The sequence below is a fragment of the Coregonus lavaretus genome (assembly GCF_964263955.1).
Source record: "Coregonus lavaretus genome assembly, contig: HAP1_SCAFFOLD_231, whole genome shotgun sequence".
Lineage (NCBI taxonomy): Eukaryota > Metazoa > Chordata > Actinopteri > Salmoniformes > Salmonidae > Coregonus > Coregonus lavaretus.
Window position 1 is genome coordinate 151,330 of NW_028163077.1, and position 70,311 is coordinate 221,640.

The 70,311-nt window shown below is 42.9% G+C and overlaps 1 protein-coding gene across 1 annotated transcript; it reads left to right on the plus strand.

The window, feature by feature from the left end:
* The first annotated feature begins 18,888 nt into the window (after positions 1 to 18,888).
* Positions 18,889 to 60,360, plus strand: LOC311118512 (butyrophilin subfamily 3 member A2-like). The gene is made up of 17 exons (XM_084193303.1): positions 18,889 to 18,977; positions 28,893 to 28,967; positions 29,795 to 30,145; positions 30,290 to 30,571; positions 34,016 to 34,132; positions 34,298 to 34,330; positions 37,299 to 37,319; positions 38,090 to 38,119; positions 45,969 to 45,989; positions 46,848 to 46,880; positions 48,067 to 48,087; positions 48,229 to 48,261; positions 49,380 to 49,400; positions 49,550 to 49,582; positions 50,803 to 50,823; positions 51,613 to 51,633; positions 60,119 to 60,360. Exons 2-17 carry the CDS (start codon positions 28,898 to 28,900, stop codon positions 60,154 to 60,156), a joined length of 1,146 nt encoding a protein of 381 aa, XP_084049429.1. The 5' UTR covers positions 18,889 to 18,977; positions 28,893 to 28,897; the 3' UTR covers positions 60,157 to 60,360.
* Positions 60,361 to 70,311: the final 9,951 nt, after the last annotated feature.

Genomic DNA, 70,311 nt, shown 5'->3' on the forward strand with positions numbered 1-70,311 from the left:
CATCATGCTGGAAAAGGCATTGTTCGTCACCAAACTGTTCTTGGATGGTTGGGAGAAGTTGCTCTCGGAGGATGTGTTGGTACCATTCTTTATTCATGGCTGTGTGTTCTTAGGCAAAATTGTGAGTGAGCCCACTCCCTTGGCTGAGAAGCAACCCCACACATGAATGGTCTCAGGATGCTTTACTGTTGGCTTGACATAGGACTGATGGTAGTGCTCACCTTGTCTTCTCCGGACAAACTTTTTTCCGGATGCCCCAAACAATCGGAAAGGGGATTCATCAGAGAAAATGACTTTACCCCAGTCCTCAGCAGTCCAATCCCTGTACCTTTTGCAGAATATCAGTCTGTCCCTGATGTTTTTTCTGGAGAGAAGTGGCTTCCTCACTGCCCTTCTTGACACCAGGCCATCCTCCAAAAGTCTTCGCCTCACTGTGCGTGCAGATGCACTCACACCTGCCTGCTGCCATTCCTGAGTAAGCTCTGCACTGGTGGTGCCCCAATTCCGCAGCTGAATCAACTTTAGGAGACGGTCCTGGCGCTTGCTGGACTTTCTTGGGCGCCCTGAAGCCTTCTTCACAACAATTGAACCTCTCTCCTTGAAGTTCTTGATGATCCGATAAATGGTTGATTTAGGTGCAATCTTACTTGCAGCAATATCCTTGCCTGTGAAGCCCTTTTTGTGCAAAGCAATGATGACGGCACGTGTTTCCTTGCAGGTAACCATGGTTAACAGAGGAAGAACAATGATTTCAAGCACCACCCTCCTTTTAAAGCTTCCAGTCTGTTATTCTAACTCATAGACAGAATGATTTCCAGCCTTGTCCTCGTCAACACTTTCACCTGTGTTAATGAGAGAATCACTGGCATGATGTCAGCTGGTCCCTTTGTGGCAGGGCTGAAATGCAGTGGAAATGTTTTTGGGGAATTAAGTTCATTTTCATGGCAAAGAGGGACTCTGCAATTAATTGCAATTCATCTGATCACTCTTCATAACATTCTGGAGTATATGCAAATTACCATCATAAAAACTGAGGCAGCAGACTTTGTGAAAATTAATATTTGTGTCATTCTCAAAACTTTTGACCACGACTGTATGCGAGCGGACAGGCCTTTTAAAGGCAGAGTAGTCTGCGTAGATCACAGTAGTTTACATCTTCAGATATTATGTAATGTCAATTATCCTATAAAATTGAAAATTGCAGCAATGTTATCTTATAGGCCAAACATGAATAAAGTGTAGGCTACAAATCGATCTCTGGTGATCTTGTGTTGTGTCGTGTATATTATGTTGTAACCCATAGGCTATCATAACTTGCTACATTTGCACACACTGTATATATATTTTCTGTTGTATTTTTTGACTTCATGTTTTGTTACCCCATATGTAACTCTGTGTTGTTGTTTTTATCGCACTGCTTTGCTTTATCTTGGCCAGGTCGCAGTTGTAAATGAGAACTTGTTCTCAACTGGCTTACCTGGTTAAATAAAGGTAAAATAAAAATAAATAAAAATAATGAAATGTGAATATGGCACACAGTGCCATGACAGACGTAATGCATGATAACAGATATAGGCTGGGCCAAATAGCCTGCAGTACCTTCAGTGTATTGCCTATAGGCTTTTTGTGAATTATTGATTATTCAGAGGTTTTTTATGTGGACTTCTGCCTACTTTGAGTGACACAGGGGCAGACTGTCATCACTCCTAGAACCCCACTAGATGGCGCCATAATAAGGGTTATTATTGGGAAACGTGTGCCTTTTTTCTCAGAGTCAGTGAGATTCCTGTTCTCCTCCCAATATTCCTACTGCCAGTTTGAAAAGTTTTAAAAACATGCTGCAGCTCTCTAATAAGAAGAACTAGGCCTAAATAACAGTCACTTATATAACAGAAAGTCATTTTGTTACCAAATCTGTCAGTTAGCTAAATGGCTAGTGTGGTAGGCCTACATTACTTAAATGAATGAACAAACTGAATAGGTCATTTTGATCTGCATGTTATATATTTTATATGAGACGGTCATGTTGCCTATAAATCACCTTCCAGATTTACACATAGATCATCTTGATCAGGTTGGCTGATTTATCTCCCTGTCTGATGATCATTTTTTATGTAACAGTGATTTTGTTATTTCCATATCCACTTTATATTGAATATTCATAAAAATGTAAACGCTTTATATTCCATTGTGAAATCCCCGCTCACACCCAGGCCTCCGGCGAGCTGAAACTAATACACCCTTATAGACTAGTAGGGATGGATGTTGGAATCTACAGTTTGAACTTGTGCCCTAAAGCAAGTCTACAGGCTACCATACTGCACTGTCTTTGAGGCTACATTACGTCTAGCCCTGGATCATGACTCTCAGTTCCATTACATTACACATAAGAGTCATTGGAGGAAGGTGTCTTCTGTAGGGGAGAGTTTTGTTAAGATCTCTGACACTCGGTCTGAACATTAACATGCATCACTTGTGGTACGGTTTTGAAAGCATGAGGACCTTATCTTTCATATCAGCAATACATTATTTTCAAATAACAAAGGGTTAAATTGATACACACGTTTTATAGGGTTAGGGTGAGTGTTCCCACTCTTCTATATCTCCATGTTACAGTACGTTTATGGATGACAGATGGAAGACAGAGGGACCACCTGTGCTAATTATCTATCTAGCATGCTTTGAACATCTGTGTGTAATGGAAGAAGGTCAGCAGAAACATGTTGTCACTGAAAAATACTGTTGGCTGCAACTGTGATAAAGCCGGTTAAAACAGTGTACTGTACGTGTATATTTAGCATTTGTGAAATTATTTTATGTGACATGACAGTAAAGGGCTTTATGTTTCTAGAACCGTATCGCAATTCAGAATCGATTCATGTTTAGATGGAGTATTTGGCCGTTTTGGCTGCCAGAGCCAGTCTGCCTCTGAAAATAACATATACTGAACAAAAATATAAATGCAACATATAAAGTGTTGGTCCCATGTTTCATGAACTGAAAATAAAAGATCCCAGAAATGTTCCATAACGCACAAAAAGCTGATTTCTCTAAAATGTTGTGCACTATTTTCTTTACATCCCTGTTAGTGAGCATTTATCCTGTGCCAAGATAATCCATCCACCTGACAGGTGTGGCATATCAAGAAGCTGATTAAACAGCACGATCATTACACAGGTGCACCTTGTGCTGGGGACAATAAAAGGTGACTCTAAAATGGGCAGTTTTGTCACACAACACAATGCCACAGATGTCTCAAGTTTTGAGGGAGTGTGCAATTGGCATGCTGACTGCAGGAATGTCCACCACAGCTGTTGCAAGATAATTGAATGTTCATTTCTCTACCATAAGCCGCGTCCAAAGTCGTTTTAGAGAATATGGCAGTATGTCCAACCGGCCTCACAACCGCAGACCACGTGTAACCATGCCAGCACAGGACCTCCACATCTGGCTTCTTCACCTGCGGAATCATCTGAGACCAGCCACCCGGACAGCTGATGAAACTGAGGAGTATATCTGTCTTTAATAAAGCCCTTTTGTGTGGAAAAACGAATTCAGATTGGCTGGGCCTGGCTCCCCAGTGGCTGGGCCTGGCTCCCCAGTGGCTGGGCCTGGCTCCCCAGTGGGTGGGCCTATGTACTGGTCACGGGTTGTGGGTTGTGATCATGGTCACAGCTCTATCGCAATTGCCAGCTGTTGTTAGAATGCATTAGATTGACGGTAACAGTCAGTCAGATTAGGATACAGGTTTAAAAAAACTTACACTGGCTGATGTTGTCAAGCATATTCAGTTCATATTATTAATATTTGCACAGTGATTGCAATTACGACCCCATCCTCAGTAGCCTATTCCAGCAGGCTATTGGACAACACAAATAATGTGTACCTCTAAATTGCCTTGCTATCCATGTTGAATAAAAGAGTCTGTCAATTTTAACTAAGCAAGTTGCTAAATCGTTCAGTTTACATCTTGCCTAGGCTACTGTAGGCTATCTTAAATGATATGCAGGCCTATCAGGGGCTATTGGCTACCTGCATCTAGCTAAGCAAACCATGGCAACGTTTAATTACAATCATAAACCCAGATTTGAGTCAGTAGCCTATGTCTATTGAAATTACAAATCAGTCTTGCAAATAGACTTAACATCTGGCAAATAATAAGTCACAATTGCCAGAATAACAGCCTAACATTCGTTAGGCTAAGTGTTTCTTGCGCAGAGATTTCGAGATCCTGTCCAACTTTAATCACTCAAACTCTCCTGTCGGATTTAGTTATGTACATGCCAAAAGGGATGTATTTACAATCATAGCAGTCAAACAAATTGCTGTGTAGTAATAGGTAATTATCACTATTTACTTCATGTTACTTAGAGAAGTTTCAGCCATATGTTCTACTGCACGGTTGTTAGCAGAGGCGCAACTTTCACTCGGGACAGGGGGACATGTCCCACCCACATTCTGAAATTGCATTCTTGTCCCCCCCCCAGGTTTATAATTGGAATGTGATAAAAAACGAGGCAACGGTGTGCTTTAGGCTCATGCGGACGCCTCCGAGCGGTCGGGAAGGCTGTTTGGAGTGTTTATCCGACTGAATAAAAAAATGTATGCCCCCCCCACTTCTAAAACCAAAGTTGCACCCCTGGATGTTAGTATTCTTTAATGTTAGAGTTGCCAATGCTGCTTTGCCTATTGTTTATCATATGTAGTAGTATTCCATACTGCCATAAGTGTTATTATTGCATTGGTTGCACAAGTACTTTTTCAGAAGTGGTTTTAATTGTTGAATTGATAAACGTAGACTTTTGCATGCACACGCTGCCACAGCATTTTCCATTGTGGCCTATATTAAGGTGTTTTATTGCTCTGCCGTGGGCGAGCTTCTAGAGTCATCCCAGACAGTTCTTGGACCTTGGTCATGCACAGGGTAATTTACGACCCTGGGTGCCAGGGCAGATCTGATAAGATCTCAGCCTGGCAAATTCTCACACAAGGCTGGAGAGAGAGGGTGCCATAGATCTTGACACTTTGTCAATCCAAGTAATTTGTTTCTCTCTCTCTCCAAGAGGTGAATGTTTGAGTTAATGTTTATATTGATGCTGTGTTTATAACCCTGTTATAAGTGTAATGCCATTTGCCATTTATTCATGTACATACATGTTTATACAATGGGTGGGTCTAATCCTGAATGCTGATTGGTTAAAACTGCATTCCAACTGGTCTAATCCTGAATGCTGATTGATTAAAACTGCATTCCAGCCGGTGTCTATTCCACAAGTTGCCACAGGCTAAATCTATGATGTTAAAATGCCTATTTACTCTGTTCCATCTGACTGCTCAATCCACTGTCTCATCAGCCCAGCCTGGCAACTTATAAACTTGATCTCCACTATAAAAAGCATCTAGACATTATCTCACATTTCTTTTAGACTAACATGTTGTTTTCAACAGCAGAGATTTGTATAAACCTTGCTGTCTGTCATTTGCAACATTGTTCCAATAATGACATTCGATCTCCTGCTGTCCCATACTATTGAACGTGTCGGGAGTCGGGACGAGACAGACAGGCAGGCAGCGTTTCTCAGCCAGTCTAAATAATACATCAGCTGGCATCATTTTTATGGATATATACAACAACAAATCTTTTTTGAAAAAGGTACAACGAAGCACAGCTAATTAGCAGTCTTTCCAGCTTCAGTTTGAAGTGATTGTGTTACTGTAGCTGTGTTCTTGGCTAGCCGCTCTGAACAACAGTGTCCTGACGAGAGAGCACATTTTCTATGCCAGGCGAGATCGCGCCTCATTAGCTCCTTGTTATGGATGCATCCAAATAAATGTCACTAGAAAACAGCTTAAACAAATGCAAATGAATTTTCCTTTGCTGTTATTCTGGCTGCACTTTTTGACGTGACTTTAAGTTAGCCATAGTTGGCTAGCTAGCAAGCAAGGGATAATAACGTTGCCAGCCAGTATGGCAATGGAACATTTAGAACGAACGACTGGGTCGCGTCCATAGATACAGAACAAAAAGACTGAATGACTGGGTCGCGTCCAAAGATACAGAACAAAAAGACTGAATGACTGGGTCACGTCCATAGATACAGAACAAAAAGACTGAATGACTGGGTCGCGTCCATAGATACAGAACAAAAAGACTGAATGACTGGGTCGCGTCCATAGATACAGAACAAAAAGACTGAACGACTGGGTCGCGTCCATAGATACAGAACAAAAAGACTGAATGACTGGGTCGCGTCCATAGATACAGAACAAAAAGACTGAATGACTGGGTCGCGTCCATAGATACAGAACAAAAAGACTGAACGACTGGGTCGCGTCCATAGATACAGAACAAAAAGACTGAATGACTGGGTCGCGTCCATAGATACAGAACAAAAAGACTGAATGACTGGGTCGCGTCCATAGATACAGAACAAAAAGACTGAATGACTGGGTCGCGTCCATAGATACAGAACAAAAAGACTGAATGACTGGGTCGCGTCCATAGATACAGAACAAAAAGACTGAACGACTGGGTCGCGTCCAAAGATACAGAACAAAAAGACTGAACGACTGGGTCGCGTCCATAGATACAGAACAAAAAGACTGAATGACTGGGTCGCGTCCATAGATACAGAACAAAAAGACTGAACGACTGGGTCGCGTCCATAGATACAGAACAAAAAGACTGAACGACTGGGTCGCGTCCATAGATACAGAACAAAAAGACTGAATGACTGGGTCGCGTCCATAGATACAGAACAAAAAGACTGAACGACTGGGTCGCGTCTCTAGCAACCCTAGATTTGTGTCGGGACTATATCTTGTGGGAGGATGAAATAGTATGAATAAATTAATAAGAATAACGTTTTTAATGAAAACATGTCAATCATAATTTGAATATGTTGGTAACCAGTTGTATAAAAGTGATAATTCCCTCGAAGCCAGTGTTTGGAGGATATATTGGCACGGTTTTGCTCCAGATTTAGCCACCAATAGATTTTACAGGTATCTCTGAAGAACCGCTTTATATACAAAAAGCAGCCAATGCTGAGACTCCCAGCCAACAGAACTATACAAAATGCAGTGTACGAAAATTGTCCCCAGTGATAAAACACAGTGTTGAGTGATAGACTGTCTGAATCTAAAGGGTTTAAAGCAGAAGCTGCTGCATGCATGTACAGTTGAAGTGGGAAGTTTACATACACTTAGGTTGGAGTCATTAAAACTCGTTTTTTAACCACTCCACAAATTTCTTGTTAACAAACTATAGTTTGGGCAAGTCGGGTAGGACATCTACTTTGTGCATGACACAAGTAATCTTTCCAACAATTGTTTACAGACAGATTATTTCACTTATAATTCACTGTATCACAATTCCAGTTTACATACACTAAGTTGACTGTGCCTTTAAACAGCTTGGAAAATTCCAGAAAATGATGTCATGGCATTAGAAGCTTCTGATAGGCTAATTGACATCATTTGAATCAATTGGAGGTGTACCTGTGGATGTATTTCAAGGCCTACCTTCAAACTCAGTTCCTCTTTGATTGATATCATGGAAAAATCAAAAGAAATCAACCAAGACCTCAGAAAAAAATGTGTAGACCTCCACAAGTCTGGTTCATCCTTGGGAGCAATTTCCAAACGCCTGAAGTTACCACGTTCATCTGTACAAACAATAGTACGCAAGTATAAACACCATGGGACCATGCAGCCGTCATACCGCTCAGGAAGGAGACGCGTTCTGTCTCCTAGAGATTAACGTACTTTGGTGCGAAAAGTGCAAATCAATCCCAGAACAACAGCAAAGGACCTAGTGAAGATGCTGGAGGAAACAGGTACAAAAGTATCTATATCCACAGTAAAACGAGTCCTATATCGACATAACCTGAAAGGCCGTTCAGCAAGGAAGAAGCCACTGCTCCAAAACCGCCTTAAAAAAGCCCAACTACAGTTTGCAACTGCACATGGGGAGAAAGATCGTACTTTTTTGAGAAATGTCCCCTGGTCTGATGAAACAGAAATAGAACTGTTTGGCCATAATGACCATTGTTATGTTTGGAGGAAAAAGGGGGTAGCTTGCAAGCCGAAGAACACCATCCCAACCGTGAAGCACGGGGGTGGCAGCATCATGCTGTGGGGGTGCTTTGCTGCAGGAGGGACTGGTGCACTTCACAAAATAGATGGCATCATGAGAAAGCAAAATTATGTGGATATATTGAAGCAACATCTCAAGACATCAGTCAGGAAGTTAAAGCCTTGGTCGCAAATGGGTCTTCCAAATGGACAATGACCCCAAGCATACTTCCAAAGTTGTGGCAAAATGGCTTAAGGATAACAAAGTCAAGGTATTGGAGTGGCCATAACAAAGCCCTGACCTCAATCCTATAGAACATTTGTGGGCAGAACTGAAAAAGCGTGTGCGCGCAAGGAGGCCTACAAACCTGACTCAGTTACACCAGCTCTGTCAGGAGGAATGGGCCAAAATTCACCCAATTTATTGTGGGAAGCTTGTGGAAGGCTACCCGAAACGTTTGACCCAAATTAAACAATTTAAAGGCAATGGTACCAGATACTAATTGAGTGTATGTAAACTTCTGACCCACTGGGAATGTGATGAATGAAATAAAAGCTGAAATATATAATTCTCTCCACTATTATTCTGACATTTCACATTCTTAAAATAAAGTGGTGATCCTAATTGATCTAAGACAGGGAATTTTTACTAGGATTAAATGTCAGGAATTGTGAAAAACTGAGTTTAAATGTATTTGGCTAAGGTATATGTAAACTTCCGACTTCAACTGTAGATTATGTCGCCATAATCAACTACTGGGAGAAGCATTGAACAATCTTCCTTCTACAAAGTGAGTCTGATTTTTATTTTATTTTGCTTTTTCTCCCCAATTGGTAGTTACGATGTTGTCCCATCGCTGCATCTCCCCAACGGGCTCAGGAGAGGCAATCATGTGTCCTCCGAAACATGATCCGCCAAGCTGCACTGCTTCTTAACACACTGCTTGCTTAACCCGGAAGCCAGGCGGAGGAAACCCTGTTCAACTGTCGACCGAAGTCAGCTTGCAGGCATCCGGCCCGCCACAAGGAGACAGAAATCACCCCGGCCAAACCCTCCCCTAACCCGGATGATGCTGGGCAAATTGTGCACCGCCCTGTGGAGTTCCTGTCTACAGCCAGCTGTGACACAGCCTGGGATCGAACCCGAGGCTGTAGTGGCGCCTCATCACTGAAATGCAGTGCCTTAGAATGCTGCGCCACTCAGGAGGCCAGCAGGATTGTTTCTATAAAAGAAACCAATCCTAATTCTCATCTTTTTTGTCCGTTTTTCAATATGTGTTTTAAAAGAGAGCTGATCATCAATCCAAATACTTATAATGGAGAATTTGATAAATTTTGCCTCCCTTCAATGTGCAAATACGCAGGTCCTCAGTGTCAATATGAGACATAGAGAACAACATAAACTGGTTTTTAATAGCATTTAGCACTAGTTTAAGATCAGTAAGCAATTTTTAAATTGAGTCAAAACCAGGTTGAAGGTCATGAATGGCCTGCTGTACTGAGGAGACACAGGAGTAAATAACTGTTTGATCCGCGTAGAGATGAATGTTACAGGTTTTAACAGATAGACCAATATTATTTATATAAATAGTGAAGAGAACAGGGCCCAAAATTGACCCCTGCGGCACACCTTTCGTAATATTGAGGAAACTACATTTGATACCATCAGTAAGCACACATTGTGTCCTGTCTGTTAGATAGTTCTTGATTCCTGATCTAGGCCTATTTCAGACAACCTTTGAACAAGTAAGAAATTGTCAACTGTATATATACTGTTACAGTAGGTAGCCTACCTACACAATGGCCAGTTTATTAGGTACACCCATCTAGTACCGGGTCGGACCCCTCTTTGCCTCCTAAACAGCCTGAATTCTGGTGTCGGAAACATTCCACAAGGATGTTGGTACATGCTGACATGATGGCATCACGCAGTTTCTGCAGATTGAACAGCCCGTTCCCTCTCATCCCAAAGATGCTCTATTGGGTTGAGGTCTGGGGACTGTGCTGGCCACTCAAGAAAACTGAACTCGCTGTCATGTTCCAGGCAATGGAGATCAGTGTTGGTGATCGCATGCCCACTGGACCCGCTTCTTCTTGTTTTTAGCTGATAGGAGTGGAACCCGGTGTGGTCGTCTGCTGCAATAGCCCATCCGTGACAAGGATCAATGAGTTGGACGTTCCGAGATGCCGTTCTGCACACCATTGTTGTACTACACTGTTATTTGTCTGTTTGTGGCCAGCCTGTTAGCTTGCATGATTCTTGCCATTCTGCTTCGACCTCTCTCATCAACAAGCTGTTTCCGCCCACAGGACTGCCACTGACTGGATGTTTTTTACTTGTCTTACCATTCTTGGTAAACCCTAGACACTGTCGTGCGTGAAAAGCCTAGGAGGGCAGACATTTCTGACATGGTGGATATGGTGCGCCTGGCACCGACGATCATACCACGCTCAAAGTAGCTTAGGTCACTAATTTGGCCCAATCTAACGTTCAATCGAACAGTGACTGAATGCCTCGATGCCTGTCTGCCTGCTTTATATAGCAAGCCACATCCACGTGACTCACTGTCTGTAGGAGTGATCAATTTTGGTGTACCTAATAAACTGTCCGGTGAGTGTATATTCGGGTATATAGCAGGGATCCTATTGTTCTTTGAGGGATGGTCGGGTGGTCTGGACCTAGTTATAGATAATTTGTCCTCATGTTCAAGAGGCTGTGAAATATTTGTAGTTAATCATACAGCATCAGTAATGTTAGTTCATCATATCAAAGCTGTAGCTCCACCCACCATACTCCCGAGTGGCGCAGTGGTCTAAGGCACTGCATCGCAGTGCTAGCTGTGCCACTAGAGATCCTGGTTCGATTCTAGGCTCTGTCGTAGCCGGCCGTGACCGGGAGACCCATGGGGCGGCGCACAATTGGCCCAGCGTCGTCTAGGGTAGGGGAGGTAATGGCCGGCAGGGGATGTAGCTCAGTTCGTAGAGCATGGCGTTTGCAATGCCAGGGTTGTGGGTTCGTTTCCCACGGGGGGTATGAAAAAAAAAGAAAAAAAAAAGTAATGTATGCACTAACTGTAAGTCGCTCTGGATAAGAGCGTCTGCTAAATGACTAAAATGTAAATGTAAGTGGAGCAGTGCATGCTGGGCTATCTCCAGCTCAGAAAAGAAGATCAGCTCCAAGTGAAGTGAGAGAAAGTTCCAGCCATCCTTGCTTTCCCACCAGTTAGCTTTCAGTGTGTTAGCCAAGGCCAGTGTGTGTCCTTGTTGATAACACACACAAACACTTTGGTTGAAGCAAGCTGCCATACCACCGAGCAGAAGGGATCCAAGATGGCGTAGCAGTGCGGTCGTGTACTCTGTTGTGTGTCCGTGTAAATAGCCTGTTTTTTGTATTTTTTTTGTATTTTTCGTACATATTTCCCTATCACACTTTTCATCCTTCTACTAAATATACTTTCCTGCAACCCACCTCACTCAATGTAGAACGGATTCTATTACTGACTTACCTTTTATCTAGAATCTCCAGTTGAAACTAGCTAGCCAGCTAACTAGCTACTTGATATTAGCCACCGTTAGCGGTTTTCACCCAGAACATCGGATTTTCTGCCGGAATAACTGAATCACTGGACATTAACACCGGATCGCAACTAGCTAGCCGCAACCGAATGGATGTTGCTGTTGGCTAATCACCACTGCCCCCGAAGCAAGCACCAGTTAGCCTTGAGCTAGCCTCGAGCCAGGCCCATATCCCGGCTATCTACCTCTCTGTCTACCGGACGGGAGTAGCCAGCTAACTAGCTACTTGCTATTAGCCACCGTTAGTGGTTTTTCACCATTGTCCGTGGCCTGCACTACCTACCAGCCAGCTCTAGCCTGGACTATTATCGGCCAGTCTGCACTGTCTGCACAGCGCGTTATCGACCCAGAACATATCGTTTTTTTTCTGCCGGAATCACTGAATCACTGGACCTTTAACACCGGATCATCGCAACTAGCTAGCTGCAACCAAATGGATGTTGTTGTTGGCTCATCAGCCTTGAGCTAGCCTCGAGCCAGGCCCATCTCCCAGCTATCTACCTCTCTGTCAACCGGACGGGACCTCCTAGTGTTGACACGGAGCCCCGCCGATCCAACACAACTAGTCTGCCGACGAAATCGTCAGATGTAGTTTCAACAGGCTTCCCGTTACGACGTCGACCACAAAGATCCATCTGCTAGCCCCGGCCCGCTAGCATACGCAAGCCGTGGCTTCTTGCTCGCCAGTGCTGTAGCAGCCCCCGAACTACCTCCCAACTCTCCTATTGCTGTTCACCGGACCTTATGATAACTCAGCTATACAGCTGATGCCTGCTGGACTGTTCCTTTATACGGTACCGCATCCTGTTTATGTTTAGCCTCAGCCCAAACTTTCATCGCCATTACCAGCTGTTGTCTTAGCTCTCTCGAATAACACCTGTGATTGCTTTATGCCTCTCTCCCATGTCAATATGCCTTGCTTATTGCTGTTTCGGTTATTTCTCATTGTACTATTTCACTGTAGATCCCCCAGCCCAGCTCAACCTGCCTTAGATAGCTCCTTTGTCCCACCCCCCATACACGCGGAGACCGACTCAATCGGTGCCTCCAGTGATGCTATCTCTTTCATCGTTTCCCAACGCTTAGGTTTACCTCCACTGTACTCATATCCTTCCATATCCTTTTCTGTACATAATGCCCTGAATCTATTCTACAACGCCCGGAAATCTGCCCCTTTTTTTCTCTGTACCCAACGCACTAGAAGACCAGTACTTAAAGCCTTTAGCCGTATCCTTATTCTACTCCTCCTCTGTTCCTCTGGTGATGTAGAGGTTAACCCAGGCCCTGTAGCCCCCAGTATCACTCCTACTCCCCAGGCGTTATAATTTGTTGACTTCTGTAACCGTAAAAGCCTTGGTTTCTTGCACGTTAACATCCGAAGCCTCCTCCCTAAGTTTGAGTTATTCACTGCGTTAGCACACTCCGCCAAACCTGATGTTCTAGCAGTGTCTGAATCCTGGCTTAGGAAGGCCACCAAAAATTCTGAAATTTCCATCCCCAACTACAACATTTTTCCGTCTCGATAGAACTGCCAAAGGGAGTGGGGTTGCAATCTACTGTAGAGATAGCCTGCAGAGCTCTATCGTACTATCCAGGTCTGTGCCCAAACAGTTTGAGCTTCTACTTCTAAAAATCCACCTTTCCAGAAATAAGTCTCTCACTGTTGCCGCTTGCTACAGACCCCCTTCAGTCCTGGACACCATATGTGAACTAATTGCCCCCATCTATCCTCAGAGTTTGTACTGCTTGGTGACCTAAACTGGGATATGCTTAACATCCCGGCCAACCTACAATCTAAACTAGATGCCCTCAATCTCACACAAATTATCAACGAACCTACCAGGTACAACCCTAAATCTGTAAACATGGGCACCCTCATAGATATCATCCTGACAAATGTACCCTCTAAATACACCTCCGCTGTCTTCAACCAGGATCTCAGCGATCACTGCCTTATTGCCTGCGTCCGTAATGGGCCCGTGGTCAAACGACCACCCCTCATCACTGTCAAACGCTCCCTAAAACACTTTAGCGAGCAGGCCTTTCTAATTGACCTGGCCCGGGTATCCTGGATGGATATTGACCTCATACCGTCAGTAGAGGATGCCTGGTTGTTTTTTAAAAGCGCTTTCCTCTCAATCTTAAATAAGCATGCCCCATTCAAAAAATGCAGAACTAAGAACAGATATAGCCCCTGGTTCTCCTCAGACTTGACTGCCCTTGACCAGCACAAAAACATCCTGTGGCGTACTGCATTAGCATCGAACAGCCCCCGCGATATGCAACTTTTCAGGGAAGTCAGGAACCAATATACACAATCAGTTAGGAAAGCAAAGGCTAGCTTTTTCAAACAGAAATGTGCATCCTGTAGCACTAACTCCAAAAAGATTTGGGACACTGTAAAGTCCATGGAAAATAAGAGCACCTCCTCCCCACTGCCCACTGCACTGAAGCTAGGAAACACTGTCACCACCGATAAATCTACAATCATTTCAATAAGCATTTTGCTACGGCTGGCCATGCTTTCCACCTGGCTACCACTACCCCGGCCACCAGCTCTGCACCCTCCGCTGCAACTTGCACATGCTCGGATCCACCTCTATGCGGACGACACCATTTTGTATACATCTGGCCCTTTATTGGACACTGTGTTAACAAACCTCCAAACGAGTTTCAATGCCATACAACACTCATTCCGTAGCCTCCAACTGCTCTTAAACACTAGTAAAACTAAATGCATGCTCTTCAACCCAACGCTGCTTGCACCCGCCCACACGACTAGAATCACTACTCTCGGCGGGTTTGACCTAGAGTATGTGGACAACTACAAATACCTAGGTGTCTGGTTAGACTGTAAACTCTCCTTCCAGACTCACATTAAGCATCTCCAATCAAAAGTTAGATCTAGAATCGGCTTCCTATTTTGCAACAAAGCCTCCTTCACTCATGCTGCCAAACATGCCCTCATAAAACGGACTATCCTACCGATCCTTGACTTCGGCGATGCCATTTACAAAATTGCCTCCAACACTCTACTCAGCAAATTGGATGTAGTGCCATCCGTTTTGTCACCAAAGCCCCATACACTACCCACCATTGTGACCTGTACGCTCTTGTTGGCTGGCCCTCACTACATATTCGTCGCCCAACCCACTGGCTCCAGGTCATCTATAAATCACTGCTAGGCAAATCCCTGTCTTATCTTAGCTCACTGGTCACCATAGCAACACCCACCCGTAGTCTGCGCTCCAGCAGGTATATCTCACTGGTCTTCCCCAAAGCCAACACCTCCTTTGGCTGCCATTCTTTCCAGTTCTCTGCTGCCAATGACTGGAACGAACTGCAAAAATCTCTGAAGCTGGAAACTCTTATCTCCCTCACTAACTTTAAGCGTCAGTTGTCAGAGCAGCTTACCGATCACTGCACCTGTACACAGCCATTCTGAAATTAGCCCAACCAACTACCTCATCCTCATATTATTATTTATTTTGCTAATTTGCACCCCAGTATCTCTATTTGCACATCATCTTTTGCACATCTATCATTCCAGTGTTAATACGAAATTGTAGCTATTTTGCACTATGGCCTATTTATTGCCTTACCTCCATAACTTACTACATTCGCACACACTGTATATATATTTTCTGTTGTATTTTTGACTTTATGTTTTGTTTACCCCATATGTAACTGTGTTGTTGTTTTTATCGCACTGCTTTGCTTTATCTTGGCCAGGTCGCAGTTGTAAATGAGAACTTGTTCTCAACTGGCTTACCTGGTTAAATAAAGGTGAAAAAAATAAATAAAATAAAAGAGTATGTGAGAAGAGTTGAGCAGTTCGAAATTCCGCTCATGGAGCGATGCTTGCGCACTCTCCATTTCCTTTCCTACCACTCTGCTAAAAACCGCTCCATGCTCACAGGAAAAGAAACTGCTGCTCCAAATTCGCTCCATTCATTATAATCACAATTTAACCAATGTTGTGGAAAATAACCACCATACTTTATTACAAATAAGGTCTTACAGAGTTTTTGACTTTATTAAAGTTTTCAACAAAGCCGATACCCATCTGCAGAGGGGAACACATTCTTAAGGTCTTCCTCCAATCTTTTATAGTCCTCTTCAGTTTTCCGCTCTTTTATTACTCCGCCCACTTCCTTTGTCCCTGAGGACGGCTGAACTATTACTCCAACCAATCACCCGCTCCCCTGTACCTCACCCCTCAAGCTGTAATCAATCAAGAAGATACCAAGGAGACAAAGGTCTAGCCCAAACTCTATTCAACCCTGGTGCCGCTCCTCTTCACTGTGTTTGAAGAGAGAGACAAAAACAAACGGCCCAATTCAGTTAGCCACAAAGAATTTGAACTATATGTTCATGATTAACTCAATTTAATCTGATAATCCATTCAAACTACACATCACCAACACCCATCTATTTTTGTGACTACATGTACCTACCAATTGGTTTTTAAGTATTGAAACAAACCATATGGATTTCAATTAAAAGTATTTGAATTAACATGAAAAGGTGAAGGTAAGAAGCGAACATCATTTCAAATAGGCTACAAATCATATTAAACAACATATAAACACTCTAAATAGGTCAGGAGCCAGACAGGGAGCCTAAGAAGGAACGAAAACGAATTATTTAGGCTATAATATTTCAATTATTTCAACACTATAATCTACAAAGAAATAAATTGTGAAGCATTAGTGACAAAATGGGCTGGCAGGGACATAAAGGGCTCAGCATTTAAACAACATTTCGTTGTTTTAAATCATTATAGTCTATAAATTGTGCATAAAGTCTATGACTTACTGAGAATTAAATACACATTAAAACAATAAATGACTTATTAGTGCCTTTGAATTATTTTTTAGAATTCATTTTTAGAAACACCATTTCGGCCCGTCTGTGGCTTCAGGCTCGTGCGATGGTGCCTGGAGAGCCGGCCAGCAGTGGATAATATCCTCTCCAGCCCTGCAGAGCCACTGGGGAGAATATCCTCTCCACCCCTGCAGAGCCACTGGGGATGCTATACACCCCTTTTGGCCTCTCTCGCCAGGCTGGGAAGAGATGCAGAGTTGTTTATAAATTGTTCTATAGGTAGGCCTAAAGGTTTTTAGGAAAAATAACCCAATCAAAACGGAAAGCTCCTTGAATGTGGGAATATGCCAGGCCTATTGGGACAAAATCAATTATGGCCTATTATATTGATAATAGAACAAAAATGAACGAAACATTTAAGAGATCTGATTTTTAGTTTATAAATACTTTGCTACAATGACAAACTTAGTTATCTACCTACCTCGTTCCTTTCTTTTAGCAGTTGCACGTAGTAAGTACACCATCATGCTTTCGGGATAAGTGTCTTCAGATTCCATCATGATTATTTAGTTGTGGACACTACATCACCACACTTCCTCTCTTGCTCTTGGTTCTCATCTTTGTCAGTCACCTTGATTTAGCACCTGTGTGTTTTATTAGTTTCTTTATGAAAACATTTAGCGAATTCTGTAACGGTAGCTAAAGCAAGAGGCTATAGATAGCGGCACATAAGTAGACTACAAATGCATGTTGGGCCGGGTATGCCCTGAGCTAATGAAGTGAGTGCTACTGGCATGAGCTCATGAAGTGAGTGCTACTGGCATGAGCTCATGAAGTGTGCTACTGCCCTGAGCTCATGAAGTGAGTGCTACTGGCCTGAGCTCATGAAGTGAGTGCTACTGGCATGAGCTCATGAAGTGTGCTACTGCCCTGAGCTCATGAAGTGAGTGCTACTGGCCTGAGCTCATGAAGTGAGTGCTACTGGAACGCTACTGGAGCGGGCTAAAACTCGCCCCACGCTCCAGTCAAATTGCTCCACTCACATACTCTGCCACTAAGTGCCTTAGCCCATCCATACTACATACACTGTGCGGTGCGATGCTGTTCCGTGCCTGTCCATCTTCAGCGTCATTAAACCACCTCAACTGGAATCCTACCTGTCTGTCATCTGTTCTCTTACCAGCACACGGGAGAGAACACATGAAGTAAAACCGAAAGAACATACAGTCCACCAAGTCCTCATTTACAGTACAACTCATAATAACCTAAGCATTACGAAACTTCTATTAGAGCAAATAAGCCTCATATGTACCAAAATAGCAACTTATGTTTATCTAGACTAGCTTATATTCAACACACTCTCATCGCCCCCATACAAAACTCGTCACCTCCTTAATAATGAAGGATCTGCTTAACGTGGACAGATTTTGGGACAGGTCTCTCGCTTCGCCTCCAGCTCTCTGCCATATCCGCTGAAAGAGCGACGCCGCACATCGGAGCGGTCGTTCCTAGATACCACAGCCACGAAGTCATAAACCCCGCATATTTCTACAATTGATCTTCTTTAAATGTGATTTTAAACCTAACCTTAACAACACTGCTAACCTTATGCCTAACACTAACCTTAAATTAAGACCAAAAAGCAAATCTTCGTTTTTTAAAACATTTTTACGATAGGCCTATAGCCAATTTGGACTTTGTGGCTGTGCTATCTAGTGGAAACCCATTGCAGCGTATAGGCAACGTTAGACGGTGCTATAGCTTACTTTCGGTTTCGAGGCCTAAAAGGCTCCATTCATTTTCACGCTCCACACCCTTTTCTTTTCTGACGTGCTGTAAAGACAGTAAGATTATTTGTAAATACAGTTTAAAGTGGGTTATATTAAGGCTTTCCTTGTCAGCTATGCTTAAAAAACTACAACCTAAAGCAGAGCTTATAGCACAGTTAGGCCAATCATAGTTGATCATGCAAAGTTAAACATCCTGTGAAATGGCGAACTGTAAATTGCCATGTTATGTAATTTTCCAAGGTATTAATTTGATTATTTAAAAAAAGTACTACCAAACCACAAATAATTAGAATTGGATTTAGGCTACTGTATAATCACTCTACTCTAATCTGTTGATTTGAGCTGAAATGGGCTAATGTAATGTAATCAGGTCTACTGGTTAATGTCTGTTTTTGAACCATCAACCTTACCAAAGAACCTTTGAAAAAACACTATTTTCTAACTGTATACTGTTACAGTTGGTAGCCTACCTGTAAAAAAGGCCGTCCTTCTCCTCTCTACCTAAATTCCCCTCACAGTCTTACCTAAGTTATCCCTCACTCATCAGAGACCTGCCATTCCCAACCAATCAGAGCGCTTGGAAATGCTCATCTGAACACTGCACCCGCCCACTCAGGTCAGAGTGGTATCATCGTCTGAAGGGAGAGGACGCATGTTTCTGAGGACTTTTTACTGTCACATGTCTGAATGTTGTGCGTGCATCGAAATGTAAGTTGGGGGGTTATTGTTTTTTTTACATGCTGTGTAATAATAGGTAATTACCTCTAATTACTTCACGTTACTTTGATAAGTTTCAGTCAAATCAAATTTTATTGGTCACATACACATATTTAGCAGATGTTATTGCGGGTGTAGCGAAGTGCTTGTGTTCCTAGCTCCAACAGTGCAGTAGTATCTAACAATTCACAACATTACACACAAATCTAAAAGGCTCTGATCAGTCCCTACACCCAAACGAGGGCATTGCGTTCATCCACCTCTGGCCTGCTGGCCCCCCTACCTCTGCGGAAGCACAGTTCCCGCTCAGCCCAGTCAAAACTGTTCGCTGCTCTGGCACCCCAATGGTGGAACAAGCTCCCTCACGACGCCAGGACAGCGGAGTCACTCACCACCTTCCGGAGACACTTGAAACCCCACCTCTTTAAGGAATACCTGGGATAGGATAAAGTAATCCTTCTACCCCCCCTTACCCCACCCCAAAGAAAAAATAAAATAAATAAAAAATAAATAAAACATATTGTAAAGTGGTTATCCCACTGGCTATAAGGTGAATGCACCAATTTGTAAGTCGCTCTGGATAAGAGCGTCTGCTAAATGACCTACATGTAAATGTAATGGAATTAAGAAATATATAAATATTAGGACGAGCAATGTCGGAGTGGAATTGACTAAAATACAGTGGAATAAAATTAAGCAATAAGGCCAGAGGAGGTGTGATATATGGCCGATATACCAAGGCTAAGGGCTGTTCTGACGCATGAAGCAACTGAGGTGCCTTATTGCTATTATAAACTGATTTACAACGTAATTAGAACAGTAAAAATAAATGTTTTGTCATACCTGTGGTATAGGGTCTTATATACCACAGTGTCAGCCAATCAGCATTCAGGGCTCAAACCACCCAGTTTATAATACAGTATATACATATGAAATGAGTAAAGCAGTATGTAAACATTATTAAAGTGACCAGTGATTCCATATCTATGTATATGGGGCAGCAGCCTCTAAGGTGCAGGGTTGAGTAACCGGTTTGAAACTGGAACTTGAAGCTCTCAACCTGCTCCACTAGAGCCCCGTCGATGAGAATGGGGGCGTGCTCGGTCCTCTTCTTTTTCCTGTAGTTCACAATCATCTCCTTTGTCTTGATCACGTTGAGAGAGAGGTTCGTTTACTTCCCTGTGGCGACAGGGTAGATCTGATCAGATCTCAGCCTGGCAGATTTTCACACAAGGCTGGAGAGAGAGGGTGCCATACATCTTGACACTGTCAATCCAAGTCATTTGTCTCTCTCTCTCTCCAAGAGGTGAATGTTTAAGTTAATGTTTATATTGATGCTGTGTTTAAACCCTGTTATAAGTAGTGTAATGCCATTTGCCATTTATTCATGTACATACATGTTTATACAATGGGTGGGTCTAATCCTGAATGCTGATTGGTTAAAACTGCATTCCAACCGGTCTAATCCTGAATGCTGATTGGTCAAAACCACATTCCAGCCGGTGTCTATTACACAAATTGCCACAGGCTAAATTTATGATGTTAAAATGTCTATTTACTCTGTTCTATCTTACTGTGCAATCCACTGTCTCATCAGCCCAGCCTGGCAACTTATAAACTTGATCTCCACTATAAAAAGCGTCTAGACATTATCTCACATTTCTTGTAGACTAACATGTTGTTTTCAACAGCGGAGATTTGTATAAACCTTGCTGTCTGTCATTTGCAACATTGTTCCAATAATGACATTCGATCTCCTGCTGTCCTATAGTATTGAACATGTCGGGAGTCAGGACGAGACAGACAGGCAGGCAGCGTTTCTCAGCCAGTCGAAATCATAAATCAGCTGGCATCATTTTTATGGATATATACAACAACAAATCTTTTTTGAAAAAAGGTACAACGAAGCACAGCTAATTACCAGTCTTTCCAGCTTCAGTTTGAAGTGATTGTGTTACTGTAGCTGTGTTCTTGGCTAGCCGCTCTGAACAACAGTGTCTTGACGAGAGAGCACATTTTCTATGCCAGGCAAGATCGCGCCTCATTAGCTCATTGTTATGGATGTATCCAAATAAATGTCACTAGAAAACAACTTAAACAAATGCAAATGCATCTCCTTTGCTGTTATTCTGGCTGCACTTTTTGACGTGACTGTAAATTAGCCGTAGTTGGCTAGCTAGCAAGCAAGGGATAAGAACGTTGCCAGCCAGTATGGCAATGGAACATTTAGAACGAACGACTGGGTCGCGTCCATAGATACAGAACAAAAATACTGAATGACTGGGTCGCGTCCATAGATACAGAACAAAAAGACTGAACGACTGGGTCGCGTCCATAGATACAGAACAAAAATACTGAATGACTGGGTCGCGTCCATAGATACAGAACAAAAAGACTGAACGACTGGGTCGCGTCCATAGATACAGAACAAAAAGACTGAACGACTGGGTCGCGTCCATAGATACAGAACAAAAAGACTGAACAACTGGGTCACGTCCATAGATACAGAACAAAAAGACTGAACGACTGGGTCGCGTCCATAGATACTGAACAAAAAGACTGAACGACTGGGTCGCGTCCATAGATACAGAACAAAAAGACTGAACGACTGGGTCACGTTCATAGATACAGAACAAAAAGTCTGAACGACTGGGTCGCGTCCATAGATACTGAACAAAAAGACTGAACAACTGGGTCGCGTCCATAGATACTGAACAAAAAGACTGAACGACTGGGTCGCATCCATAGATACAGAACAAAAAGACTGAACGACTGGGTCGCGTCCATAGATACAGAACAAAAAGACTGAACGACTGGGTCGCGTCCATAGATACTGTCACGGGGTGCTGAAGGTGGGTGTGGTGCATGAATCAAGCGCAGGACGCAGAAGCTCAGTCCAAAAGACTTTAGTGCAATAATCACGTAGAAAATAAGCACAATAAGCCCGAAGGCGAAATCACGGCGCACACAGGCGTCAAACAAACGGCGCACTAACATGTGCGAAAACCCTCTCCAAAACACTGGAGGGAAGTACGTAGCTCCAACACGAAAACAGAAGAGCAATCACACACAAAGACAAACACAACCAACGAGAACTAAATAGGACACTAACGAGGACTAACAAGACACAGGTGTACAACATAAAGACAAAACTAAACGAACATGAAACATAGATCGGTGGCAGCTAGTACTCCGGGGACGACGACCGCCGAAGCCTGCCCGAACCAGGAGGAGGAGCAGCTTCGGCCGAAACCGTGACAGTACCCCCCCCTGACGCGCGGCTCCAGCCGTGCGCCGACCCCGGCCTCGGGGACGACCAGGAGGATGCGGAGCAGGGCGCGCGGGATGGTCCCGGTGGAACTCCGACAGGAGAGATGGGTCTAGGATGTCCCTCCGCGGCACCCAGCACCGCTCCTCCGGGCCGTACCCCTCCCACTCCACGAGATACTGGAGACCCCCCATCCGGCGTCTGGAGTCCAAGATGGACCGAACGGTGTACGCCGGAGCCCCCTCGATGTCCAGTGGGGGCGGAGGAGTCTCTCCTATCTCATTGTCCTGGAGTGGACCAGCTATCACCGGCCTGAGAAGAGACACATGGAACGAGGGGTTAATATTCTTATACTCAACAGGTAGATGTAACCTATAACACACCTTGTTCAATCTTCTCAGGACTTTAAAGGGCCCCACAAACCGCCGACCCAGCTTCCGGCAGGGCAGGCGGAGGGGTAGGTTTCTGGTAGAGAGCCAGACTCGATCTCCGGGTGCGTACACCGGCCCCTCACTGCGGTGGAGATCGGCGCTCGCCTTGTGACGAAGGACGGCCCGCTGCAGGTGGACGTGGGCAGTGTTCCACGTCTCTTCCGAGCGCCTCATCCAATCATCCACCGCAGGGGCCTCGATCTGGCTCTGCTGCCACGGTGCCAGAACCGGCTGGTAACCTAACACACATTGGAAGGGGGTTAGGTTGGTAGAGGAGTGGCGGAGAGAGTTCTGGGCCATCTCGGCCCAGGGAATGTAACGTGCCCACTCCTCAGGCCGGTCCTGGCAATACGACCTCAGAAACCTACCCACATCCTGGTTGACACGTTCTACCTGCCCGTTACTCTCCGGGTGGTACCCTGAGGTAAGGCTAACCGAGACCCCCAAACGCTCCATGAACGCTCTCCAAACACGGGAGGTAAACTGGGGGCCTCGATCAGACACTATATCCTCGGGTACCCCGTAATGCCGGAAGACGTGGGTAAATAGGGCCTCAGCGGTCTGTAGGGCAGTAGGAAGACCCGACATAGGGAGAAGACGACAGGCTTTTGAGATCCGGTCCACAACGACCAGGATGGTGGTATTCCCCTGAGAGAGGGGAAGGTCTGTCACAAAATCCACCGAGAGGTGGGACCATGGTCGTTGTGGAACGGGCAGGGGTTGTAACTTACCCCTGGGCAGATGTCGGGGCGCCTTACACTGGGCGCACACCGAGCAGGAGGAGACATAAACCCTCACATCCCTAGCCAAAGTAGGCCACCAGTATTTAGTGCTAAGGCAATGCACTGTCCGGCCAATACCCGGATGTCCAGAGGAGGGTGACGTGTGAGCCCAGTAAATGAGTCGATCCCGAATCTCGAGCGGAACGTACTTCCGACCCTCAGGACACTGTGGAGGGCTGGGGTCGGTACGCAACGCTCGCTCGATTTCGGCATCGACCTCCCACACCACCGGTGCCACAAGGCAAGACTCCGGTAGTATGGGAGTAGGCTCAACGGACCTCTCCTCCGTGTCATACCGCCGGGACAGTGCATCTGCCTTACCATTCTGGGACCCAGGGATGTACGTGATTTTAAATACGAACCTGGTGAGAAACATACTCCATCGAGCCTGGCGAGGGTTCAGTCTCCTCGCTGCCCGGATGTACTCCAGGTTCCGATGGTCAGTCAAAATGAGGAAAGGGTGTTGAGCCCCCTCAAGCCAATGCCTCCACACCTTAAGGGCTTGAACTACAGCTAACAGCTCCCTGTCCCCAACGTCATAGTTACGCTCCGCCGGGCTGAGCTTTTTTGAGTAAAAGGCACAGGGGCGGAGTTTAGGTGGCGAGCCGGACCGTTGAGAGAGAACGGCCCCTATACCTGCCTCAGACGCGTCCACCTCAACCTGAAAGGGTAATGCGGGATCCGGATGCGCCAGCACTGGAGCCGACGTAAACAGGTCCTTCAGTCTCCCAAAGGCCCTGTCCGCATCAGCTGACCACTGCAGGCGCACCGGACCCCCTTTCAGAAGGGACGTGATGGGAGCTGCCACCTGTCCAAAACCCCGGATAAACCTCCGGTAGTAATTCGCAAAGCCCAAGAACTGCTGCACCTCTTTTACAGTGGTTGGGGTTTGCCAATTACGCACAGCGGACACACGATCCACCTCCATTCTCACCCCTGACGCGGACAACCGATAACCCAAAAAGGAGACCGACTCCTGGCAAAACAGACATTTCTCTGCCTTGACATATAGGTCGTGCTCCAACAGCCTCCTCAATACACGACGCACCAGGGTTACATGCTCGGCTCGGGTAGACGAGTACACCAGAATATCATCAATGTACACGACCACCCCTTGTCCCTGCATATCCCGGAAAATGTCATCTACGAAGGATTGGAAGACTGATGGAGCATTCATCAACCCATATGGCATGACAAGATACTCGAAATGACCTGACGTGGTACTAAACGCTGTCTTCCATTCGTCGCCCTCCCTAATGCGCACCAAGTTATACGCGCTCCTGAGATCCAGTTTTGTGAAAAACCGCGCTCCATGCAATGACTCCGTCATGGTCGCAATCAGAGGGAGTGGATAACTGTATTTCACAGTAATCTGATTGAGACCACGGTAATCAATGCACGGGCGCAACCCTCCATCTTTCTTTTTCACAAAAAAGAAGCTCGAGGAGGCGGGAGAAGTGGAGGGCCGAATGTATCCCTGTCTCAAAGATTCGGCTATGTAAGTCTCCATAGCTTTTCTCTCCTCTTGAGACAAAGGATACACATGGCTCCGTGGGAGCGCTGCTCCTGCCTGGAGATCAATCGCACAATCCCCCTGTCTATGAGGAGGCAACTGCGTCGCCCTAGTCTTGCTAAACACGAGAGCTAAATCCCCATATTCAGGCGGAATGTGCAGTGCGGGCACTTGGTTTGGACTTTCCACCGAAGTCGCCCCCACGGAAACACCCAGACATCGCCCCTCGCACTGATCAGACCACCCATCGAGAGCCCTCTGTTGCCACGAAATAGCAGGGTTATGGGTGCTTAACCAGGGAATTCCCAGCACCACTGGGTACGCAGGAGAGTCGATCAGATACAGCTGTATAGTCTCTTCATGACCCCCCTGCGCACACATCCTAAGTGGCGCTGTGATCTCCCTAATCAACCCCGACCCCAACGGGCGGCTATCTAAGGCATGAACGGGAAAAGGTTTGTCAACAGGTAGGAGAGGGATCCCTAAATCTACACAAAACTTCCGATCAACAAAATTCCCAGCTGCGCCTGAATCTACTAGCGCCTTATGCTGGGAATGAGGTGCAACCTGTGGAAAACAAACAGGTATACAAAAGTGCGCAACAGAAAGCTCTGGGTAAGTGGGACGTCTACTCACCTGGGAGGCCCCCCCAGTGCGTGGCCTGTTGTCTTCTCCCCCGGAGAACCCTCCCCAGCACCTGGCCACAGTGTGCCCTCCACGACCGCACTTGGTGCAGGAGACAGGCCCCCTCGGGCTCCTCCTCCTCCTTTCTCTAGCGCCGGCACCCCCGAGCTCCATAGGGCTCGGCTCGGAGGTGCCGGAGGGCGGAATGGACGGACCCCCCTCGGGACGTCCACGGGTGGCCAGCAGGGTGTCCAGACGGATGGACATATCGACCAACTGGTCGAAGGTAAGATGGGTATCCCTGCAGGCCAACTCACGTTGAACGTCCTCCTGTAGGCTACATCGAAAATGGTCGATGAGGGCCCGTTCATTCCACCCTGCGTCCGCCGCTAGAGTCCGGAACTCTAGAGTAAACGCCTGTGCGCTCCTCCTCCCCTGTCTCAAGTGGACTAGACGCTCCCCCGCCGCTTTGCCCTCAGGTGGATGGTCGAACACGGCCTTGAAGCGACGGGAGAACTCGGCGTAGGAGATGGTGTTGGCGTCCATCTTCCTCCACTCGGCGTTAGCCCACTCCAACGCCTTGCCCGTGAGACAGGAGATGAGGGCGGAAACGCTCTCGTGTCCCGAGGGCACCGGGTGTACAGTGGCCAGGTAGAGCTCCACCTGCAGGAGGAACCCCTGACACCCGGCAGCTGTTCCGTCATACGCCCTCGGGAGCGAGAGCCGAATCCCCCTCGGTTCCGGACCTGGGACTGGTGGACCGGCCGATGGGGTTGGCAGGGTAGGTGGAGGCGTGGGTACCCCGCTGGCCTCCCATCGGTGCAAGGTGTTGATGACGTCCTGTAGAGCGGTCCCCAGTTGTCGTATCTGGTCATCTTGGCCGCGGACATGCTCCTCGAGCGACTCAGGCGTAACTGCAGATCCTGCTGATTCCATTCTGGTGTGTGATTCTGTCACGGGGTGCTGAAGGTGGGTGTGGTGCATGAATCAAGCGCAGGACGCAGAAGCTCAGTCCAAAAGACTTTAGTGCAATAATCACGTAGAAAATAAGCACAATAAGCCCGAAGGCGAAATCACGGCGCACACAGGCGTCAAACAAACGGTGCACTAACATGTGCAAAAACCCTCTCCAAAACACTGGAGGGAAGTACGTAGCTCCAACACGAAAACAGAAGAGCAATCACACACAAAGACAAACACAACCAACGAGAACTAAATAGGACACTAACGAGGACTAACAAGACACAGGTGTACAACATAAAGACAAAACCAAACGAACATGAAACATCGATCGGTGGCAGCTAGTACTCCGGGGACGACGACCGCCGAAGCCTGCCCGAACCAGGAGGAGGAGCAGCCTCGGCCGAAACCGTGACAGATACTGAACAAAAAGACTGAACAACTGGACTATATCTTGTGGGAGGATGAAATAGTATGAATAAATTAATTTAAAAAACGTTTTTAATGAAAATATGTAAATCATTATTTGAATATGTTGGTAACCCGTTGTATAAAAGTGATAACACCGCTTCTCAGGCATTATCACCTAAATATTGTATAGTTATAACCCTTAACTAATACTGTTTACATGTGTGCATATCTTTGTCTTATAGAACCACAACAATAAGATTCCAAGTCATTCAGATTACCAAAATCATTTAAACATCCTCAAATGGAAACAGCTGTGTCTGTGAGGTGGTGACTATCAAGAGTACAGGGATGGACCTCAACATCATGTTCTAACCGGACAGCACTATAGAGGACAGAACCAAACCAATCAGTTATAAGTACAGTGAGGGAAAAAAGTATTTGATCCCCTGCTGATTTTGTACGTTTGCCCACTGACAAAGAAATTATCAGTCTATAATTTTAATGGTAGGTTTATTTGAACAGTGAGAGACAGAATAACAACACAAAAATCCAGAAAAACGCATGTCAAAAATGTTATAAATTGATTTGCATTTTAATGAGGGAAATAAGTATTTGACCCCCTCTCAATCAGAAAGATTTCTGGCTCCCAGGTGGGAGTGCTCCTAATCTCAGTTTGTTACCGGTATAAAAGACACCTGTCCACAGAAGCAATCAATCAATCAGATTCCAAACTCTCCACCATGGCCAAGACCAAAGAGCTCTCCAAGGATGTCAGGGACAAGATTGTAGACCTACACAAGGCTGGAATGGGCTACAAGACCATCGCCAAGCAGCTTGGTGAGAAGGTGACAACAGTTGGTGCGATTATTTGCAAATGGAAGAAACACAAAATAACTGTCAATCTCACTCGGCCTGGGGCTCCATGCAAGATCTCACCTCGTGGAGTTGCAATGAACATTAGAACGGTGAGGAATCAGCCCAGAACTACACGGGAGGATCTTGTCAATGATCTCAAGGCAGCTGGGACCATAGTCACCAAGAAAACAATTGGTAACACACTACGCCGTGAAGGACTGAAATCCTGCAGCGCCCACAAGGTCCCCCTGCTCAAGAAAGCACATATACAGGGCCGTCTGAAGTTTGCCAATGAACATCTGAATGATTCAGAGGAGAACTGGGTGAAAGTGTTGTGGTCAGATGAGACCAAAATCGAGTTCTTTGGCATCAACTCAACTCGCCGTGTTTAGAGGAGGAGGAATGCTGCCTATGACCCCAAGAACACCATCCCCACCGTCAAACATGGAGGTGGAAACATTATGCTTTGGGGGTGTTTTTCTGCTAAGGGGACAGGACAACTTCACCACATCAAAGGGACGATGGACGGGGCCATGTACTGCACTGAAATGCAATGCCTAAGAACGCTGCACCACTCAGGATGCCAGCAGGATTTATTTCTATAAAAGAAATCCTAATTCTCAGCTTTTTTGGCAGTTTTTCAATGTGTGTTTTAAAAGAGAGCTCATACGGGTGAGGGCATACCAGCCAACTGTTTTTACATGGTCCTTCTAGACGGATTTAGTGACCAACAGTTTTTTACATGGTCCGTCATTTCTCCAGATTTAGCGACCAATAGTTTTTACACTACCAATATTCAGTCAGACTATAGTCTAATCTATTGGTTTTAACTGAAAGGAGCCATAGTAAGCTACTGAAGGTCTATTGGTTTTAACTGAAAGGAGCCATAGTAAGCTACTGAAGGTCTATTGGTTTTAACTGAAAGGAGCCATAGTAAGCTACTGAAGGTCTATTGGTTTTAACTGAAAGGAGCCATAGTAAGCTACTGAAGGTCTATTGGTTGATATCTGGTTCTGATCTTTATAATTTATATTTATTTGTTAGACCAATTGTCTCTTTCAGGAATAATGGAGACTGGACCAGACAGTCTGTTTGTGACCCTCCTGCTTCTCCTCCACAGTTCACACTCTGAGTCTGGTAACTACAGTGCTAATTCCCTCTGAGTCTGGTAACTACAGTGCTAATTCCTTCTGAGTCTGGTAACTACAGTGCTAATTCCCTCTGTGTCTGGTAACTACAGTGCTAATTCCCTCTGAGTCTGGTAACTACAGTGCTAATTCCCTCTGTGTCTGGTAACTACAGTGCTAATTCCTTCTGAGTCTGGTAACTACAGTGCTAATTCCCTCTGAGTCTGGTAACTACAGTGCTAATTCCCTCTGTGTCTGGTAACTACAGTGCTAATTCCTTCTGAGTCTGGTAACTACAGTGCTAATTCCCTCTGAGTCTGGTAACTACAGTGCTAATTCCCTCTGTGTCTGGTAACTACAGTGCTAATTCCTTCTGAGTCTGGTAACTACAGTGCTAATTCCCTCTGAGTCTGGTAACTACAGTGCTAATTCCCTCTGTGTCTGGTAACTACAGTGCTAATTCCTTCTGAGTCTGGTAACTACAGTGCTAATTCCCTCTGAGTCTGGTAACTACAGTGCTAATTCCCTCTGAGTCTGGTAACTACAGGGCTAATTCCCTCTGTGTGTGTGACTCATGCAGCAACTAGTGCTTCCTTTTTCTGTGTGTGTGTGTGTGTGTGTGTGTTTGTGTGTGTTTGTGTGTTTGTGTGTGTGTGTGTGTGTGTGTGTGTGTGTTTGTGTGTGTGTGTGTGTGTGTGTGTGTTCGTGTGTGTGCATTATTACTTAGATCTTTGGATGTTTTGAATGGCACATTTCTATGAATTCCATTTGACTGTCTGTGTCTCTTTAGTAATGGGTAATGTCCTAAATGCTCCTTAATGTCTGTCTTCTCTTCAGAGAGGTTTAAGGTTCTTGGTCCAACTGATCCCATTTTGGCTGTGGCTGGTGATGACATCATTCTGCCCTGTTACATCAAACCCAACATCAGTGCTGAGGAGATGACAGTGGACTGGCTGAACCTCGACTTCAAAGACGAGCGTGTCTATCGTTACCAAAACCACAGAATCATACAAGAGGATCAGATTCCCTCCTATAGAGAAAGAACTTCACTGTTTAAAGAGGATCTGTGGAGGGGCAACGCCTCTTTGAAACTGACCAGGGTACAAGGCACTGATGAGGGAACTTACAAATGCTTTATTAAGGCACTGAGCTGGTATGATGATTTCACTATTCAAGTCCGCGTTAAAGGTGAGGTTGATTTGCATGTTAATGTAATAATCTATCTACAGTACAATGACATCACCTCTTTCCTTCATATTACTGGATACAGTATGGGTCTATTTGTTCACAGCCTGTCACCAGTTAACATCCAGTCTATCTGTGTGTCTGTAGCTATAGGATCCAAGCCAGTGGTGTCCATTGAGGGACACAGAGAGGGAGGGATGGGTTTGCTGTGTGAATCTGAAGGCTGGCACCCTGAGCCTGAGCTGGTGTGGCTGGACAGTAAAGGAGTCCATCTCTCTGCTGGACCTCCTGAGACACACAGAGACTTCAAGGGATTCTACACAGTCAAACAACATGTCATTGTCCAGGAGACTGACGCCAACCACTTTACCTGCAGAGTCCAACAGAGGCGGATCAATGAGAAGAAGGAGACAATGGTTCACGTCCCTAGTGAGTAGAAACACAACATAATATTATTTAGACATGAAACACTGGAATCATTCATGTTTTAACGTATAGTATATGTTTTAACCAAAGGCTTTGAGACAACAATACAAAAGGATAGTGTTTATTATGATACACTCCACTGATGTGTGGTAGTATTAGTACCAAACCCTGTTGTTGATGTGTAATGATGTGTGGTAGTATTAGTACCAAACCCTGTTGTTGATGTGTAATGATGTGTGTGGCAGCATTAGTACCACACCCTGTTGTTGATGTGTAATGATGTGTGGTAGTATTAGTACAAAACCCTGTTGTTGATGTCTAATGATGTGTGTGGTAGCATTAGTACCACACCCTGATGTTGATGTGTAATGATGTGTGGTAGTATTAGTACCAAACCCTGTTGTTGATGTGTAATGATGTGTGGTAGTATTAGTACCAAACCCTGTTGTTGATGTGTAATGATGTGTGTGGTAGTATTAGTACCAAACCCTGTTGTTGATGTGTAATGATGTGTGTGGTAGTATTAGTACCAAACCCTGTTGTTGATGTGTAATGATGTGTGGTAGTATTAGTACCAAACCCTGATGTTGATGTGTAATGATGTGTGTGGTAGTATTAGTACCAAACCCTGTTGTTGATGTGTAATGATGTGTGGTAGTATTAGTACCAAACCCTGTTGTTGATGTGTAATGATGTGTGGTAGTATTAGTACCAAACCCTGTTGTTGATGTGTAATGATGTGTGGTAGCATTAGTACCAAACCCTGTTGTTGATGTGTAATGATGTGTGGTAGTATTAGTACCAAACCCTGTTGTTGATGTGTAATGATGTGTGGTAGTATTAGTACCAAACCCTGTTGTTGATGTATAATGATGTGTGGTAGTATTAGTACCAAACCCTGTTGTTGATGTGTAATGATGTGTGTGGTAGTATTAGTACCAAACCCTGTTGTTGATGTGTAATGATGTGTGGTAGTATTAGTACCAAACCCTGTTGTTGATGTGTAATGATGTGTGTGGTAGCATTAGTACCAAACCCTGTTGTTGATGTGTAATGATGTGTGGTAGTATTAGTACCAAACCCTGTTGTTTATGTGTGGTAGTATTAGTACCAAACCCTGTTGTTTATGTGTAATGATGTGTGGTAGTATTAGTACCAAACCCTGTTGTTGATGTGTAATGATGTGTGGTAGTATTAGTACCAAACCCTGTTGTTGATGTGTAATGATGCGTGGTAGTATTAGTACCAAACCCTGTTGTTGATGTGTAATGATGTGTGGTAGTATTAGTACCAAACCCTGTTGTTGATGTGTAATGATGTGTGGTAGTATTAGTACCAAACCCTGTTGTTGATGTATAATGATGTGTGGTAGTATTAGTACCAAACCCTGTTGTTGATGTGTAATGATGTGTGTGGTAGTATTAGTACCAAACCCTGTTGTTTATGTGTAATGATGTGTGGTAGTATTAGTACCAAACCCTGTTGTTGATGTGTAATGATGTGTGTGGTAGCATTAGTACCAAACCCTGTTGTTGATGTGTAATGATGTGTGGTAGTATTAGTACCAAACCCTGTTGTTTATGTGTGGTAGTATTAGTACCAAACCCTGTTGTTGATGTGTAATGATGTGTGTGGTAGTATTAGTACCAAACCCTGTTGTTGATGTGTAATGATGTGTGTGGTAGTATTAGTACCAAACCCTGTTGTTGATGTGTAATGATGTGTGTGGTAGTATTAGTACCAAACCCTGTTGTTGATGTGTAATGATGTGTGGTAGTATTAGTACCAAACCCTGATGTTGATGTGTAATGATGTGTGTGGTAGTATTAGTACCAAACCCTGTTGTTGATGTGTAATGATGTGTGGTAGTATTAGTACCAAACCCTGTTGTTGATGTGTAATGATGTGTGGTAGTATTAGTACCAAACCCTGTTGTTGATGTGTAATGATGTGTGGTAGCATTAGTACCAAACCCTGTTGTTGATGTGTAATGATGTGTGGTAGTATTAGTACCAAACCCTGTTGTTGATGTGTAATGATGTGTGGTAGTATTAGTACCAAACCCTGTTGTTGATGTCTAATGATGTGTGGTAGTATTAGTACCAAACCCTGATGTTGATGTGTAATGATGTGTGTGGTAGTATTAGTACCAAACCCTGTTGTTTATGTGTAATGATGTGTGGTAGTATTAGTACCAAACCCTGTTGTTGATGTGTAATGATGTGTGTGTTAGCATTAGTACCAAACCCTGTTGTTGATGTGTAATGATGTGTGGTAGTATTAGTACCAAACCCTCTTGTTTATGTGTGGTAGTATTAGTACCAAACCCTGTTGTTGATGTGTAATGATGTGTGGTAGTGTTATTACCAAACCCTGTTGTTGATGTGTAATGATGTGTGGTAGTATTAGTACCAAACCCTGTTGTTGATGTGTAATGATGTATGTGGTAGTATTAGTACCAAACCCTGATGTTGATGTGTAATGATGTCTGTGGTAGTATTAGTACCAAACCCTGTTGTTGATGTGTAATGATGTGTGTGGTAGTATTAGTACCAAACGCTGTTGTTGATGTGTAATAATGTGTGTGGTAGTATTAGTACCAAACCCTGATGTTGATGTCTAATGATTTGTAGTAGTATTAGTAACAAACCCTGTTGTTGATGTCTAATGATGTGTGGTAGTATTAGTACCAAACCCTGTTGTTGATGTGTAATGATGTGTGGTAGTATTAGTACCAAACCCTGTTGTTGATGTGTAATGATGTGTGGTAGTATTAGTACCAAACCCTGTTGTTTATGTGTAATGATGTGTGTGGTAGTATTAGTACCAAACCCTGTTGTTTATGTGTAATGATGTGTGTGGTAGTATTAGTACCAAACCCTGTTGTTGATGTGTAATGATGTGTGTGGTAGTATTAGTACCACACCCTGTTGTTGATGTGTAATGATGTGTGGTAGTATTAGTACCAAACCCTGTTGTTGATGTGTAATGATGTGTGGTAGTATTAGTACCAAACCCTGTTGTTGATTTATAATGATGTGTGGTAGTATTAGTACCAAACCCTGTTGTTTATGTGTAATGATGTGTGTGGTAGTATTAGTACCAAACCCTGTTGTTGATGTGTAATGATGTGTGTGGTAGTATTAGTACCACACCCTGTTGTTGATGTCTAATGATGCGTGGTAGTATTAGTACCAAACCCTGTTGTTTATGTGTAATGATGTGTGGTAGTATTAGTACCAAACCCTGTTGTTGATTTATAATGATGTGTGGTAGTATTAGTACCAAACCCTGTTGTTGATGTCTAATGATGTGTGTGGTAGCATTAGTACCAAACCCTGTTGTTGATGTGTAATGATGTGTGTGGTGGTATTAGTACCAAACCCTGTTGTTGATGTGTAATGATGTGTGGTAGTATTAGTACCAAACCCTGTTGTTGTGTTTCAGATGAGCTGTTTCATCACACTAGTCCATGGATAATGTCCTTCATTGTGTTATGCTGTCTGGGAGCCATCACTGTGATTGGGTTAGCTCTGGCTATCTACTGGATATACAAGAAAAAAGGTAATGGAGAGATTATATGAATGTTTCATTGTTAGAAATAAATGTTTCCAATGTTTTTTTCAACCTCAACACATTCACAGTGGTTCTATTCTATGGACACAGGATAATGTACTAAACCTGCAGGTGATTAACATGTTGACACTGATGACTGACTTTAATCTGCAGGTGTGATTATAGATCAACTCAAACTGCAGCGGGGTAAGTAGTGGTTTTAGTGTCCCAGTCCTTAACCCAGATTACACACACGAACGTAAAGATTCACCTTATAATTGCCATGTATATTGAATGAAATTAAGAGGTGGTGGTGATAGGGTAGGAGATCTTTATTGGAGAAATTGTCTCACAGAGGTACGCTGGACTCATTTATACGCGTGGAACTCAATTAGGATTTGTGACATTAGAGAAGTGATATGAGACAAGGAGTCCCAGAGAGAGACTACATCTTCTAGTGTTCATGTTTATGATGTTCTCACTGTCTTCCATGTGGTGTCCATACAAACTTGACTCATGAAGTGGTGTCCATACAAACTTGAAGTGTCCATATGCCTTATTAGTGCTAGTGTCTTGAGACCATAGGTGACTCGTTTCAGGAAACTAGCCGTATGTCGCGGGTCTTTACTTCACAGGAGAGCCATTTGAACATAAACTTTTATTTTGTATCAAAATGCGTTTTTTGGCAGAAATGCCTTCTCGAACATGTGAACTTTCATGTGCCTTAATAACAAACTTGTATGCCATCTGTAAATACGAATACAACATTTAAATTACGAGCCTAGTTGGTTAAGCCACAGATAATGAGTGGGCTGGACATGCCGAGAGAGGAGTTCGGATTGGTCTGCCATATAGAAGGTTTCTGTCTATTTGAGCTGGTCAGTATGTGTAGGTATTCCTGTCTAACGCGACTTTAAAAACATTTTATTGTGTAGTGGAGCTGCATAAGTGTTGCTCTCCACTTTCTGGAGGATCGAGTTTTAAAATCAGTCGAATTAGAGTATGATAACTAAAGAGATGGAGAAAACCCCTGTCTCCGGATTACATCTTCAAACTAAGGGTAACCATGGCATCCGTAACAGGGAGACACGTCCATCATGCATGATGATGTATACGGGTAAGATAGTCTAGCTAGCTACAGTTTCTAATTTTGACAGAACGTGGTTTCAAGTTAATGTGTACTGTTAGCTAGCTAGCTAATGTTAGCTGGCTGGCTCGCTAGCTAACATTACGTGTATGATGTTATTATTCGTATCTCAGAGCCGTTTGCTTGGCTAGTTAGAGCCTAATGTTAGCTAGCTAACATTGAACCTGGTTGGTTAGCTACCAGCAGATTCATGCAGGTTAGTAACAACATGAGTTGGCACTATGGTTCATTGTTTAAATAGCTAACGTTAGCTGGCTGGCTCGCTAGGTAACGTTACATGACGTGGATGATCTTACACGTTGTTTACCTAGCTATGTTCATTCTTTACCTAGCTAGCTAGCTACATGTCTTAACAAAAGACTCCACTATGCAAGTAACCATTTCGGGTGCGTTCGTAAATTCAGTCTGAGTATGCCAGAGCGCAGAATAACTGATTAATTTACGAATGCACAACACCCGTTGTGTTTGGTTGTCAACTGAACCAAATATCAACATTTGAAGGAGCTGTATCTTCTGCTTGGATAGTTCCATCTGTACCACTGACTTATTCTGGCTTTAATTCCAGTTTGTTGTTGGATTCACGTCTCCATCTCAACCAAAAATCTAAGTTAAAGTGTATTTAATGTTTGATTTGATTTAATCCTATTCTATACCTTAGATTTCTGGTTGAGATGGAGACGTGAATCCAACATATTATTAATTTGTATACAAACTGGAATTACGGCCAGACTAAATCAGTGGCACAGATGGAACTATCCAAGCAGGAGATAATTCTCCTTCAAATGTTGATTTCTGGTTGCGTTGCCAACCAAACACAATTCAATATCACTTTTGAAATACAATAAATAGCCTATTAACTTGTTAACAAATTAGATGTTGGATTCATGTCTCCAACTCGCCCAAAAATAAAAGTTAAATAATGGGATTAAGCCAGTTGCTCAAATGGAACTATCCAAGCAGTAGATACATCTCCTCTAAATGTTGATATATTTCTTCTTATGTAATCATATAAAGCGTGCATGTTGAAGATAACATGTATAGGTCATTGCAGGTCTTTGGAGATCTTCACAATAGCTGTTATAATCTGTCAGAACCTCGAACGGCATTGATCACTTGCACCATGTAGTTTTAATGTAATCTCAACTGCAATCCAGGTCATTTGGTTCTGCTATTAGATGAAGCACAGGGATATTCACATTAATCTGTTGTATAAAATAAACAACATATCTGACATTGTATTCCCATTTTAACTTTGCTGTGCTTTAAATTTGTTGAAACCGCAGTGATAGACATTTGGGTGACAACAAAACCAAAGATCCAACATTGTTTTTCCACTGGAATTTGGTTGTGCTTTTAGATGGTTGAAACACATTGGAAATTCAACTAACTTTTGGCTGTCTTTTTGAGTGGGTGAATATAGGTTGTAAACGCATTGATTAACGTCTCAACAAAATATTACCCAATGATCTACGCTGAAATGATGTAGTGTGCCCAGTAGGTAGTTTCTGGATCACTGATGTACCAGTCACATTTATTTAATTAACTTAAGAAGTGGTGGTATGGTGGAATATCTTCATTGGTGAAGTTGTCTCACAGAGGTATGCTGGATATTATCTTCTATATATGTAACTTCTAGTGAACACACATTAATATTGATGTTCTAGAACAGGATGTGTTGAGGCTGTAGAGGCCCACTAGACTAGAGAGAGATAGTCTCTGATACACCTGGATCACTGATGAACCAGTCACATTAATGTTGATGTTCTAGGTAGTCTCTGATACCAGTCACATTTATTGAATGAAATTAAGAGGTGGTGATAGTGTGGGAGATCTTTATTGGAGTAGGGATGTCTCACCTACAGAGGTACCCAAGACTCAATTAGGTGTGTGGAACTCAATTTAGATTTGTCCCATAGTGTGACATTAGAGAAGTGATATGAGACAAGGAGTCCCAGAGAGAGACTACATCTTCTAGTGTTCATGTTAATGATGTTCTCACTGTCTTCCATCTACTCTACATGTTTACAGTTGACCTCAGGAAGGAGAATGGTAAGTAGTGTCTTCAGATCATCACTTTGCTAGATTTACGTAAATCATTTCATGTTTATTTTTTGTTGTTGAGCACAAAAGGGCAATCGGTAGTTGCTACATTCATTTTTTGACTTATAAAGGAATAAATGTACCCATTGATTCTTGAAGAATATAACTTATAAATGATTAAAGAGCTTAGTTTAACTGTTGTACCCCATCAGAACCCAACATATAACCTTGTTTTATCTCAATGTTTGTAAACAAAGTAAATGTAAGCAAACACCATATAGCCTCAACACATATTTAAAACTATAATTCTGATACAGTATCATGGATGATCATCCATAGCTCTGTCTACGAATTTGAGAGTGATATTATTTCTCCAGCCCCTCCCTCAACTTTTTACCAAAACAACAGTGGCGGGAGTCACGCTTTGTCAATGTTTCAACTTCTGATTGGTGCTAGGTGCTCCTTCTGATGTTAGAACTGTGGTATGAGACAAGGGCCGGGATTCAATTCAAGGCACATTTGTAACGCAGCATACTATAACATACTTTTAAAGGTATTTTACGCTTGGGTCGACATGTGCAGTGTTTACCATGAATGCGATCTCCCTGAATGCCAGTGGAAAATGTATTTAAAACATGCATTGTCAGTTGTGAAATGCCCTGCGGTATAGCGCACATTGGATTGAATCCCGACCAAGGAGTCCCAGAGAGAGACTACATCTTCTAGTGTTCATGTTAATGATGTTCTCACTGTCTTCCATCTAATCTACATATTTACAGAGACAGTCAAGAACCACTTGGACCAGAAAAGTAAGTAGTGTCTTCAGATCATCACTTTGGTAACATTATTAGAAACACAAAAGTTAAAATTTGTCTGATTTCAAATCAAATCAAATTATATTTGTGACATACATGTGTTTAGCAGATGTTATTGTGGGTGTAGCGAAATGCTTGTGCTTCTAGCTCTGACAGTGCAGTAATATCTAACAAGTAATATCTAACAATTTCCAATACACACAAATCTAAGTAATCTTAATTTAAGAATATATATATATATATATATATATATATATATATATATATATATATGGACAAGCAATGACAGAGCGGCATGGACTAAGATACAGTAGAATATTATAGAATATAGTATATACATATGAGATGAGTAATGCAAGATATGTAAACATTATTAAAGTGACTAGTGTTCCATTTCTTTAAGTGGCCAGGGATTTCAATAGGCAGCAGCAGCCTCTAATGTGCTAGTGATGGCTATTTAACAGTCTGATGGCCTTGAGATATAAGCAGTTTTTCATTCTCTCGGTCCCAGCTTTGATGCACCTGTACTGACCTCGCCTTCTGGCGGATAGCGGGGTGAATAGGCAGTGGCTCGGGTGATTGATGTCCTTGATGGTCTTTTTGGCCTTCCTGTGACATCGGGTGCTGTAGGTGTCCTGGAGGGCGGGTAGTTTGCCCCCGGTAATGCGTTCGGCAGACCGCACCACCCTCTAGAGAGCCCTGCGGTTGCGGGCGGTGCAGTTGCCGTACCAGGCGGTGATACAGCCCGACAGGATGCTCTCAATTGTGCATCTGGAAAAGTTTGTGAGGGTTTTAGGTGCCAAGCCAAATTTCTTCAGCCTCCTGAGGTTGAAGAGGCTCTGTTGCGCCTTCTTTACCACACTGTCTGCGTGGGTGGACCATTTCAGTTTGTCAGTGATGTGTACGCCAAGGAACTTGAAGCTTTCCACCTTCTCCACTGCGGTCCCGTCGGTGTGGATAGGGGGGTGCACCCTCTGCTGTTTCCTGAAGTCCACAATCATCTCCTTTGTTTTGTTGACGTTGAGTGAGAGTTTTTTTTCCTGGCACCACACTCCCAGAGCCCTCACCACCTCCCTGTAGGCTGTCTCGTCATTGTTGGTAATCAAGCCTACTACTGTTGTGTGGTCTACAAACTTGATGATTGAGTTGGAGGTGTGCTTGGCCACGCAGTCATGGATGAACAGGGAGTACAGGAGGGGGCTGAGCACGCACCCTTGTGGGGCCCCAGTGTTGAGGATCAGCGAAGTGGAGATGTTGTTTCCTACCTTCACCACCTGGGGGCGGCCCGTCAGGAAGTCCAGGACCCAGTTGCATAGGGCAGGGTACAGACCCAGGGCCTCAAGCTTAATGATGAGCTTGGAGGGTACTATGGTGTTGAATGCTGAGCTATAGTCAATGAATAGCATTCTTAAATAGGTATTCCTCTTGTCCAGATGGGATAGGGCAGTGTGCAATGTGATGGCGATTGCATCGTCTGTGGAGCTATTGGGGCGGTAAGCAAATTTAAGTGGGTCTAGGGTGACATGCTGCGCATGCTCTGAGGATGCGGCTAGGAATGCCGTCTGGGCCGGCAGCCTTGCGGGGGTTAACATGCTTAAATGTCTTAATCACGTCGGCCATGGAGAAGGAGAGGCCACAGTCCTTGGTAGTGGGCCTCGTCAGTGGCACTGTGTTATCCTCAAAGCGGGCGAAGAAGGTGTTTAGCTTGTCTGGAAGCGAGACGTCGGTGTCGGCGACGTGGCTGGTTTTCCTTTTGTAGTCCGTGATTGTCTGTAGACCCTGCCACATACGTCTCGTGTCTGAGCCGTTGAATTGCGACTCCACTTTGTCTCTATACTGATGTTTTGCCAGTTGAATTGCCTTGTGGAGTGAGTAGCTACACTGTTTGTATTCTGCCATATTCCCAGTCACCTTGCCATGGTTGAATGCGGTGGTTCGCGCTTTCAGATTTGCGCGAATGCTGCCATCTATCCACGGTTTCTGGTTAGGGTAGGTTTTAATAGTCACAGTGGGCACAACATCACCTATACACTTCCTGATAAACTCAGTCACCGTTTCAGTGTATTCGTCTAAATTATTTTAGGAAGCTACCCGGAATATATCCCAGTCCGCGTGATCAAAACAATCTTGAAGTGTTGATTCCGATTGGTCAGATGTTAGATTAATTTGGATTTTAAGAATAATGACTAAAGGATTTCACCCCAAACACAGTATAAATGTTAGAATTATCATGTAGTGTCAACCCACTAACAGAGGGGGCGGTACTAACCATTCAAGGGGGAAGGCGGAAACTGTTTAGAAAAGTCACCTAAAGGTGGGAGGAGTCAAGTCCAGGAGGTATAAAATCGTCTGTTTGTGTCATTGGCAGGAGAGCTCTCTCCATGAATAAAAATACAGATAAGACTTGTGAGTTGTGGACCTTGAATCATTGATGATTAAAACCAGAGCCTTACAACCTCTGGTAATGATTCAAGCTTAGGTTGAATTAGAGATAGAAATTCACATGACAGATTGGTCCTTCTGAGCGGAGCTTAAATACATCTTTATCGTTCTGAAGACACCGAAACCCGTGCACGGGCGGGTGATAGCATCCGTGAATGAGTCCTGGCCTTCGACGTTAAGGTTATAAACAGGCCGGTGATTACTCTTTATGAACGATAAAGACGTTAACGAGTTTGAAAAATGATTTGAATCCAAACTACAAGGAAAAGGTCAGTAATTTTATTCATGGATTTTGGTGAAATGATTTGAACTTGTATAAGAATAGGAATTCTTGTAGAGGGCAGACAGGTTACCAAAGTAAAAGGAAGTAATAATTATTACGAAACAGGGAGGGTCCGCAATTGACCCTAGGTAAATAGCTATTACCAGAATAATCTAGTCCGAAATGACAAGGGGTGAAGGCCATCACCAATGTAAACTAGTTTTTTATTGAGACTGTATTGGGTACAGTACTACGATAAACAGGGAAAGGGATGATTTTCGTCGTGTGCTATGGATAAACGGGTCAAAAGTCGCGTATACGACTGGGGATTTGCTAGAAAACTGTGTGTTTCATGAAACTAGAGCAGTTACGACCTCTAGGTTACAAATAGGTTTAGCAAATGATTGTATAATGTTGTGTACGTGTGAGACTTAAGAATCCATCAGTATACCTGATAATTATTTCTAGGAAGGAGCTAAAAAAATAGGTCGCGTGAGAAAAAGTTTTAAATAAAAGCTCTGGGTTAGGGGTTAAATAATTTTAAATGGTTAATTACAAAAGCAAATCATACGTTGGCTCAAAAGACGCACTAAAATAATAGCTCCTAGAACAATAATTCTGGGAATTATTACTAGAGGGGGGATTTTTGTTTTTCCGCCATGGGAAATAAAACTTCTAAAGAGATCGAAGAAATATGGTTTATGGATCCATTTGTGAGAAGAGGTATGAATTTATTGGGCATCTCGGAAAAAAGTTAGTAGGCAGATGCATATCAAATGAATTTGAAAAAAAACAGCGAAAGGAGGGGCTAGGGACAGGGAGTGTTTTTTTAAGCGCGAAAGTGCTTCAACGGTAACAAAGGAAAATATTTGGAAAAATGATTAGTGTCAATTAAGAATTGACTAAAAACACCACAAAGCGATTATTTGAGAGGTACCAACGATGCATATGTATGAACTTTCGCACTCAAACGTAGACGTACGTAATGAGTGAGAAAGTAGAGAATAATTACATTTGCATTTTTGGTCATTTGGCAGACGCTCTGGTCCGGAGCGACTTGAAGAGCCAATAGAGGTTTGCATGGAACTATTCTGTTGTGTTGGGCATTTGAATGGCATAAGGTGAAATATGTGTGTATGAGGGAATTCAACGGCGGGTATAAATGATAACCGGATACTACTTAGTATTTGGTTGGTTAAATGCTGAATAAAAGATTTGAGGCGTAGTTATGGGGTAACTAGGAAGACGCACTTATTCAATAAGGAATGGGTGGAGAGGGAGAGAGTTTTTTTACGTGTATTAAAAGTTGCATTAGATAGCTTTAGTAATATTCTAGATATGTCTATGAAAATATGTTATAAGTACGAATGACATTATTTCCTAAGAAGGAAGATTGTAGGGAAGTTTCACGCCTCCCCCATAATGTAGGAAGGAGCAGGAGAGGGGGGGGGGGAGTGAGAGACAGTGAATAAGTTCAGATGGTAGGAATGTCATGTATGCTGATCAACGATATCAAGCATTTGTTTTATTGATTGGGGCCGAATCAGAGAGAACTGTTAAAGATATTGAATAGCGAACTGAAATGGGTTAGCGGGAAAATACAAATAGTTGGAACATTTTAAAACGATAATTTTATTTTCGTTACAGGGAAGCAAGTGGCATTGGCTGTTGTGCTGGGGAAATAGCGCCAGCCTGTGGTGGGTTCTGGATTTGTTATAAATAACTTTATATTTTAAACTAAAGTGATGGAATAGACTACAATTATAACATCAGAAAAAGGACAATATAATTCGTAATAGTTATTATAATTATTATTGATAGTTATTGCAGTTATTATTATCCTGAGTGTCGCAGTGGTCTAAGGCACTGCATCGCAGGGCTAACTGTGCCACTAGAGATCCTGGTTCGGATCCAGGCTCTGTCGCAGCCGGCAGTGACCGGGAGACTCATGGGCGGCGCACAATTGGCCTAGCGTCGTCCAGGGGAGGGGGGTATGGCCGGCAGGGATGTAGCTCAGTTGAGCATGGTGTTTGCAACGCCAGGGTTGTGGGTTCGATTCCCACGGGGGGGGGGCAGATAAAATAAAAAATAAAAAAAATAATGTATTCACTAACTGTAGGTCGCTCTGGATAGGAGCGTCTGCTGGGTGACTAGAATGTAAATGTATTATCATTTATTCAGTAATGATAGGAGGGAAGAAACAGGAAAAGCTAGAGAGAGTAAACACAGAGAGTTTAAAAACAGGGAGTTAAAAATATTAGAAAACTACAATAAGCCAGGGAGGCAGGTTAAGGGTAGAGTTAGATAGAGAGAAAGAGGTAGTAAGAGCTATAGAGGGTGTAGTGCACCCTAAGACAGGAACAGAGGGGTTCAGGAGGAATTTGGAGAGTTTAGCAGCAAGCTTTAAGCTAAACACAGGGGAAATTGAGAGGACAGTCAGAACCCTAGTTGGGAAAGATTGGGCAGCTGTTCGGGGGCAGTGGGTTTCAGGGGATGCCAATGGAGCAGTCCTACCATGGGCAGATGATGGGCAATATATTGGGAAAATAACTGAATTGTGTAATAATTTAAGGGAACATTACCATCGACATGCTGACTTCTCCAAAGTACATGAATGTAAACAGGAAGACAGTGAGACCATCAGCCAATACTTAGAGAGACTGAGAAATGTATTTAATGCAAATAGTGGGATACCTGAGCCTCCCCAAGGGCAGGGTAATGATACTCCGTACCATCAGCAGTTAAAAATAGCATTCCTTAGTGGAATGAGACCAGAAATAAGCAGGAATATTAAGAGAACTTTAGTGGGATGGGGAACTACATCGTTAGCCAAGGTCAGGAGATATGCAATCCATCATGAGCAGAATAGTAGACAGGATAGAGTAAGAAAGGAACAAAAGGGAGCAGAGTATTTAATGGCTACTCTAGGGGAGATAGCTGGTAGAGGTAGAACTCCAGAAGAGGGGGGAGCGAGGCTTCGCTCTTTCCTGCCCTATGGGAAAGGAAGTAGGTGTTTTAACTGTGACAAAGAAGGACACTTTGCAAGAGAATGTTGTGCCCCGTGTAAATACTGTAACGAGACAGGTCATAACCATCGCGACTGCGGCAATAAAAGAAGAGGCAAGCAAAATAATCGGGGGGGGGAAAGAGAAATGGCCTACAAACACCCACCACCCAGTTCCGGTAGGGAGGAAGAGGAAGATGAGGCATGACTAGAGCAAGGGGAAGATAGTAAGACAGATAGTGAAGGAGAGGGGTCAGAGGATACCATTGATACGGGGTGTGAAGTGTTTGAATTGGAAACGATTGAATTGGCTCTGCAGCAAGAACAGAAACCATACCTCACCTTAACAATATTGGGGAAAAATATTAAATTCTTGTGTGACACAGGGGCATGTCGCACAGCGATCTGTGTAGCCGACATACCCAAAGGAATTAGAATTAATGGGGAAAAAATCATGGTACGCTCGGCCTCGGGCCATCAATTTATAGAGCGATTATCGGCCCCAGTGACTTTAAAACATGAAGATTCAGGGGGAGAGGTATGCATACCTGTACTTGTATCAAGCCTGTGTCCAGTCAATTTGCTAGGAAGGGATGCCATGACTCAGTTGAACGTAGCTGTAAAGCCAACGCTGAGGGGTATGAAGGCATATGTCGTAAGGGATAATATGGTATTGAGCGGGGAGGGAAAACCATGCTATTGGTATAGCCAGGATCTGCTAAGAGGGGGACTCACAGACATACCGAAATCACTAATGGACCTAAGTAATGAGTTAGTGATTGGATCAACCAAGATGACGATAGATGACTTACACTGTACATTATGGTGTAATGAGCACCCAGGTCCTAACCCAGATTATGAGGAAGAATTGTTAAAAACCACAGAAAAAACAATTGGGTTAAAATGGGTTCACTATGATAAAAAACGGGCAGCTGTAGAGGTGGAGTTAGGACCACAAAGCCAGAGACTGTACAGAGAAAGGTGGAGCCCCCATGTTTCCCTAGTGAAAGAACCTTCAGAGGAATGGTTATCACTAGGTAAATGGATAAAACAGGGGAAAAACATCACTGACTGGCAAAATACACCAAATGGGGATCAGTATAGCCACTCCACGGGGAGATATAGAAGAAAATTGAATTGGAGAGCAAAAACCCAGCCCGGGGTCCACCTGGAGACAAATTTTAACAGATGACAGGAAGAGATTTTCTTAACTCAGGAACAGGAGGATGAGTTGGCAGCAATTCCGTTCAAATTATGGTCACAAGGACCAGCCGATGTGGGACTAATTAAGGGGGTAGCTCCAGTACAAGTGATTCCTCGATCCGATCATAGACCATACCAAAAGCAATACCCTATGAAACCAGAAGCAATAAAAGGGATAACACCTACATTTGCGCATTTACTTAAGGGAGGGGTGATAATTCCTGGAGATGAGGCACAATGCAACTCTCCAGTATTTCCTGTTAAAAAGGCGGCACCTAGCGCCGACTGGAGGATGGTAATGGACTTGCAGGGGGTTAATAGAAATATAATTCCCAGAGCTCCATGTGTACCAGATCCACATACATTGCTGAACCAATTGAAACCTGACATCCAAAAATCCAACATTGTTTTTCCACTGGAATTTGGTTGTGCTTTTAGATGGTTGAAAGTATAGTGATAACACATTGGAAATTCAACTAACTTTTGGCTGTCTTTTTGAGTGGGTGAATATAGGTTGTAAACGCATTGATTAACGTCTCAACAAAATATTACCCAATGATCTACGCTGAAATGATGTAGTGTGTCCAGTAGGTAGTTTCTGGATCACTGATAGACCAGTCACATTAATGTTGATGTTCTAGAACAGGATGTGTTGAGACTGTAGAGGCCCACTAGACTAGAGAGAGGTAGTCTCTGATACACCTGGATCACTGATGGACCAGTCACATTTATTTAATTAAATTAAGAAGTGGTGGTATGGTGGAATATCTTCATTGGTGAAGTTGTCTCTCAGAGGTATGCTGGACTCATTTAGATGTGTGGAACTCAATTAGGATTTGTGACATTAGAGAAGTGATATGAGACAAGGAGTCCCAGAGAAATAAATGTTAATGATGTTCTCACTGTCTTCCATCTACTCTACATATTTACAGATAGCCACACTGAGCAGCGAGGTAAGTACTGTCTTCAGATCATCACTCTGCTAACATTATGTAAACAAATGACTCTTCCATGTGACTTCTAGAGAAGTAGAAAACACGTTGTTCACATTAATGTTCCCTGACTTCTATCTTAATATCTATGTCTCACTAGTCGACGGGTATGTAGTGTCCTTCATATCCCAGTGTCTTCAGACCATAGAATGATGTTCTAGAACAGGATGTGTTGAGGCTGTAGAGGACCACTAGACTAGAGAGAGGTAGTCTCTGATACACCTGGATCACTGATGAACCAGTCACATTAATGTTGATGTTCTAGAACAGGATGTGTTGAGACTGTAGAGGCCCACTAGACTAGAGAGAGGTAGTCTCTGATACACCTGGATCACTGATGAACCAGTCACAGAGACACACGTGTTAAATTGATACTATTTAACAGGCATAAGCTATTATTTAGATGCCTGACCTGTCTGCATAGACTCTAGACTAGCATACTTCCACAGATTCACATGCACTTACAGTATGATCTATTGAGTAAGATGATGGAAATGATTAGATATTAATAGAGCAAGGTTAATCATCATTGGAGAATGAAGTCAGGAGGTGGTAGGGAGGAACATCGTTATTGGAACAGCCTCCTCTACAGAGGTACCCAGGACTCATTTAGGGTTAGAGGTGGTGGTAGGGAGGAACATCGTTATTGGACCAGCCTCACCTCAGTGGGCAGCGAGGTAAGTACTGTCTTCAGATCATCACTCTGCTAACATTATGTAAACCAATGACTCTTCCATGTAACTTCTAGAGAAGTAGAAAACACAACATGTTGTTCACATTAATGTTCCCTGACTTCTATCTTAATATCTATGTCTACAGATGATGTTGAAAAGAATCTCACTAGTCTACTGGGTAAGTAGTGTCCTTCATCTCCCAGTGTCTTCAGACCATAGAATGATGTTCTAGAACAGGATGTGTTGAGCCTGTAGAGGACCACTAGACTAGAGAGAGGTAGTCTCTGATACACCTTGTTACAAACCCTGTGGCTTTAAAAGTCTAGGGTGGATGGAAAAGAGACCCGTAACATAACTCATGCAAATTAGAATAGTGACATGGAAACAGTGAGGACAAAAATAACACAGACAACCATAAGCTACCATCAAACACAAAATGTTTATTATGAACACACAGTAAAGGTTTGGGGAAAAGGGCTGAGCAGGACCCAAGGAATGAAACAATAATGTCAAAAAACCCTAAACTGATCTTGCCTGCCTCAAGAACAGCTTAGCTACTGCTAACCATACAAAAATACAGTGGGTGGTCCGCTCAGGTCTAACTAGTGTTTTTAGACAATGTTCTTTCTACGGGTAATGTATGCCCAAGGGCAACTTGCTAAATCCCCCTTTTCCCAGGAACACACAACATAGTTACCATATAGAGTAACCAGCATATGAGTAAGTACACAAAAAACAGGACACCACAGTATCCATACTCACAAACGAAAAGAGTCTCTGTCAGCAAACACAACTGACTGGCTTTTAAAACAATGGGATGTGTGATGTGAGTGAAAAACCAGAAACAGGTGGTGCAATGCAGAGGAATGTCCACTGATTGGTCCACCTCAGCAATCAGCAGACAAACGGATGTCGGACAGGTGGGATACCCCAACGACCACCAATCAGGAACACAAAGGACACCTGTGATTAGGGCAGAAGGAGAGGAAAAACACAAAAACACATACAGGATACCAGTATCCGTAACAACCTGGATCACTGATGGACCAGTCACATTAATGTTGATGTTCTAGAACAGGATGTGTTGAGTCTGTAGAGGACCACTAGACTAGAGAGAGGTAGTCTCTGATACACCTGGATCACTGATGGACCAGTCACATTTATTTAATTAAATTAAGAAGTGGTGGTATGGTAGAATATCTTCATTGGTGAAGTTGTCTCTCAGAGGTACGCTGGACTCATTTAGGTGCGTGGAGTTCAATTAGGATTTGTGACATTAGAGAAGTGATATGAAACAAGGAGTCCCAGAGAAAGAAATGTTAATGATGTTCTCACTGTCTTCCATCTACTCTACATATTCACAGTTCGCCTCACTGAGCAGCGAGGTAAGTACTGTCTTCAGATCATCACTCTGCTAATATTATGTAAACCAATGACTCTTCCATGTAACTTCTAGAGAAGTAGAAAACACAACATGTTGTTCACATTAATGTTCCTGACTTCTATCTTAATATCTATGTCTACAGATGAGGTTGAAAAGAATCTTACTAGTCAACTGGGTAAGTAGTGTCCTTCATCTCCCAGTGTCTTCAGACCATAGAATGATGTTCTAGAACAGGATGTGTTGAGGCTGTAGAGGCCCACTAGACTAGAGAGAGGTAGTCTCTGATACACCTGGATCACTGATGGACCAGTCACATTAATGTTGATGTTCTAGAACAGGATGTGTTGAGGCTGTAGAGGCCCACTAGACTAGAGAGAGGTTGTTGTGGAAAATAACCACCATACTTTATTACAAATAAGGTCTTACAGAGTTTTTGTTGTATCAAGAAATGACTTTATTAAAGTTTTCAACAAAGCCGATACCCGTCTGCAGAGGGGCACCCCTTCTTAAGGTCTTCCTCCTGCTTATATAGTCGTCTTCAGTTTTCCCGCTCTTTTATTGCTCCTCCCACTTCCTTTGTCCCTGAGGACGGCTGAACTATTACTCCAACCAATCACCCGCTCCCCTGTACCTCACCCCCTCAAGCTGTAATCAATCAAGAAGATACCAAGGAGACAAAGGTCTAGCCCAAACTCTATTCAACCCTGGTGCTGCTCCCTTCACTGTGTTTGAAGAGAGAGACAAAATGCAGCCATGGATTCAAGTAAGAGCAAGCACTTTGACCCTAGGGCAGTTTTCCTCTCTACTCCCCCACACAAACAGTGAAATGCCCCAATAAAATTCCTAGCCCAGTAACAAACAATTCTAACTCAATGTTCGTGATTAACCCAGTTCTATCTTCTAATTTATTAAAGAATATACATCAATGTATTCTCTGATACACCTGGATCACTGATGGACCAGTCACATTAATGTTGATGTTCTAGAACAGGATGTGTTGAGACTGTAGAGGCCCACTAGACTAGAGAGAGGTAGTCTCTGATACACCTGGATCACTGATAGACCAGTCACATTTATTTAATTAAATTAAGAAGTAGTGGTATGGTGGAATATCTTAATTGGAGAAGTTGTCTCACAGAGGTATGCTGGACTCATTTAGGTGCATGGAAGTCAATTAGGATTTGTGACATTAGTGAAGTTATATGAGACAAGAGTCCCAGAGAGAGACTACATCTTCTAGTGTTCATGTTAATGATGTTCTCACTGTCTTCCATCTACTCTACATATTTACAGATGACCTCAGGAAGGAGAAGGGTAAGTACATTACTATCCTCAATTCATCAATTTATAAACGTTATGTAAACCAATGTCTCTTATATAGATGTAACTTCTAGTGAAGTAGAAAACACATAGTTGTTCACATTAATGTTCCCTGACTTCTATCTTAATATCTATGTCTACAGATGAGGTTGAAAAGAATCTCACTAGTCAACTGGGTAAGTAGTGTCCTTCATATCCCAGTGTCTTCAGACCATAGAATGATGTTCTAGAACAGGATGTGTTGAGGCTGTAGAGGACCACTAGACTAGAGAGAGGTAGTCTCTGATACACCTGGATCACTGATGAACCAGTCACATTAATGTTGATGTTCTAGAACAGGATGTGTTGAGACTGTAGAGGACCACTAGACTAGAGAGAGGTAGTCTCTGATACACCTGGATCACTGATGAACCAGTCACATTAATGTTGATGTTCTAGAACAGGATGTGTTGAGACTGAAGAGGCCCACTAGACTAGAGAGAGGTTGTTGTGGAAAATAACCACCATACTTTATTACAAATAAGGTCTTACAGAGTTTTTGTTGTATCAAGAAATGACTTTATTAAAGTTTTCAACAAAGCCGATACCCGTCTGCAGAGGGGCACCCCTTCTTAAGGTCTTCCTCCTGCTTATATAGTCGTCTTCAGTTTTCCCGCTCTTTTATTGCTCCGCCCACTTCCTTTGTCCCTGAGGACGGCTGAACTATTACTCCAACCAATCACCCGCTCCCCTGTACCTCACCCCCTCAAGCTGTAATCAATCAAGAAGATACCAAGGAGACAAAGGTCTAGCCCAAACTCTATTCAACCCTGGTGCTGCTCCCTTCACTGTGTTTGAAGAGAGAGACAAAATGCAGCCATGGATTCAAGTAAGAGCAAGCACTTTGACCCTAGGGCAGTTTTCCTCTCTACTCCCCCACACACACAGTGAAATGCCCCATTAAAATTCCTAGCCCAGTAACAAACAATTCTAACTCAATGTTCGTGATTAACCCAGTTCTATCTTCTAATTTATTAAAGAATATACATCAAGGTATTCTCTGATACACCTGGATCACTGATGGACCAGTCACATTAATGTTGATGTTCTAGAACAGGATGTGTTGAGTCTGTAGAGGACCAATAGACTAGAGAGAGGTAGTCTCTGATACACCTGGATCACTGATGGACCAGTCACATTTATTTAATTAAATTAAGAAGTAGTGGAATGGTGGAATATCTTCATTGGAGTTGTCTCACAGAGGTATGCTGGACTAATTTAGGTGCATGGAAGTCAATTAGGATTTGTGACATTAGTGAAGTTATATGAGACAAGGTGTCCCAGAGAGAGACTACATCTTCTAGTGTTCATGTTAATGATGTTCTCACTGTCTTCCATCTACTCTACATATTTACAGATGACCTCAGGAAGGAGAAGGGTAAGTACATTACTATCCTCAATTCATCAATTTATAAACGTTATGTAAACCAATGTCTCTTATATAGATGTAACTTCTAGTGAAGTAGAAAACACATAGTTGTTCACATTAAAGTTCCCTGACTTTTGTCTAATGTTGGGAACATTGATATGAGACAAGGAGTGCCAGAGAGAGACTACATTTGGTTCTGCTATCAGATGAAGCACAGGGATATTCACATTAATGTGTTGTACAAATAAACAACATATCTGACATTGTATTCCCATTTCAACTTTGCTGTGCTTTATATTAGTTGAAAGTGCAGTGATAGACATTTGGGTGACAACAAAACCAAAAATCAAACTTTTTTACCGCTGGAAATTTGTTGTGCTTTTAGATGGTTGAAAGCATAGTGATAACACATAATTGAATTAACTAACTTTTGGCTGTCTTTTTGAGTGGGTGAATATACTGTAGGTTGTAATCTCAATGATCAACCAAATATTACCCAATTATCCACGTTGAAATGACGTAGTGTGCCCAGTGGTTAGTTTCTGATACACCTGGATCACTGATGGACCAGTCACATTTATTTAATTAAATTAAGAAGTGGTGGTATGTTGGAATATCTTCATTGGAGATGTTGTCTCTCAGAGGTACGCTGGACTCATTTAGGTACGTGGAAGTCAATTAGGATTTCTGATGTTAGAGAAGTGATATGAGACAAGGAGTCCCAGAGAGAGACTACATCTTCTAGTGTTGATGTTAATGATGTTCTCACTGTCTTCCATCTACTCTACATATTTACAGATGACCTCAGGAAGGAGAAGGGTAAGTACAGTACATACAAACATGATATCCCAGTGTCTTATCATTGTCAATCTCTTCAGACCATATAGAACAGGATGTGTTGAGACTGTAGAGGCCCACTAGACTCTAAACATAAAAGGTTCCTGGAGGCACCTTTAGGGGTTCCTCAGATTGCAACACCGGTGGAACCCCTAAAGGTGCGTACAGGTACCTTTTTCGCTGAGGAACCTTTTAAGAAGGGTGTTCAGTATATCATATGATGTGGTTAGTTGATCGTTAAATATATCATCAGATGGCTATATCATATCATCTGTCACATGTTTTCTGTTATGAATAATAATAATTCTACTAGATGGTAACTTTTTAGTAAAGTTTAGGGGCTTGCTTAAGCTCTTTAAAAGTATTTTTGTGATAGTCGTAGAAGTTTAAAACATTTTACTTGACTATTTAAAGCAAAACAGTTTTAAAGTATGTATGGTTTTGAAAAACATTATAGTAATGGTAGTGACTGGTTATATTTATAGTAGTGGTAGTGTTTGCAGTAGTAATGGTAGTGACTGGTTATAATTATAGTGGTAGTGACTGGTTATAGTTATAGTTATAGTAGTGGTAGTCTGCAGTAGTAACGGTAGTGACTGGTTATAGTTGAAAAAGTGTGGGTAGATGAAAAGTTAGAATAGCCTGAAAATATGAAGGTTGGTTTGCTGTATCTAGCTTGAACGGTTCATGAGTTACTGTTGGTGGGTTGTTTTATGCTAATGTATGGTAATGAGGAGTTATTAGTTAATAAAAGTTAAAGAATTTGAAGTTAGTATAGCCTGAACATGTGAAAGTTGGTTTGGTTTATCTTGCTTGAATGGTTCAAGAGTTACTGTTGGTGGGTTATTTTTAGCTATTGCAGACCAGAGCTAGCTAGCTACTCCGAGGACCAGAGCTGGACCAGAGCTAGTGCAGACCAGAGCTAGCTAGCTACTCAGAGGACCAGAGCTGGACCAGAGCTAGTGCAGACCAGAGCTAGCTAGCTACTCTCAGGACCAGAGCTGGACCAGAGCTAGTGCAGAACAGAGCTAGCTAGCTACTCTCAGGACCAGAGCTGGACCAGAGCTAGTGCAGAACAGAGCTAGCTAGCTACTCTCAGGACCAGAGCTGGACCAGAGCTAGTGCAGAACAGAGCTAGCTAGCTACTCTCAGGACCAGAGCTAGTGCAGAACAGAGCTAGCTAGCTACTCTCAGGACCAGAGCTGGACCAGAGCTAGTGCAGAACAGAGCTAGCTAGCTACTCTCAGGACCAGAGCTGGACCAGAGCTAGTGCAGAACAGAGCTAGCTAGCTACTCTCAGGACCAGAGCTGGACCAGAGCTAGTGCAGAACAGAGCTAGCTAGCTACTCCGAGGACCAGAGCTGGACCAGAGCTAGTGCAGAACAGAGCTAGCTAGCTACTCTCAGGACCAGAGCTGGACCAGAGCTAGTGCAGAACAGAGCTAGCTAGCTACTCTCAGGACCAGAGCTGGACCAGAGCTAGTGCAGAACAGAGCTAGCTAGCTACTCCGAGGACCAGAGCTGGACCAGAGCTAGTGCAGAACAGAGCTAGCTAGCTACTCTCAGGACCAGAGCTGGACCAGAGCTAGTGCAGAACAGAGCTAGCTAGCTACTCCGAGGACCAGAGCTGGACCAGAGCTGGACCAGAGCTAGTGCAGAACAGAGCTAGCTAGCTACTCCGAGGACCAGAGCTGGACCAGAGCTAGTGCAGAACAGAGCTAGCTAGCTACTCTCAGGACCAGAGCTGGACCAGAGCTAGTGCAGAACAGAGCTAGCTAGCTACTCCGAGGACCAGAGCTGGACCAGAGCTGGTGCAGAACAGAGCTAGCTAGCTACTCCGAGGACCAGAGCTGGTGCAGAACAGAGCTAGCTAGCTACTCCGAGGACCAGAGCTGGACCAGAGCTAGTGCAGAACAGAGCTAGCTAGCTACTCCGAGGACCAGAGCTGGACCAGAGCTAGTGCAGACCAGAGGAGTAATTGTGCTCAGTCGTTGTGGTCAGTAGTTGTGTAGTTATGGTCAGTAGTTGTGATCAATAGTTGTGTGATTCCGGTCAGTGGTTGTGGTCAGTAGTTGTGGTCAGTAGTTGTGTAGTTATGGTCAGTAGTTGTGATCAATAGTTGTGTCATTCCGGTCAGTGGTTGTGGTCAGTGGTTGTGGTCAGTAGTTGTGGTCAGTAGTTGTGTAGTTATGGTCAGTAGTTGTGATCAATAGTTGTGTGGTTCCGGTCAGTGGTTGTGGTTAGTGGTTGTGGTCAGTGGTTGTGGTCAGTGGTTGTGGTCAGTAGTTGTGGTCAGTAGTTGTGGTTTGTAGTTGTGTTCAGTAGTGGTCAGTAGTTTCGGACAGTAGTGTTGAGGTTGTGGTCAGTAGTTGTGGTCAATAGTTGTGGTTTTTAATGGTCAGTAGTTTTGTGGTTGTGATCAGTTGTTATGCTGTATAAGGCCATAAGCAAACAAGAAAATGCTCATCCAGAAGCGGCGCTCCTAGTGGCCAGGGACTTTAATGCAGGCAAACTTAAATCCATTTTACCTCATTTCTACCTGCATGTCACATGTGCAACCAGAGGAAAACAAACTCCAGATCACCTTTACTCCACACACAGAGATGCATACAAAGCTCTCCCTCGCTCTCCATTTGGCAAATCTGACCATAACTCTATCCTCCTGATTCCTGCTTACAAGCAAAAACTAAAGCAGGAGGTACCAGTGACTCGCTCAATATGGAAGTGGTCCTATGACGCAGATGCTAAGCTACAGGACTATTTTGATAGCACAGACTGGAATATGTTCCGTGATTCATATAATGGCATTGAGGAGTATACCACCTCAGTCACCGGCTTCATTGAGGACGTCGTCCCCACAGTGACTGTACGTACATATCCCGACCAGAAGCCATGGATTACAGGCAACATTCGCACCGAGCTAAAGGCTAGAGCTGCCGCGTTCAAGGAGCGGGACACTAATCCGGACACTTATAAGAAATCCCGCTCTGCCCTCAGACGAACCATCAAACAGGCAAAGCGTCAATACAGGACTAAGATTGAATCCTACTACACCGGCTCTGACGTTCGTCGGATGTGGCAGGGCTTGCAAACTATTACGGAATACAAAGGGAAACCCAGCCGCGAGCTGCCCAGTGACGCGAGCCTACCAGACGAGCAAAATGCCTTTTATGCTCGCTTCGAGGCAAGCAACACGGAAGCATGCATGAGAGCATCAGCTGTTCCGGACGACTGTGTGATCACGCTCTCCGTTACCGATGTGAGCAAGACCTTTAAACAGGTCAACATTCACAAGGCCGCAGAGCCAAAAGGATTACCAGGGCTTGTACTCAGAGCATGACTAACTGGCAAGTGTCTTCACTGACATTTTCAACCTCTCCCTGACCGAGTCTTTAATACCCAGATGTTTCAAGCAGACCACCATCGTCCCTGTGCCCAAGAATGCAAAAGGTGACCTACCTAAATGACTACTGCTCCGTAGCACTCACGTCGGTAGCCATGAAGTGCTTTGAAAGGCTGGTCATGGCTCACATCAACACCATCATCCCGGAAACCCTAGACCCACTCCAATTCGCATACCGCCCCAACAGATCCACAGATGACGCAATATCAATCGCACTCCATTCTGCCCTTTCCCACCTGGACAAAAGGAACACCTATGTGAAAATGCTGTTCATTGACTACAGCTCAGCGTTCAACACCATAGTGCCCTCAAAGCTCATCTCTAAGCTAAGGAACCTGATACTAAACACCTCCCTCTGCAACTGGATCCTGGACTTCCTGACGGGCCGCCCCCAGGTGGTAAGGGTAGGCAACAACACATCTGCCACGCTGACCTTCAACACCGGTTCTGTCACGACTCCCTCCGAAGCTGCCTCATCTCCTTGTTCGGGCAGGCTTCGGCGTTCGTCGTCACCGGCCTTCTAGCCACTGCCGCTCCTCTTTTCATCATTCCATTTGTTTTGTCTTGTTTTTCACACACACCTGGTACATATCCCCTCATCAGTCTCTGTATAATTATTCCCTCTACTCCCCCATGTCTTTGTGTGTTATTGTTCCATGTGGAGGTGTCGCTAGCTCGTGTTGAGCATTATGTTACTTTTATCGCCGGGATATTCACCTGTGTGTTTTGTTTTCCCAGTATGCATTTAAGTTGCACTGTATTTGGTTTACACATTGCTGCGGACTGCTGTATTGGCCAAATAAACCCTATTCTATGATTCACACGTCCTGCGCCTGGCTCCGTCCTACTAACCTTTTTACTGGTTCTCCTCAGGGGTGCGTGCTTAGTCCCCTCCTGTACTCCCTGTTCACCCATGACTGCGTGGCCAAGCACGACTCTAACACCATCATTAAGTTCGCTAATGACACAACAGTGGTAGGCCTGAACACCGACAACAATGAGACAGCCTATAGGGAGGAGGTCAAAGACCTGTCAGTGTTGTGGCAGGCCAACAACCTCTTCCTCAATGTGAGCAAGACAAAGAAGATGATCGTGGACTACAGGAAAAGGACGGCCGAACAGGCCCCCATTTACATTGACAAGGCTGAAGTGGAGCGGGTTGAGAGTTTCAAGTTCCTTGGTGTCCACATCACTTACAAACTATCATGGTCCAAACACACCAAGATAGTCGTGAAGAGGGCCCGACAACACCTTTTCCCCCTCAGGAGACTGAAACAATTTGGCATGGATCCTCAGATCCTCAAAAAGTTATACAGCTGCACCATCGAGAGCATCCTGACCGGTTAGATCACTGCCTTGTATGGCAACTGCTCGGTATCTGACTGTAAGGCGCTACAGAGGGTAGTGCGTATGGCCCAGTACATCACTGGGGCCAAGCTTCCTGCCATCCAGGACCTATATACTAGGCGGTGTCAGAGGAAGGCCCAAAAAACAGTCAAAGACTCCAGTCACCCAAGTCATAGACTGTTCTCTCTGCTACCGCACGGCAAGCGGTACCGGAGCGCCAAGTCTAGGTCCAAAAGGCTCCTTAACAGCTTCTACCCCCAAGCCATAAGACTCCTGAACAGCTAATCAAATGGCTACCCGGAATATTTGCATTGTCCCCGCAACCCCCACCCCCTCTTTTACGCTGCTGCTACTCTCTGTCTATTATCTATGCATAGTCACTTTAACTCTACCTACATGTACATATTACCCCAATTACCTCGACTAACCTGTGCCACCGCACATTGACTCTGTACCGGTACCCCCCTGTATATAGCCTTGCTACTGTTATTTTACTGCTGCTGTTTAATTGTTTGTTATTTTATATTTTTTACTTATCTATTTGTTACTTAACACTTATTTTTCTTAAAACTGCGTTGTTGGTTAAGGGCTTGAAAGTAAGCATTTCACTGTAAGGTCATCACCTGTTGTATTCGGCGCATGGTTGAAGTAAAATTTGATTTGATTTATGCCAGACTAATACTTTGGCTTGTAGTGTATTGATCAGTTTGGACCAGATCAACAGGACAGTGAGGAGGACACTATTCCTCCCTAAAATACAGCTAGAGTCACATAGAATAAAACACACCTGCATGTCTTCTGATGATTCCAAAATCTGAAATATAGAGTAAGAGTCTGTTGGTTATGAAAATGAGCAACATACTGATGGATATCGCAAACTATTGTAAGTGTACATTTATGTTGTTCAATCCAGACCTCAAACTATGCAGACCTATAATAACTTTAATCTTAGTTGACATATGGTGAGAGACACTGGCTTACAGGACACCCCCGCAGCCCTCGCAAGGTGGGGAGCCCACGAGCCTATTTTTTAAATGTACGTACAGTGGGGAAAAAAAGTATTTAGTCAGCCACCAATTGTGCAAGTTCTCCCACTTAAAAAGATGAGAGAGGCCTGTAATTTTCATCATAGGTACACGTCAACTATGACAGACAAATTGAGAAGAAAAAAATCCAGAAAATCACATTGTAGGATTTTTTATGAATTTATTTGAAAATTATGGTGGAAAATAAGTATTTGGTCACCTACAAACAAGCAAGATGTCTGGCTCTCACAGACCTGTAACTTCTTCTTTAAGAGGCTCCTCTGTCCTCCACTCGTTACCTGTATTAATGGCACCTGTTTGAACTTGTTATCAGTATAAAAGACACCTGTCCACAACCTCAAACAGTCACACTCCAAACTCCACTATGGCCAAGACCAAAGAGCTGTCAAAGGACACCAGAAACAAAATTGTAGACCTGCACCAGGCTGGGAAGACTGAATATGCAATAGGTAAGCAGCTTGGTTTGAAGAAATCAACTGTGGGAGCAATTATTAGGAAATGGAAGACATACAAGACCACTGATAATCTCCCTCGATCTGGGGCTCCACGCAAGATCTCACCCCGTGGGGTCAAAATGATCACAAGAACAGTGAGCAAAAATCCCAGAACCACACGGGGGGACCTAGTGAATGACCTGCAGAGAGCTGGGACCAAAGTAACAAAGCCTACCATCAGTAACACACTACGCCGCCAGGGACTCAAATCCTGCAGTGCCAGACGTGTCCCCCTGCTTAAGCCAGTACATGTCCAGGCCCGTCTGAAGTTTGCTAGAGTGCATTTGGATGATCCAGAAGAGGATTGGGAGAATGTCATATGGTCAGATGAAACCAAAATATAACTTTTGGGTAAAAACTCAACTCGTCGTGTTTGGAGGACAAAGAATGCTGAGTTGCATCCAAAGAACACCATACCTACTGTGAAGCATGGGGGTGGAAACATCATGCTTTGGGGCTGTTTTTCTGCAAAGGGTCCAGGACGACTGATCCGTGTAAAGGAAAGAATGAATGGGGCAATGTATCGTGAGATTTTGAGTGAAAACCTCCTTCCATCAGCAAGGGCATTGAAGATGAAACGTGGCTGGGTCTTTCAGCATGACAATGATCCCAAACACACCGCCCGGGCAACGAAGGAGTGGCTTCGTAAGTGTCAACGCGTGCAGTAGGTGGGTGCAGTGGTGGAATCAAACGCAGGACACAGACGGATAGTCCAACAGACTTTAGTAATGCCAAACACGGCAATCGGACAACTCTTGCCCGAAGGCGAAATACGCACGAAGGCGAAACAAAACAACAGCGCACAAAACAGGTGCGTAATTACTCCAGCGCCGTGGAGGAAGCTCAACCGAGCGAAAATACACGACTGACAAAATCAATACCACACAACACGAGACAAACACAACGAGAAACTTATAGAACACTAATAGGCTAAACGAGAACAGGTGTGACAACAAACAGACAAAAGCAAACGAACATGAAACATACAACGGTGGCAGCTAGTATTCCGGAGACAACGAACGCCGAAGCCTGCCCGAACAAGGGAGAGAGGCAGCCTCGGCCGAAACCGTGACAGTAAGAAGCATTTCAAGGCCCTGGAGTGGCCTAGCCAGTCTCCAGATCTCAACCCCATAGAAAATCTTTGGAGGGAGTTGAAAGTCCGTGTTGCCCAGCGACAGCCCCAAAACATCACTGCTCTAGAGGAGATCTGCATGGAGGAATGGGCCAAAATACCAGCAACAGTGTGTGAAAACCTTGTGAAGACTTACAGAAAACGTTTGACCTGTGTCATTGCCAACAAAGGGTATATAACAAAGTATTGAGAAACTTTTGTTATTGACCAAATACTTATTTTCCACCATAATTTCCAAATAAATACATAAAAAATCCTACAATGTGATTTCCTGGATTTTTTTCTTCTCAATTTGTCTGTCATAGTTGACGTGTACCTATGATGAAAATTACAGGCCTCTCTCATCTTTTTAAGTGGGAGAACTTGCACAATTGGTGGCTGACTAAATACTTTTTTCCCCCCACTGTATATATATAATAAATCATTTTGACAGTAACCCTCCAAAAAGTCATTCATAAACCTTTTTAATTTCCATATGTACTAGGAAGCTAAATGTTTGTTTCTTTGGCTTCAGGAATGTGACAATAAAAAATAAAAAATAAACTGATTGATAGTATGAGGGGATAATCAGTGAACAAATGCTGTTGTCAAGGCTACCACAGCGACAGAGTAGAGCTTTCTTAGGTGTTCAAAAGCGCATATCAGACCAAGAGCCTAATGCTTCTTTGGTAGTTCTTTATGAGTTGCATGTTCGAATCTCATCACAGAGAACTTTAGCATTTTAGCAACTTTGAACTACTTAGCTACACTAACATAGTGTATTTTATCACTGATGTCATGATGTCATTGTGTTTACCATAGTGTATTATACCACTGATGTTAATGTCATGATGTCATTGTGTTTACCATAGTGTATTATATCACTGATGATGATGTCATTGTGTTTACCATAGTGTATTATATCACTGATGATGATGTCATTGTGTTTACCATAGTGTATTATACCACTGATGTTGATGTCATGATGTCATTGCGTTTACCATAGTGTATTATACCACTGATGTTGATGTCATTGTGTTTACCATAGTGTAATTTTCTCTCCACAGTGGATGTGACTCTAGACCCTGATTCTGCATCTCCCTAGATCATCCTCTCTGAGGACAGGAAACAAGTGAGACATGGACACACGACTGCACCTTCACTGAGAAACTCGATCCATTCTTCAGCCCTGGTGGTTCAGATAGTGTCTCACTGGTCATCTGTCCCGTAGATGTCACTGATTGACTGTTTGTGAAATGCTTGTTATTCTGCCAATGTGCTGTAAATATATGGAATGAAAAAAGTCTTTAAAAAAAATAAAAATAACAAACAAACAACAGGTTAACAAGAATTATGAAATAATGAGTTTATATGTGACATGAGTTATCTCAGTTAATAGATTTCTTGCGGCAGGTAGCTTAGTGGTTAAGAGCGTTGTGCCAGTAACCGAAAGGTCGCTGGTTCTAATCCCTGAGCCAACTAGGTGAAAAATCTGTCTGTGCCCTTAAGCAAGGCACTTAACCCTAATTGCTCCTGTAAGTCGCTCTGGATAAGAGCGTCTGCTAAATAACGTAAATGTTGATAATCCGCTCCTTGGACTGTTCTGTCTTCAGGAGAATGTGTTATATATCTTTTTTGATTCTCTGTGTTTTCTAACAGTATTTGTTGTGTATCCATTCTGTTGTGTGCTTCTATATTTAGTTAAGAATGTAGCAGCAGACAGCAATGACAAACTGGGCATACTAGAGTTGGTCAGTAATGATGTAAAAGAGTTGAAGGCGAGTCTTGAAATGAGTGACGGAAAAGCTGCGATAATGGAGAACGATACAAAAAAACTAAAATGGACAGTCACTAAGAAAGAAACGGACGTTAAGGAACTTTAAAAGGAGAACGACTTTTTCTGAGAGAAGCCTTACTAGACATACAAACTACAGTTGAAGTCGGAAGTTTACATACACCTTAGCCAAATACATTTATACTCAGTTTTTCACAATTCCGGACATTTAATCCTAGTAAAAATTCCCTGTCTTAGGTCAGTTAGGATCACCACTTTATTTTAAGAATGTGAAATGTCAGAATAATAGTAGCGAGAATTATTTCTTTCAGCTTTTATTTCTTTCATCACATTCCCAGTGGGTCAGAAGTTTACATACACTCAATTAGTATTTGGTAGCATTGCCTTTAAATTGTTTAACTTGGGTCAAACGTTTCGGGTAGCCTTCCACAAGCTTCCCACAATAAGTTGGGTGAATTTTGGCCCATTCCTCCTGACAGAGCTGGTGTAACTGAGTCAGGTTTGTAGGCCTCTTTGCTCACACACGCTTTTTCAGTTCTGCCCACACATTTTCTATAGGATTGAGGTCAGGGCTTTGTGATGGCCACTCCAATACCTTGACTTTGTTGTCCTTAAGCCATTTTGCCACAACTTTGGAAGTATGCTTGGGGTCATTGTCCATTTGGAAGACCCATTTGCGACCAAGCTTTAACTTCCTGACTGATGTCTTGAGATGTTGCTTCAATATATCCACATAATTTTGCTTTCTCATGATGCCATCTATTTTGTGAAGTGCAGAAGTCCCTGCTGCAGCAAAGCACTCCCACAGCATGATGCTGTCACCCCTGTGCTTCACGGTTGGGATGGTGTTCTTCGGCTTGCAAGCGTCCCCCTTTTTCCTCCAAACATAACGATGGTCATTATGGCCAAACAGTTCTATTTTTGTTTCATCAGACTAGAGGACATTTCTCCAAAAAGTACGAACTTTGTCCCCATGTGCAGTTGCAAACTGTAGTCTGGCTTTTTTATGGCAGTTTTGGAGCAGTGGCCTCTTCCTTGCTGAGCGTCCATTCAGGTTATGTCGATATAGTACTTGTTTTACTGTGGATATAGATACTTTTGTACCTGTTTCCTCCAGCATCTTCACAAGGTCATTTGCTGTTGCACCAAAGTATGTTCATCTCTAGGAGACAGGACGCGTCTCCTTCCTGAGCGGTATGACGGCTGCGTGGTCCCATGGTGTTTATCCTTGCGTACTATTGTTTGTACAGATGAACGTGGTACCTTCAGGCGTTTGGAAATTGCTCCGAAGGATGAACCAGACTTGTGGAGGTCTACAATTTGTTTTCTGAGGTCTTGGCTGATTTCTTTTGATTTTCCCATGATGTCAAGCAAAGAGGCACTGAGTTTGAAGGTAGGCCTTGAAATACATCCACAGGTACACCTCCAATTGTCTCTAATGATGTCAATTAGCCTATCAGAACCTTCTAAAGCCATGACATCATTTTCCAAGCTGTTTAAAGGCACAGTCAACTTAGTGTATGTAAACTTCTGACCCACTGGAATTGTGATACAGTGAATTATAAGTGAAATAATCTGTCTGTAAACAATTGTTGGAAAAATTACTTGTGTCATGCACAAAGTAGATGTCCTAACCGACTTACCAAAACTATAGTTTGTTAACAAGAAATTTGTGGAGTGGTTGAAAAACAAGTTTTAATGACACCAACCTAAGTGTATGTAAACTTACGACTTCAACTGTAGATCGATGAGAGAAAATCTAGTATTTACGGGTATCGAGGAAAAAGGAGAGATTACCGAAAAAATTGTTAAGGACTTCCTCTTACAGCGCTTCAAATCCCACTCGAGGCTGTCGATAAAATCCAACTCGAATGTGTACACCGTTTCGGACAAAGAGGACAGAGATATGAGCGTCTAATCGTTGCCAAATGTGCTTTTTTTAAATGATAAAGTAATGGTTAAAAGCCTAGGTAAAAGACTTGCTGGCACGAAAATAGACATGAATGATCAGTTCCCGAGGGAGATTGCAGAACGGCGCAAAGTTCTGTACCCAATCTTCAAGGAAAATAGATTAAAAGGGAAGCGTGTTGCTCTAGTTGTCGATAAACTGTATATTGACAACCAAATGTTCCGCGACACAAAGACTACTCCATGGCTATTCTGAAAGTTCTAATAGAGGAGTCGAATAATGGAACACCCAATACTAGCCATGGTAGGGATTGTAATAATAAAGCACATTTATAGTATGTATAGTATTTTATAAAGGGATAAGACGGTATTACAAGAAAAGATAACAAGCAAAATAATAAATCTTCAAATACAACTAAATTAGAACACAAGTACTCAATCAACATAGTGGAGATAAAAACATATCAAACAGAAGACATAGAAGGCACAGTACGTGGGTATGTGTGGATGAATTGTGATGGAAGGTGTGGTGTGCGTTTTTGTGTTTGAAAAAGTGTGGCGTTAAATGAGTGAGAAAGGAAATGGTTGCATATCCCAGAACCAACGTGTGTTTGTGAGCAGGGGTTGTGAGAGAGAGCTTTCAATTTTGTGCAGATGAGGGATATACATTTTAAAATATAGTATACATCTAATCTATTTCTTTATTGTCCTATCATGATGAAACGATCCCCAACCCTATATCCTGGACACCCACCTGAGCGACCCTTACACCAAAGAGAAGTCCCCATCTGTTTTATGGACCTGCTGTGAGTTGCCTATATGCAGCTAAAACAGAAAAATTAATGCGGTCAGAGACCTACTTGACCAGCACCGACCCCTCAAGATTCTGAGCCTGCCTAGCAGGGTTGGTTCTACAAAGCCAGAGCCCCCTGATGGGAGAGCATAATATACAAGGAAATTATCAAAGCTGCTAATGAGAACCTTGACGACCTTGTACCTAGCCGGTGGAGATTCCGGTGGGGTACCCCCACCCAGGTAGTGGCAGTGCTGGCAACACGGGTTGCAGTAACCCATGGGGAGGGGTCACACTCGGACAATCACCGAGGGGACTTATTATTGTGGCCCAGGTGGCACCAAATAATCAAAGGTCTGACTGCACGGAGATGCTTGGGGAAAATGGTTACAATGGGGGACCAGAGTGTTTGTGTCCCAGGTGAAGAGGGTGGATCTGATCTCCATCACCTAGGACTTGACATAGATTAAATAGATTAATCAAATCTCACATTGTTGTCAATTTTTGCTCAATCTTGCATGCTTTCTCAAACAGCGGTAACTGTATATGCATTCGTTAATCAGGTCCTTTCTTGAGTTGGGCTCTGGGATGTAACAACCGTTGACCAAAAATGTAATGTAATACAATGGCAATCCGGGTTATAGGTTAAAATCCTACGCATGAACTGCCGACAAAATAAGATATGCAAGATATTTGAATAGATATATATTTTTAAATAGCTATATATATATATATATTGAGGTGAGAGCATTGGAAATGCTTTTGGTGGTTGACCTGCTTCTGTTTTGTGGGTGGCACTGTGTGATGTTTTCGATGGATGGGTCCTGGCCTCTCGGGGGCCTAGGGATCCGGGGGGACGGGGGTGGGATGCCGATCACTGGGATGACGGCCGAACTTGGGATGGGGAGGGGCTTTAGCGGGGGAATTAGTGGAGAACAATTGGAGGGTTACTTAGTAGCAATGCAAATATCATAGTACAGCTATATGGACACTCAATCATTATGGTCTTTTTTATTGGTAAATTTACAAACATATATATAATGATAAATAGATTTGAAACTTGTATCTCATTATGGTATGTGGTGAAATAAGTATAGCCAGTTATAATTGTAATGGCTTAGCAGTTAATAACAAAAGAAGAACAATATTTACATGGCTCAAAGAGAAGGAATATAATATCTATTGTTTACAGGAAACTCATTCAACAATTCTAGATGAAGTTGCGTGGGAAAAGGAATGGGGGGGGGGGGTGAAATATACTTCTCCCACGGGCAAAGAAACTCAAAAGGGGTGATGATATTAATTAACAGTAATTTCGATCCGAATGTGCAATTTGTCCAAACAGATACGCAAGGTAGATGGATTATTTTAAATATGTTATTGGACCATAAACAGATATGGCTCATGAGACCAAATAATGATGATCCACACTTCTTTGACAATATATATAATAAATAAATAAAATAAAAAATATATATAAATTATCAACCTTGCAAGCAATTCAAGACTATATTATTATGGTGGGAGATTATATCACCGTTTTAAAAAGCTCAATGGACCGTAAAGGAAATCACACTACAAACAATCACCCTCATGCTCTTAAGGAAATTGTGAATGTCATGGATACATTAGAACTAGTAGATATATGGAGGCTTAAATATCCTGATCTAGTGAGATATACATGGCGGAGACTCAATCAAGCTTGTCGTCTTGACTTCTTTCTTATGTCATTCTCATTGGCACCGAAAGTTTAAAAAGTGTTGATAGGGGACAGAATGCGGTCGGATCATCATATAATTGGTATATACATTACTCTTACTGAATTTCCACGTGGGCGAGGATATTGGAAATTTAATCAAAGCCTATTGGATGATAACTTGTTTTTAACTAGGACAGAGGAATTTATAACAGATTTTTTCCGCCATAACATAGGTACTGCAAATCCCCTTATTGTATGGGACACCTTTAAATGTGCCTTTAGAGGCCATGCAATTCAGTACTCATCTCGAAAACAAAAGCAATTTAGGTCAAAAGAGTCCATACTAACAAAGGAAATAGAATGTCTAACAGAACAGATAGATAGCAATACAAACTGTAACAAAGAGGCTCAGAATAAATTAGAGGAAAAACAAAAAGAAATGGAGAAACTTATTCAAGAAAGATCAAGTGTAATATATTATAAAAATAAAGCAAACTGGATGGAATATTGGGAAAAATTCACCAAATTATTTTTTTATCTTCAACATAGGAATAATACCAAAAATAATTTACTGAAACTGGTTACAAATGACAGAGTCACCCATGATTCACCAAATGATATTTTGAAGGAGGAAACAAAGTACTTTAAGCATATGTTTTCTTTCAGTCGCCTCCATCTCCTCTAACTCAAGCTAATTGTAGAGATTTTTTTCTGTTGATAATGTCAAATTAACAGCCATACAGAAAGACTCATGTGAAGGTGAAATTACAGAGGAGGAACTTCTGGATGCAATTAAAGACTTTAAGTCTGGGAAAACTCCAGGGTTGGATGGCATAACAGTCGAGGTATACCAAACCTTTTTTTATATTCTCAGAGGACCGTTATTAGCATGTTTTAACCACTCCTATGTAAAACCTTAAGAAGAAGGTCTGATTTCATTATTACTGAAACAGGATACAAGTGGAAAATATAAAGATCCAGTCCATTAAAAAAATTGGAGGCCCCTTACACTTCAGTGTTGTGATGCAAAAATTCTAGCAAAATGTATAGCGCATAGAATTAAAAAGGTATTGTCGGACATTATTCATTCTAATCAGACATGTTTTCTACATGGACGATACATTGGAGATAATATAAGGTAAGTACTGGAAGAAATAGAACACTATGAAAAATCTGGAAAACCAGGCCTGCTATTCATAGCAGACTTCGAAAAGGCATTTGATAAAGTACCACTGGGGTTTATATATAAATGCCTGGACCATTTCAATTTTGGAGAATCTCGTATAAAGTGGGTTAAAATCATGTATAGCAACCCTAGGTGTAAAATAGTAAATAATGGCTATTTCTCAGAAGGTTTTAAACTGTCAAGAGGAGTGAAACAAGGTTGTCCACTATCGGCATATCTATTTATTATGGCCATCGAGATGTTAAAATCAGATCCAACAATAATATCAAGGGATTAGAAATCCAGGGCTTAAAAACAAAGGTGTCATTGTACGCTGATGATTCATGTTTTCTTTTAAATCCACAACTTGAATCCCTTCACAGCCTCATAGAGGATCTAGATACATTTTTTAACCTCTCTGGATTACAACCAAATTATGATAAATGTACTATATTATGTATTGGATCACTAAAAAATACAATTTTTATATTACCATGTAGTTTACCAATAAAATGGTCTGATGGTGATGTGTATATACTCGGAATACATATCCCAAATGAAATAAATGATCTCATTCCAATAAATGTTAATAGAAAGATAGCAAAAATAGATAAGATCTTGCAACCATGGAAAGGAAAATACCTGTCAATTTGTGTAAAAATCACCCTGATTAACTCTTTAGTATTATCCCAGTTTACCTATTTGCTTATGGTCTTGCCTATGCCTAGCGAACAGTTTTTTAAATTATATGAGAAAAAAATATTCAATTTTATTTGGAACGGCAAGCCAGACAAAATTAAACGGGCCTATTTATATAATGAATATGAATTCGGAGGACACAAATTATTAAATATTAAAGCATTAGACCTATCACTAAACGCTTCAGTCATACAAAAGTTATACTTAAATCCGAACTGGTTCTCTAGCAAATTAGTAAGATTGTCTCACCCAATGTTCAAGAATGGCCTTTTTCCCTTTATTCAGATTACAACCTCTCACTTTCAGTTATTTGAAAAGGAAATCATCTCCCAAATATCACTATTTCTAAAACAAGCCATAGAAAGTTGGTTGCAATTTCAATTTAATCCTCCAGAAATGACAGAACAAATAATGCAACAAATATTGTGGTTAAACTCAAATACACTAATTGATCAAAAAACTTTATTTTTGACAAAATGTTTAAAAAAGGTATAATCTTCGTAAATGATATCATCGGTAGGACTGGTGGACTTATGTCGCACATGCAGCTAACAAAAACATATGGAAGTGTCTGCTCTACCCAAAATTACAACCAAATAATTGCAGCATTACCGCAAAAATGGAAGAGGAAAGTGGAAGGGGGAAAAGGAAAGGAACTTGTCTGTCGGCCTTGCATTAAAGAACATAATTGGTTAAAGAAAACTGTGATAAATAAAAAAGTATACCAGTTTCATTTAAGGACCAAAGGATTGACAGCCGTCTCATATAGATTGCAAAATAGTTGGGAAGAGATTTTTGATGTACCGATTCCATGGCATAGTGTTTATGAACTGATAAGCAAAACAACGCCGGATTCAAAACTTATAATTTTTCAATTTAAATTATTATATATAATTCTTGCTACCAATATAATATTATTTATATGGGGGATACAATCTTCCCAGCTCTGCAGATTTTGCTGCGAAGAGACAGAATCATTAGATCATTTGTTTTGGTACTGTCCATTTGTAGCTTGTTTTTGGACACAGGTCCAGGAATGGCTAAAGGATTGCAATGTTTACCTGGAGCTAACCCTGCAGATAGCATTACTGGGTGATCTGAAAAGTCATAGTCAATCGATCAACAATACACTGCTCAAAAAAATTAAGGGAACACTTAAACAACACAATGTAACTCCAAGTCAATCACACTTCTGTGAAATCAAACTGTCCACTTAGGAAGCAACACTGATTGACAATACATTTCACATGCTGTTGTGCAAATGGAATAGACAACAGGTGGAAATTATAGGCAATTAGCAAGACACCCCCAATAAAGGACTGGTTTTGCAGGTGGTGACCACAGACCACTTCTCAGTTCCTATGCTTCCTGGCTGATGTTTTGGTCACTTTTGAATGCTGGCGGTGCTTTCACTCTAGTGGTAGCATGAGACGGAGTCTACAACCCACACAAGTGGCTCAGGTAGTGCAGCTCATCCAGGATGTGTCCAGAGCATGGAGGCGCTACCAGGAGACAGGCCAGTACATCAGGAGACGTGGAGGAGGCCGTAGGAGGGCAACAACCCAGCAGCAGGACTGCTACCTCCGCCATTGTGCAAGGATGAGCAGGAGGAGCACTGCCACAGCCCTGCAAAATGACCTCCAGCAGGCCACAAATGTGCATGTGTCTGCTCAAATGGTCAGAAACAGACTCCATGAGGGTGGTATGAGGGCCCGACGTCCACAGGTGGGGGTTGTGCTTACAGCCCAACACCGTGCAGGACGTTTGGCATTTGCCAGAGAACACCAAGATTGGCAAATTCGCCACTGGTGCCCTGTGCTCTTCACAGATGAAAGCAGGTTCACACTGAGCACGTGACAGACGTGACAGAGTCTGGAGACGCGGTGGAGAATGTTCTGCTGCCTGCAACATCCTCCAGCATGACCGGTTTGGCGGTGGGTCAGTCATGGTGTGGGGTGGCATTTCTTTGGGGGGCCGCACAGCCCTCCATGTGCTCGCCAGAGGTAGCCTGACTTCCATTAGGTACCGAGATGAGATCCTCAGACCCCTTGTGAGACCATATGCTGGTGCGGTTGGCCCTGGGTTCCTCCTAATGCAAGACAATGCTAGACCTCATGTGGCTGGAGTGTGTCAGCAGTTCCTGCAAGAGGAAGGCATTGATGCTATGGACTGGCCCGTCCGTTCCCCAGACCTGAATTCAATTGAGCACATCTGGGACATCATGTCTCGCTCCATCCACCAACGCCACGTTGCACCACAGACTGTCCAGGAGTTGGCGGATGCTTTAGTCCAGGTCTGGGAGGAGATCCCTCAGGAGACCATCCACCACCTCATCAGGAGCATGCCCAGGTGTTGTAGGGAGGTCATACAGGCACGTGGAGGCCACACACACTACTGAGCCTCATTTTTACTTGTTTTAAGGACATTACATCAAAGTTGGATCAGCCTGTAGTTTGGTTTTCCACTTTAATTTTGAGGGTGACTCCTAATCCAGACCTCCATGGGTTGATACATTTGATTTCCATTGATTATTTTTGTGTGATTTTGTTGTCAGCACATTCAACTATGTAAAGAAAAAAGTATTTAATAAGATTATTTCATTCATTCAGATCTAGGATGTGTTATTTTAGTGTTCCCTTAATTTTTTTGAGCAGTGTATAATAATACTTTTTGCAAAAATATTTTCAATTTACAATCTGTAGAAACAATGAGAATAGAAAGGTTCAGAACTTTTGTAAAACATCACAGTACAGTTGAAAAAGATATGGCAAATAGAAATTGTTGAATGAAGTTGAAGGATGGGACTAATAACAACTAACAACAACTAATAACAACAAGATAACTAATAATATAAAGCATACTGTGTCCATAATAAGTATATAGGTTATAGGTTGAGAGCTTTTGTGAAAGAGCACAGTTAGAAAGATATGGCATATAGAAGCAAACCGGATGGACATCATGAAAATGATCGGAGAGGTTGAGGGTAGAGGAAGTTCAGGAGTAAAAACAAACAAAATAGAATTATTGTAAAATTGACTGTGTCCATAAAATGTATATAGTATGTATAAGCTGGAAGTAGAGGCCTAAGCATTGTTGTTCACTAGTTTACTCCAATTAGGGAAGGGGTGGTTGGATTGGTTGGATCCTTTTTTAAAGGATATGTATATGTGTATATATGTATGTATGTGTATGTATGTATAT

Bases quoted from the DNA above. Each gene is read 5' to 3' on its own strand.
- LOC311118512 (XM_084193303.1), top strand. From the start codon at position 28,898: ATGGAGACTGGACCAGACAGTCTGTTTGTGACCCTCCTGCTTCTCCTC. The intron at 34,331-37,298 runs GTAAGTAGTGGT...ACATGTTTACAG, and splicing joins TCAACTCAAACTGCAGCGGG to TTGACCTCAGGAAGGAGAAT. The intron at 49,401-49,549 runs GTAAGTACATTA...CTATGTCTACAG, and splicing joins TGACCTCAGGAAGGAGAAGG to ATGAGGTTGAAAAGAATCTC.